We start from the raw sequence: 72,089 nt of genomic DNA, 5'->3' as shown, positions 1-72,089 counted from the left end.
GGTGCTGGCCTTCACATAACCTAGAATGACTGAAAATTCCATCAGCAGACTGACGTAGCAGTGGGTAAGTGAAGATTATCTGGCAAAGCTGAGGTAACGGTCAGATATGTGGAGTAGACAGTGGGAGGGGGGGGGTGTTTTTTTTTTCACTTGGGTCAACAACACCATCTAGGTGCAGTGCAAATCTGGTGGGAAGGGTTCCAGGCTGATAATAGAAATTGCCCTGATCTTCCTTTCACAAATTAATGAAAGGAAATTCAGGCAAGTTCCATAACATACCTGTGACTCTTGCTACCCAATTTTACTCTCAGGTCTTCCTCCAAACAATGCTCAACACCCATGTGATAAAAGATAAAACTCAACCACCATGTCTTCAAAAGAAGGATTTGGCAGGAGCTGGTGGTTATTCTCAACCATTCTAACCTGATGCCATCACTTCATTCATATCCATCACAGCAATAGAAGATAGAAAATAATACAGCATTTTAACGAGACCAAATGTCAGGCCTTTCCTTGGGTAATATAGTAAGGGCAGAGGGAGAGAATGCAGGGTTGCCAAGGGGGAAAATCTCAGCAAAGTGTCTCACATGCTGTGCAGAGGGAGATGACAGTGGCCTCTGATGTTAATGGTTAGGAATTTCCTCACGGTTTCTAGCTCTGTCGCTGTAACTTCGGCAGAAATTCCATTTATACAGGAAAATAGGGTTTAATCTGAGCAGTAGATGCCTGAAGAAATTCACCCACATTCTGTCATGCTGTCTTGTGGTTAAGGGCTTCATTAACACTGGATTTGATAATATAGGTGTTGCCATCTCCTCTAACAGCAATTACATGTATTTAGCATCTCAAAATTCCTTCCTCCATTTTAATAGGATGATAGCAGAAAATCTACTATCTCAGCTGTCTGATGAAACCCAGGAAACATCTCCCAGATATTAGCTTCCCCCTCTTATTTTCAACCTGGTTGCCGTCCTACTGTGCCTTCTATTTCATTCCCTACAATGCAGCTGATAACCATCTACATCCTGCTTCATAAAATCTCAGATATTTATTTATCACCTCCACCTCTCCTACCAGCCTCCCATCTTCCACCTTATGTAAATGGCACCTCACCCAAAACTCTTTTGCCCATATCCTATCCCGTGTCAAGTCCTGTTTACCTATTTGCCTTGTCCTTGCAGACTTATTTTGCCTTTTGGTTCACCAACAGTTCAAATTTAAAATTCTCATCTTTGTGTTTAAAACTTTAGGCTCCACGCTCTGGAATTCCCCTCCAAACCCCCTTGCTTCTCCCATTTCCTTATTTTCTCTTTTAAATCTTCCTTAAAAGCCATCCCTTTGACTCGACTTTTGGTCAGCCATCCTAATATATTCCTGTTTGACATTTTGTTAAAACACTTTATAGTACCTTTGGCTGTTGTTCTATGCTAAAGTCATTATAGAAATGTAAGATGCCATTGTCGTGATGGCAAGATTTAAACAACATGTATAACTTGAATATAAAACTTACCAGCTTGTCAGATATTTGTTATATAGTCATTTCCACAAAGGGAGGTCTTGTGGTGCAGCGGGTGGCATCCCTGACTCTAAGCCAGAGCTCTGGGTTCAAGTCCCACTCCAGGACTTGATGGCCAAGGAAGGTACATTCAAAATGTGGCCAAACAGGTTGAGTCTGCAAATGCTTCCAACATACGCCAATGACAGGTGCTAAGAGCAGGAGAGATTCCTGGTCAGCCATGTGAGAAAATTGAAGCCTCTAACATCAGTATTCATAGCTCTGGACTACAACATGTGTGTAAAAATGCATGTTGCCACAGCAACTTGGACTCCTTGGGGAGCTGGTTGGCTCAGCTGTGGATCAGATTTGTGCCAACAATACAGGGTTTGATCTCTGTTTCGGTTGGGGTGGATTCAGCAACTGCCTCCTTGCCCTACCTGTGATGCAGACTACATTGCTTTGGGTCACACCTGCCTTCAGGCAAGGAATTGATGAAAAAGTCATTTCCACTCATTGTATAAATCTCAGACCATAAAGCACTGTAAATAGTTTATTGCGATTGAACGAGACAACAAACCTATTTAAAATCATATGCCATTAATTTTCATAGTCGTTCTACTGATCAGCAGTTCTGAATTTGGTGGAAGTGCCACAAAAGCCCAAGAGAAATGCATTTTACACCATTTCTCTGCGATTTCCTCAGATCTTCCACAGAAGTTGCAGGAGCAGATTCCAAGGAACATTTGCAGAAATTTCAACCATACTTTCCTACAATAACGGTGTATTAATAATCCCACATGATCCAGAGATATTTTCAGAAATAAAGTGATACTTGAGTAAAAGGTCCTTTTAAACAACATCTCGCTTTAGAAATGATCCCTATAACAGGCTTTTACTGTATGTCTCTATTTGTGTCTAAAACAGTAATGCTTCTCAATTTCCAATGCAGTAAAAGGATGGAATTTGAATCAGCTCTTAGTCAAAAGCATGGTTTTCTGAGGAGCCACAGATCAGCTAAACTTGCTGGTGTGGTAGTTTTGCCCAGTACTGCAACGTTTCTCAATGTTTGCAACATCGCATTAAAATGGGACAATTCAGAGGTGTGATCAAAACATCACAAGAATTAATTAAGTTTTAATAAAGGAAAGATTTGAACTTATTTAGTACCTTATCAAATCTCAGCGATGTCTCAAGCGCTTCATATATAATTGAAGTACAGTGTAACTATTGTTAAGCCGGCAAATAAAGTAGCCATTTTGCACCAAGCAGGGTGCCAAAAACAGAAATGAGATGAATGGCCAGTTAATGTGTTTTTTGGTAATCGTGTTGGTCAAGGGAGGAATGTTTCCAAGGACATCTTCATGATCTTTTTTGTACCTAGATATACAATAAGTATGGTTCTTCTGATATGTCTACATTATGGTCAACAAGATAAGACAGGCATGATCTCTGTTTAACATCTCAGAAGAAGGATGCCATCTCCAAAAATATAGCACTCCCTCAAAGTCACTCGAGATTTTGGGTTCCAGTCCTGAAGTGGAAATTGAATCATAACCTTCTGACTTAGAAACACTGCTAACTAAAGCAGCTGACAGTGACAGCTAACAAACATATTCAAAGAGGCAGCAGGATCAACAGAATCTTATCTCAGACTTTCCTAAAAGTGTTAGCTAATATATTCCTTAGTGATTGCCTATCAACATGCCAAGTAAGGTATTGCTTGGTGCACAATTTTGCCTTAATATGAATTATTTCAAATAGTTTATTCCCTCCTAATGTTATTGTTTATTTTCAAATGTCATATTCACAATTCCAAAACTTTCCCATCTTGAGACAAAAAGAGTGTTTTTGGTTGGCTTTCTGTTATTACATAAAGCCATCGAGCTGACATGTACATGCACCAGTGGAATTAGTTCATCAATAATCACTAACTAAAATAAAATACATTCCAAAGCCATGACTAATGTGTCTTCTCACATGGGGCTGATCTCTATCAGATTGATTTATGAATTGGCCAATCATGTTTCAGCATCTCCAGTAGAAGTAATGAATGGATCTTTGCTACTGTCCTTTTCTACACAGTCTGGTATACAACTTCTGCAACAGGATCTGTTTCTTGAACTATTTTGTCTGCTTTGGAAGAAATGCTGCATAGTAGGAACTAATTTATGGTGAAGTTTGTTTACAGGGAGCAATTGTTCAAACACCATTTCCCTTCACATATTTCTTAAAGAGCTGTGCAATCTAGGATTGCCTCAGAAGATCGCAATCATATCCCTGAATATGTTTGAGCTCCTCACGCTTTGTAATCTGTCTCATTTACACTGCACAACACCAGCAGCAACACACAAATACTGCACATTTACTCTTGTGCGTAGTTGTTTGAAAGATACAAATCATGATTGCAGAACTTCCCTGACATCTGTACAAGCCAACAAGTAGGCATTCACATTATTGACTTGTACAGGTTCATTTAGAATTCAGCATGTCCAGAGCTAGAGAAAATGGTGGCCATCAGCATTTACATTTGTTTCTGATGCCTCGGCAGAAGGCAGACTGCGAAAATCACTACTTCGTCCTTCAATTCTATTGAGACTGTAACACTGCTGCTGAAGTTAGGGCTGGTGGCAGGCATGGAGTAAATCCGGTTACCATGATCTGTTGCAAAAGGGAACTTGACGTTATGTAATATAAAAACGAACGTATAAAACTTTATTTTGCCACTTTCAGAGAAAAATGATTTTGCCAGATTTGCCTCATCAGCTCATTTTAAAGAAATCACTGGGGCACACAGACAGAGGCCGCAGTCAAAATGCAATATACAATTGAAAGTTTGCCACGCTTACATATTCCAAGGGCTTGTGATTGGACATTTTTAAAATTTGTTTATTTATTGCCCATTCCAGATTGCCCTTGAGAAGGTGGTGGTGAGCTGCCTTCTTGAACCGTTGCAGTCCATGTGGTATAGGTACACCCACAGTGCTGTTAGGGAGGGGGTTCCAGGATTTTGACCTAGCGACATTGAAGGAACGGCAATATATTTCCAAGTCTGGACGTTGTGTAGCTTGGAGGGGAACTTGCAGGTGGTGGTGTTTCGATGCACCTACTGTCCTTGTCCCCACCACCATTCAGGACTGGATGTGGCAGGACTGCAGAGCTTAGTTCTGATCCGTTGGTTGTGGGATTGCTTAGCTCTGCCTATGGCATGCTGCTTACACTGTTTGGCACGCAGGTAGTCGTGAGTTGTAGCTTTGCCAGGTTCATACCTCATTTTTAGGTATGCCTGGAGCAGCTCCTGCCATGCCCTCCTGCACTCTTCATTGAACCAGGGTTGTTCCCCTGGCTTGATGGTAATGGTGGAGTGGGGGATACACTGGGCCATGAGGTTACAGATTGTGGTTGAGTACAATTCTGCTGCTGCTGATTGTGCACAGAGCCTCATGGATGCCCAGTCTGGAGTTGCTAGCATGGTGGTAGTGCCACACAATACAATGGAGGGCATCCTCAATGTAAAAATGGGACTTCATCTCCACAAGGACTGTGCAGTAGTTACTCCTACCAATACTGCTATGGACACATGCACCGAGTGATGAGGATGAGTCAGTCAAATATGCTTTTCCCTCTTGTCAGATCTCTCACCACCTGCCATTGACCCAGTCTAGCAGCAATATCCTTTAGGACTCAGCTAGCTCTCTCAGTAGTGGTGCTATCGAGCCACTCTTGATGATGGATGTTGAAGTTCTCCACCCACAGTAAATTCTGTGCCCTTGCCACCTTAAGTGTTACCTCCAAGTGGTGTTCAACATGGAGGACAGGACCTACCCAGGATGGTGAGGGTGGTGTCTGGGACATTACCTGTAAGGTATGATTCATGAGTATGACTATGTCAAGCTGTGAGACCACTCTCCCAATTTTGGCACAAGCTGCTAGATTTTAGTAAGGAGGACTTTACAGGGTAGACAGGGCTGAGTTTGCTGTTGTCGCTTCCGGTGCCTAAGTCGATGCTGGGTGGTCTGTCCAGTTTCATTCCTTATGTACTTTCTAGTGATTTGATGCAACTGAGTGGCCTGCTAGAAGGCAGTTTAAGAGTCAACCACATTGCTGTGGATCTGGAGTCACATGTAAGCCAGACCAGGTAAGGACAGCAAATTTCCTTCCTTGAAGGGCATTAGTGAACTAGATGGGTTTTTACAACAATGGACAAAGGTTTCATGGTCATCATTGGATTGAATTCTAATTCCAGATTTTTATTGATTGAATTCAAATTTCACTATCTGCCATAGTGGGATTTGAACTCATGTCCCAGTCTTTGTGACCAATGACAATACCACTACACTAGCATCTCCATCACTTGGCAGCATTAGATTGCAATATTAACTGGGAATAAGCCAAATGCGTAACACCTGAGTGCAGAGTTTACCTTGCCAACTGTTGAGTTGTTCCTATGCAAGTTTGATACAGGAACTGGGTGCAAGCACTTTGACTCAATAAAAGTAGAGCACCATGGAACTAAAGGCCAGAATTTTTCTTTTCCCAGGGCCTGGTGTCCTAAATCAGCACTCCTTCTGTACCAATGGTGTACTGGATCTCCTAGAATCAACACCATAGAATCAACCTGAAGCCACTATTGTTGGTCCTGCTCAAAACTCAGTCCTCTAGTCACCAACTCCATCACACCTGACAACTGTGTGAGGCTAAACTAGATTGCTCACAACCTTGGTACTGTATTTTGTCCCCAAGAAGATCTTCCAACCACATATCTGTACCATCACTAAGCCTATTTCCACATTTGTAACATTGACCATTCCTTTTGTGTCAGCTCATGTGCTGCTGAAACCCTGATTTGTGCATTTGTTACCTCTAGATTTGAATATTCCAACACATTACTCCCATCTTCCACCCTACATTAACTTAAGCTCATCCAAAGCTCTGCCACCTATATCCATCAGTTCAGTGCTTGCTGATTGATGTTGGCTCTTGGTTAAGCAATTCTTTGATTTTAAAATTCACATCCTATTTTCAAATTTCTCTGTGGCCTCACTCCACCAATAATCTCCTTCAGTACCATAACTCTTCAAGATATCTGCATTCCTTTGATTGTTGTCTCTTGCATATCTTTGATTTTAATCGCTCCACCATTGGTGGCCAGGCCTCCTGCTGCTGAAGTCTAAAGCTCTGAAATTCACTCCCTATACCTCTCTGCCTCTCTACTTCTCTTTCCTTCTTTAATGGTTCCTGAAAACCTACTTCTTTGATCAAGATTTTGGTCATCTGTCCTATTATCTCCTTATGTGACTGGGTGTCAAATTTTATTTGGTCATGCTTCTGTGAAACACTTTGAGATGTTTTACTACATTAATGGAGCTATATAAATGCAATTTGCTGTTGTGCATTTCAGGCTTGGGCTGACAAGTGGCAGCTACCATTCGTGCCACACAAGTGCCAGGCAATGACCATCTCCCATCTCCAACAAGAGAGAATCCAACCGTCTCCCCTTGATGTTCAATGGCATTACCATCACTGAATCCCCCACCATTAACATCCTTGGGGTTATCATTGACCAGAAACTGAACTGGACTAGCTATATAAATACTATGGCTACAAGAGCAGGCCAGAGGCTGGGAATTCCAACTCACCTCCTGACTCCCCAAAGCTTGTCCACCATCTACAAGGCACAAGCCAGCAGTATGATGGAATACTCTCCACTTGCCTGGATGAATGCAGTTCCAACAACACTCAAGAAGTTCAATATCATCCTGGACAAAGCAACCCGCTTGACTGACACTCCATCCACCACCTTCAACATCCACTCCCTCCACCAGCCATGCACAGTGGCAGCAGTGTGTACCATCTACAAGATCTAGCAACTCACCAAGGCTCCTACGACAGCAACTTCTAAACGCGCGACCTCAACCACCTAGAAGGACAAGGGCAGCAGATAAATGGGAACACCACGACCTGCAAGTTCCCCTCCAAATCACTCACCATCCTGACTTGGAACTATATCATTGTTCCTTCACTGTCGCTGGGTCAAAGTCCTGGAACTCCTTCCCTAACAGCACTGTGGGTGTACCTATGCCATATGGACTGCAGCAGTTCAAGAAGGCAGCTCACCACCACCTTCTCAAGGGCAATTAGGGATGGGCAATAAATGCTGACCTAGCCAGCAATGCCCACACCCTGTGAATGAAGAAAAAAAACTTGCAACATTTTGAGAAATAATTTGGTGGAGAAGTTCATTCACAAGTCACCACTTGTAATGGCACCACACAGCCTACATTGAGACCGTGGGGGCAGGCAGCGTTGGTGGCCACTTCCTACATGGTTCAATGGAGAATGCCACACGAAGTAGCACCTTGTGGCGCTGCCAGCCCTTGGGTGATGGATATAAGTCTGCATATAGCTGCACTAGAAGTGGCAATATGTGAACAAATTTTTCTCCCTTTAAGCCCAGTAATAGAAATAGTTAATGACAGGCAATCAAATAAACTATGGGCTAGATTTTCAACTAGATGCCCGGGGATTAACTGGCATTGCAGATTGGCTGTCCATTATAGGAATCATCCAATTTACATTTCTTGGGTGTCAGGTTGAAAACCCACCCTGCATTCCTTTACATATCATTGAATCCTGATAAATACGTAGCTGCTTAATGAGATCATTCTGTAAATTGCAAATGAAACAAGCAATTTGCAATCTGTATATGACAGCCCATTTAATCATTCATTCAGCTATGTAATGCAACACAGAAGATGTTTAACAAAAACATAAAGTGATGAGATTTCAAAAATGCACAGTTCTTCCTGGATGACAATTGGCAGCATGTTGACTGTGTTGAGCATCGCAGAAACCGATAATCAGGAGATCTTTTAAACCTGGATCAGGATTCTGTATTCAAGGGGTGTGCATGGATCAGGATATGTATATTATAATAATGGATTTCCTATGACATAGATTAACCTATGCAACTTAAGATATATTATGACACTGACTGGAAAAATCAAATGGAGTATTTATTACTGAGTATTGTGGGGGCTAGGTCATACTTTCAGGCTCAAATGCCAGGATTCAATGTATATTTGCAAATACTAGGGAGGACATCCCTCCCAAAAATAGCCAGTTTTCCAATGTGCCCCTGGCACATGAAGTCAGAAAATAGGGTGGCAAGCAGTATAATTCGGCTTCAGACCATCTCCACCAGCATAACAATTTCTTAGGGTAATTGAACAATAGAAACTAAAACTCTAAAATGTTCATGTGTACTTCAATGTCGCACCAATGGCGGGAGGTCATTGCACACCACATTTCTCATTATTCACACCTCAATAACACTAAATGTAATGTTCTGATAAAAGGTCATCAACCTGAAATGTTTCTCTTCAGATGCTGCCTGACCTGCTGAATGTTTCGAGCATTTTCTGTTTTGGTTTCAGAGTTCCAGCATCCGTGGTATTTTACCTTTGGGAGTAAAAATTGCAGTTTTTTTGCATATTAGGGGTTGGATTTTATGCACCCCCCCCCCCACCGTCGGACATATTTTCAGCGGTGGGGCACATAAAATACAAAGGGTGGCTGGCCCACCACCTTCTCGCCCAACACTGAGCTGTCCACCATAATATGGAGGGTGGGTGGGCACCGAAATTGACAGCCTGCCCACCATATGTAAATAAATAAATAAGGGTCAATTGAGCTTGTTTACAAGCCAATTAATCCCAATATTATGCTGCCCATGGCGTAACACAGTTGGCAAGGACCGGGAGTGGCCAGCCTGTTTTTTCAAAAATGTTTTTCACAGGGTGGGAAGGAAGTGGGTACTATGTTTGGGGGTGGGGTGGTTCCCTTTGTGCATCAAGGCAGCCCCTACCGAAGACAGTACCCTCCCTTCCTTCCTCCCCGCCTGCACTACAAAACCCATCACTATTTACAACTGAATGTGGCAGGACTGCAGAGCTGTAACTTTTCCACATGTTATGGGATTGGTCTCCTCTGTCTACTGCAGGCTGCTTCCACTGTCTAGTTTGCATGTCCTCCTGTATTGTAGCTTAACCATGTTGAAACCATATTTATAAATATGCCTGGTACTGCTCCTGTCATGCTCTCCTGCATTCTTCATTGAACCAGGGTTGATCCCCTTGCTTGATGGTAATGGTAGACTGAGAGATTTGTGGGGCCATGAGGTTACAAATTCTGGTGTGACACAATTCTGTTGCTGATGGCACATGGTGCCTTATACCCAGTTCTGAGTTGCTTGGTCTTTTCTGAATCTAAAACAAAAATAAAATACTTTGGATGCTAAAAATTTGAAATAAAAACATAAAAATCTGGAAATAGTCAGCAGATCAGGCAGTATATGTAAAGAGAGATGATGACCTTTCATGAGAACTGTTCTGAATCTATCACATTTAGCATGGTGGTAGTGCCACACATCACAATAGAGGGTGATTCGTTGTGAGGATGGGACCTTGTTTCCATAGGACTGTGAGGTGATCACTCGCATCAATGCTGTCATTGATAGATGCAATTGCAACAGGTAGATCAGTAAGGGCAGGGTCGTGCAGGATTTTCCCTCATGTTGGATCACTTTACCTGCTGCAGGTTCTGTCTCACAGATATCTCTTTCAGGACTGGAACCAGCTTGGTCAGTGGTGGAGCTACTAAGCCAGACTTGGTAATGGACATTGAAGTCCCCCATCCAGAGTACATTCTGTGCCCTTGCTACCCTCAGTGCTTATTCTAAGTTATATTCAAAATGGAGGAGTACCGATTCATCACCTGAGGATGGGCAGTAGCTGGTGATCAACAAAACAGTTTCTTGTCCGTGTTCAACCTAATGCCATAAGACTTATTGGGTCAGGAGTCAATATTGAGCACTCCCAGGGTCATCTCCTCCTGACTGTATACCACTGTGCTGCCTCCTCAGGGAAGGTAATTGAGGAATTTGGGATGTTGGCTGAAAGGTTTAATTCTTTGAGTATAACTATTTTGTGGGACAGTTCTCCCTATTTTCAGAAATCTCCAGATGTTAGTGAAAAGGACTTTGCAGGGTTGACTGGGCAGGGTGTCATGTCCAGTGCCTAGTGCATTGGTGGGTGCTCTATCTGGTTTTATTCTTATTGGTCTTTGTAATAGTTTTGTTACAATTGAGTGACTGTTAGGCCATCTCAGAGGGAAGATAAGTGCCAACCATATTGTTGTGGGTCTGGAGTCAGATAAAGGATATAGTTAAGATCAGCAGATTTCCTTCCGAAAAGGCATGAGCGAACTAGATGGGTCTTTACAACAGTCTGATGGTTTCATGGTCACCATTGCTGAAACAGACTATTTATTCTATATTCCACTTAAGTAACTGAATTTAAATTACCCAGATGTGGTAGTGGGGTTTGAATTCATGTCTCTGAATCATTAGTCTAAACCTCTGAATTACTAGCTCAGTTACATAACCACCATGATACCATACTCTGCTCAACCTGCTGCCATCATAGCTCTGGATTACAGTGTGCAAAGGGCTTCACAGAAATCCTGCTATCTGTCCTCCAGCAGATTACTGGGATTGCTGAGGCATCACCACTGGGAGAGTGGCATAGGCACCATGCAGCTAGCAACTGCAGTCCTTTCTCAGGAAGTTAGCATTTGTCCTCCCTCCACTGCCCCTCGGCTAGTGCCCTTCCTGTGGCCTGTCAGCCAGCCATCCCAGACTGTTGCTGGTGATGCTGTGATTATGCAGTCCAAAGATAGCCCTTCAAGGTCCACAGCTGTTTGAATTCATCCTTCAAAGCTATCTGCAATCTCTTCCACTGAAAGCCTTCCACAACCATGCTGCAGCCACTGGTGTAGCACTGCATAGGAACGCGAAGTCAGGCAAAGGCAATCACAAGACAGGCAGTTAAGAAATGTACAAGCATGGTTAGTTGAGTATTGTTTGGAGTATTTAAAATACTGTTGGATAAAGATAGTCTGGAATGGTTGCTTTGTGGTAGGTTTTATTTTTGGATTGTGACAATATGTTATTATGGTATTGTGCAGAGGTCTCCTGGCATAGTGGTAGCATCTCTACCTCTGGCCAGAAGCTCTGGGTTTAAGTCCCACTTCAGGATTTGATGTCCATGGAAAGTGCATTCATAATGTGGCCAAACATGTCTGTTATCAGCCTGTAAATCCTTCCAATATGACTGATGGCAACGATAAGAGCGGGAGAGTTTCCTGGTCAGCCAGACTGCAGAAGGCAATGACAAACCACTGCAGTACTTTGCCAAGCATAATCATGATTATGGACCAATCCAATAGCAGTCCATGGTCACCAATGACTTCTTAGAGCATGGTACCTGGACGAGGAGGAGGTATTGTGCAGTAACTCACCAAGGCTCCTTCGACATCACCCTTCTGCTATCAGTCACTTATGCATGGGAACACCACCACCTGCAAGTTCCCCTCCTCTTCTGACTTGGAACTATATCGCCGTTCCTTCAGTTGCTGAGTCAAAATCCTGGAATACCCTCCCTAACTGCACTGTAGGTGTACCTACGCCACACGGACTGCAGTGGCTCAAGAAGGCGGCTCATCACCACCTTCTCAATGACAATTATAGATGGGCCAATAAATGCTGGCCTAGCCAGTGACACCCACATCCTGTGAAAGAATTTTGGATTAATTTTGGAGCCTGCATTAAATATTGTCCATTGTTCCTCACTGAGGTTTCAATAGAAGAATTGCTCCCTGAATACCCTGGGAGGATATAACCTTTTTGCTGAGAGTCTCCTCCTGCTCCTCCTCCCTTTTTCAGAAGCTTGTCCTGCTGTGTGGCCTGTGTTCATTCTCCAAGTTGTGCTATATTCCAATCAGTTGGATGTTTAGGGAGGGAATCCCTTTTGGATCTGGTACAGGAAAGAGTTGACATGCTGTGCCCTGCAAGGTGAATGTCTGCACTTGATGATACCTCCATTATGGGAAAGCCAGCAAACCGAGCAAGGCTCTGCCTGTTTCTCTCTGACAAGAGAGATTGAAATGCAGTCAACTGTCAATGGACAGAGAGCCTCTGTGACCTCATTACACAAGAGTGGATGGCAAGCTCTGAAGTCGTAAATATCTCCAGGCTGGAAGGAGCCAGATGCATGAAAATTCATCACCACTGCCATCTTCACAGCTACTGGTAATGCGGTCCTTTCCTTACTATGAAGTTATTGTGGGTGCAGCAGGTGGCAGATTTCAATGAGGACATGCATTTGAAGCACAGACATCTGACACATTAGGCGGAACTTAATGACCCCCCCTCATGGTGAGTTTGGTGTCAGGGGGCATTTCAGACAGCAGGGTGGCAGAGTGGGGACCACAGCCCTGATTAAGTCCTTGGCGGGAAAGACTGTGGATGGCCTTCAAGCCCCATCATCATTGAAGCCCTTAATTGGGCAATTAATGCCCACTTAAGGGCCTCTTACTGCCACCACGGTATTCACCTAGCAGTGGGGGCAGATAACTCACCATGCTGGAAGTCCGAAAAGCAAACCCTGTCACCGTTGCTTGTGGGCTGTAGGAGGTGCGGGTGTCCCTCGTTCAAAGGCATTCTGTGCTTGATCAAGGAATTCATTATTGGGAAGGGGGCTGAGAACCACCCCTCAACCTTGCTGCCGATCGCCCTCTACCACTCCTCCATGACCTCCATCCCTTGAATCTTCTTCTGCCATCGGTCACGTATGCCTGGGTCCATTGACGATCCTAGACATAGGTGGGTGTAGTACCGGCAGCAGCCACCAACTGCCTGCTGGCACTGCTGAGCAATGAAGTGTTGCCAGTCTCTGATTCACCGGCAGCTTTTGGCGTTGGGACTTCTGCCCCTAGGGTCCTTGATCCCGGGGAAGGCCTGCTATTCCCAATAAGTTTTGATTGGCAGCCATCCTGAAAAGAGCCACTGGGGGCTCTCACTGACTCTCAAGTCAGCGAGGAAGACCCCTGTAGCCTGCATTAAATATTGTCCATTGTTCCTCACTGAGGTTTCAATAGAAGAATTGCTCTCTGAATACTCTGGGAGGATATAACCTTTTGCTGAGAGTCTCCTCCTGCTCCTCCTCCCCTTTTCAGAAGCTTGTCCTGCTGTGTGGCCTGTGTTCATTCTCCAAGTTGTGCTATATTCCAAGTGGAATGTCTACTAGTGCACCCATGTCTGGGAACAACTGGTTTGTCCAGAAACCTTGAAGTCAGCAAAAACTCCTTCAGCATCTACCAAACCTCTTCCTGTAGACTTTAGCAACTTTTAACAACAACAGACAGCTCCAAATACTTGTAGAATCATAAAAAAGCCAAAGGAAACCAACCAGCAATTAACCTGTAAGTGGTTGATCAATCCTTTAAATAGCTCCATAATAGCATCACTGCTGTCAAATCAACATTGCACATGACTGACATCATAGTCTGCCTGGTTGGGTCTGTTTTCCTTGGAGAAAAGAAGGCTGAGAGGAGACTAGATAGAGGTATACAAGATCCTGAGGGGTATGGACAAGGTAAATAGTGAGAAACCGTTCCCACTCAAGAGTGCATCAAGAACTAGAGGGCACAGATTCAAAATAATGGGCAAAAGGAGTAGGAGTGATGTGAGGAAATTTTTTCACCCAGAGGGTGGTTAGAGTCTGGAACGAACTTCCTGAAAGGGTGGTGGATACAGGTTTGATCGAGCTATTCAAAAGGGAACTGGATTGATATCTGAAAAGAAAGAGTGTGCAAGGTTATGAGGATAAGGCAGGGGAGTGGGATTAGGTAGAATGCTCTTTCAGCGAGCCAGTGCAGACTTGATGGGCCAAATGGCCTCCTTCTGTAAAGATTCAGTGATTCTGTGATTTCTGATGGATATTCACTGTGTGCACACTAACCCCCTCAACAGCATGGCATGATTTGCTCCAAAAGTGTACTTGCGTAGTTCAGGTGCCATTTTGGAACTCTAAGGGCACACCTAGCATCTGAAGACCGAGCACAACTGGCCCCAATTTCTCACCATAAATCTTTTCCATTCAGTTGTAGATACTGGTATCTTCAGCAGGTATTGGATAGTAATTTCTAACTATTTTATTTCAAACCATTAACCATCCAGGTGAATTTACTGCCAATATAGTATCATTGTGAAGGACTTTTAGAAAAATGTAAAATTGCAAGTAGACAATTTTGTCAGATGCTTGGTCCCAATGTAAATGTTCAGAAAGCTGTTTTGTAAGGTGGAACCATGTTCTTTCTAGATATTCAGAAAGCATTGCACTGTTTTTAATGCTATCACCAACCTATTGTGTTTATTGAAAAGCTCTTACCATGGCAGTTATGTTAGGATTTGATTGTCTACTTCATTTGTAAATGTCACACATATGCAGCATTTCATTTAGCAGTTAAAAGGAAGGTGACTGTCACGCAGGCTGATATATGTTGTACTGTACTAAAGGCACTTGGCTGAAACCTGAGTGCAATATCTGACTGGTGAAAGGTTATCATCTTTTCAGGGCATAATTTATTCTTGATAAAACTTTATGGAAATGCGCCATCAATAATAAATCTTTAACAAAACTGCAAATGAAAGAATAAAGTATTCTCTACTTAGCTTTGTCATAGCTCTCCTAAATACAAAACCCTAAACTGCAACTTGGTGTACAACCTTGAAAAAGGCTGAGGGGAAAAAAAACTTAGCACTATAGTCAAAATTGGTGCACAGAGTTGCAGGGAATATTTAGCAACACTGTAGCTTCGAGTGGAATTGCAATCCCCATTTTACTTGCTAACAGCGTTCAGATATGAATCTATTGCCCTTGGGGCCCATTTTAACAGGAGATGTACTATAATTGTACACGATTTTTTCATGCACAGGAATTAAGCATATGAAGTGCCCTCACTGACCCAGCACAGAAACATTCACCAAATTCCAGCGACAGAATAACAACAAACAGTACAAACAAACCCTGATGTGTGGATTGGCGAACATTTGGGCAAATAATACTGGCTGTTTGTTTGCAATGTCTTATTCTAATGTGTAGTAATAATATACATTCTTGTTTCTATCCAATATTCTGGACATGCTCCCCAGGTTTTTGTCTTTCCCACCTTTGACATGTATGTGTAATCACAAAAGAAATAAACATCATAGCATGAACCTCCCATTTGCAATTTTCTCATGGCGACATTATCACAAAAAGGGGAAACAATGTTAAACACAGCACTTGACACCCTCACAGTAAAGAATTCTGTCTCCAGCTTGCGGTGTGGGAAGAAACTTTTGACAACAAGTAACCAGTTTCAAAAATAATCCTAACATTGCACAACTTCATTCTTTATAATTGCAAAAGTATATCCATTTGATATGTACAGATGAAAAGCAGAATTGCTCAGACAGATATGTGCAATATTAAAGTTGTAGTGTACCAAATCTTTCAAATCCTACAAAAGGAGTTGTCAGTCTCTGCCTTGGGATGTGAGAAAATTAAGTAGAGACATGAATTGGGGAGACTAGTCTCCCTTTGCCACGGATGGTTCCAGTGTCATGTAGGCCTGGGAGCAAGTTAAATGAAAAATGCCTGGTCCACCCTGGAACCTGTAGAAGTACAGTAAAGGCTTGATTGCTGCATTCTAAACTTGGAAGTATTTTTTTCCTGCAAAAATATATTTATACTCAGAAATTTGAAGTCCAAATGAGCTCAATTTTTAAAACTTAGATTGCTGAATAACATTATTCATCAGCTATGAGAATGCTCTTGATGCACTATATGAAAATGTATATTACAGATTGCTAATATTATGCTTGAGAACCTGATTGGCAATATTTGTAAACTGCAGTAAGATATTTAACTGGACTTTCTGTGGGAGTTTTACAGGACAGCGGTGGAACTAAATGGCATGAATGGCTAAAGATGTCCATCTGTGCCCTTCCTCTGGAGTTTCTGCCAATCTCTTGCTGAATGTTTGAGGAGTTCTTTACTTGTTTGCCACGTGTTTGTTTATGTTTACATGGGGAGAATTTTCTCCCTGTCAGGGGGGTTGGATGGGAGCGGGCGCGGGTGGGGGCATAGCCAATCACCGCCCGCGATTGGCTGCGCACCACCATTTTACTTGAGTGGACCAATTAAGGCCCACCCAGCGTGACGTGCACCCGGAAGCGCTGAGCGCTCCCTGTGCGGGCAGGGGGAGTAGGTTGATTCGGGGCCTGCGCTCTTTCGTGCATGTGCGCGAAAGAGCGCAGAAATCTCCCTGAGGCACAGAGCTGCCTCATGGAGATTATTTTGATTTTTGAAAATTTTAATAAAGAAAAAAAAATTTTTAAGACATGTCCCCTCATCTGACAGTGTCACATGAGCTGGGACATGTCAATGAATTTTATTTAAAAATTTTATTAAACTTTAAAAACCTTCATGAAACCTCATCCTCCCCATGGATGAGGTTTCATGATAAATGCAAAGGCCGGCTGGGCTCTTCGCCTGCCCGCCAACCTTAAGGTTGCACGGGCAGCTCGGTTAATTAGTTTAATTACTATTTAAGTGGCCTTAATAGGCCCTTAACATTTCTGCGGGTGCGCAGCCGACTCCGGTGCGTGCCTGCCGAACTCAAGATCTGAATGACGCGCAGTGACCTCAGGACACACGCCCAACGTCACCGCGCATCATTTTACGCATCGGCGAGCGGGCCCCACTCCTGCTCGCCAACCCGAAGATTTTAGTCCATGTGTTTGTGTTTGTATGTGTGTGTGTTTGAACGTGTGTGTGTTTGAAAGAAAGGTGGACTTGCATTAACAGCCAATGAAGTGTTTTCTTTAAGTCCAATCACTGTTGTAATGTAGGAAATGGGCAGCCAATATGCACACAGCAAACTGCCACAAACAACAATGTTATAATTTTTTTGTGATGTTGATAGAGGGATAAATATTTGTCAGGACAGTGAGGATAACTCTTCTGGTCTTCTTCAAAATAGTGTTGTGGGATCTTTTATACTCACCCAAGAAGGCAAATCAAGCCTTGGTTTAGCATTGCATTCAAAAGATGGCACCTTTGACAGTGCTGTATTCCCTCAGTGCTGCACTGGAATGTCAGCCTTGATTTTTAGGCTCAAGCCCAGTTGTGAGACCCAAACCCAGAGTGTGACTCAGAGGTGAGTGTGCCATGGCTGTCTGTGTGTGAATGTGTTGTGTGTGTATATTTGTGCTTGTGCACCTACGGCACATACAAAAAGACTTGCATTTATATGGTGACTTTCAGAATCACCGGATGTGACAAGGTACTTTACAACCAATGAAGAATTTTTGAAAACCAGTTACTGTTATAATGTAGGAATGTGAGTGGCAAGGGTTGCAAAAGGCAGTCAAGGGTAAGATGTCCATTTGAATCCTGGTTTTAAACTCCAGGTTCACATACATTTAGAGAATATTCATTTGAGACGCTTGTGAACTGGCGGTTTAGTTTTTTTTAATTAATTCATGGGATGTATTGCCCACCCCTAATTGCCCTTGTTCAGAGGGCATTTAAGAATCAATTACATTGCTGTAGGTCTGGAGTCACATGTACAGCAGATTTCCTTCCCTAAAGGGAATTAGTGAACCAGATGGGTTTTTACAACAATTGACAATGGTTTCATGGTCATCATTAGACTTTTAATTCCAGATTTGTTTTTATTGCACCATCTGCCCTGGGGGGTGCATGCTCCACATGCCAGTGCGTTACCTTGGGTCTCTGGCTTGTTAATCCAGCAACAATACCATTATGCCATCGCCTCTCCTCGTAGCTCAGGCCATTTCAAACCAAATGGAATCAAGCTTAATTTTTTATCAAAATACTTTTGTATGCCTTGCACAGAGTTTTAGGAGAAATAGCCAACTTTTAAAAAAAAATTAAAAATGAAATAATTGTAATTGAAATTGTGTGGTGTACTCAGGAGGATATTTTATAAATACAGATAACCGTGTGTCAGTCATAAAGAGGATACCCTACAATATGTAGCAAGACTGTTTGCTTCACTTGTGTATTTCATTGCATCTCAGATGCTGTTGTGATTGCCTGACATTATGTGGCTTGAACTGAATTACAACACATTACTCTACAGCACTTTACCACCCTTTGATAGTGTGGAATTACACATGTGAATAATCATTACACTGCCCACACAAGTGAATGATTTTAAACTAGAACTAAAAATGAGTGACACTATAAAAGAACTATCACTGTGGGTTACTATATTGCGTCAATACTCTTTTAGTTTGTTGGAAGAGCAGTGTATGTAGTGTTCGGGAGACTCAAATCTTTTCCAGTCATGTGAAACTATTGACAGCACTTCTGTTCTTTTAACATTGTTTAGATTTTCATAAATAATGGGTTGGGTTTGTCCAGCACTCCAGGGATGGGTGGGGAGGCAGGGGTGGGGCTGTACCCGTAAAATGACGAGGGAAGCTGAGGGGTGGAGTGCCCGTTATCTGTTATCTTGGCATTTTACCAACAGCAGGTGGGTCCTCTGCCACAGGGGTGACCTCCTGGTAAACCCTTGCTTGGGAGGTGTCGGGTGGGGGACCTTCTAATCGGACACTTTGGCCACCCCTGCAGCAACCCCCCTTAACCCACCAACTGCCCGTTGTCGAGGCCCCTGCTGGTCAAGTGCCAGAACCAAGCTTCGCATTATTCTCAAAACTCTATCAGTGACCTAGTGCCCTACACTTAAAACTTAAATCATCAGCTGTCCATCGATTTGAAAATGAGGTCTACTCAGGGTCGTGAGTTTCTGCCATGGATTTTCATGTGGCTGAACAGGCCAATTCTCGACCCGCAGATCTTTGGGCATACGGGGCAGGATGTCCCACGGTGTAGTGGGGTCCAGAGTATGGGATTTGCTTTCTTTTCTTTCCTTCCCTGCTGCCGCTCTGCCTCATCATTAAGACATTGGGACTTGGACTGCATGATGCAGCTTGATGGACAACTTGTCACCATTTTGAACGACTGGTAGCAAGATCTTTCCAATCATTAACGTCAATGCTTCCATGCTTCAAGGAGAGCTTCAGAGTGTGTTAGAAGTATTTTCTTTGTCCTCCCCTGGACCATTGGCCATTTGAGAGTTGAGAAAACAGGACCTGACAGGGGAGATGCTTATTGGCCATCTGGATGCAGCATCCAGTCTATTGTAATTGATTGTGCAGGAGTTTTGCCTGTGGAACTGGCTTCAAGGAAGTCACTAACATTTGTTCGATGGTTCTCCCATTGAATCTAGAGGATGCAGTAGAAATATTGCTGATGGGATTTCTCTAGCATTCTTAGGTGTCGCTGATATGCAGCCCAGGTCTTACTACAGTACAGGAGTGCGCTAACAACAACTGTTCTATACACTAGGGCTTTTGTTGACTAGCAGAGGTCTTTGCTGTTAAGCACCCATTGCCGTGATTTGTAGAAGCTGAACTGGTGCAACTGATCCAGCGATGGATCTCCTCGTCGATGTGACTTTTTGAGAGATGTGGCTGCCAAGTATGGGATGTACTAACCACATTCCAGAGTCTCTCCTTCAACATACATTGGAGGTGGAATATTTGGCTGACCAGATGTGGGTTGATATATGAGTTTAGTTTTAGCAACATTCAAGGACAGGACAAGTCTCTTGCATGCAGAGTTGCAGAGATTGAGAGCGGCTTGCAAATGGTGTAGAGTGGCCAATGACATTGCAGTCATTTGCAAACTGTAACTCATGTATCTCTATAGCGGTCAGTTTAGTCTTAGCATGGAGGCGATCGAGGTTCCATCTAGGCAGTATTTAATACTCACAAGGCTCCTTAGGCACCACCTTCCAAACCCATGACCACTATCTTCCTGAAGTACAAGGGCAGCAGATACATGGGAACACCATCACCTGGAAGTTCCTCTCCAAGCCACTCATCATCTTGACTTGGAAATATATTGCCGTTCCTTCACTGTCGCTGGGTCAAATCCTGCAACTCCCTCCCTAACAGCACTATGGGTGTACCTAAACCAGATGGACTGCAGTGCCTCAAGAAGGCCTTCTCAAGGGCAATTAGGGATGGGAAATAAATGCTGGTCTAGCCAACGACACCCACATCCCATAAAAGAATTTAAAAAAACAGAAGGCAGTTGATCATTGATGAGGTAAATAGTCACTGTCAGATGCATTGTAAATCATATAGGGGCTATCACACAGCCTTGCTTAACTCTAGTCCGGATTTTGAAGGAGATGTTTCAGGTCTCTCATTCAAGACATTTGCAGTCATATCAAATATACCACAGTGCAACATGCAACTTTATGCCTCCACTGCCATCCTTAACATTGCCAGCAAATGGCAATCATTTTTGATTCATCAATCAGGGTTAACATGCATATTCCTCCACGTTCTGTGGGAACTTTCCCCTGATAGATATATCAGGCTCCCTTTATTAACTTTTCAAGTTTCTCCAAGTGGCAAAATATCCTGTCACTGTTCTCAAATTTCCTGATAAACACTATTGATTTCTCTCCTGCTGTGCTTCAGGACTTCAGTAATGGAGTACCATGCTTTCCCTCTGCAATGTTTCAGAACATCAAAGAATAAGCTCTGCTTAGGATCTGTTTAGTTAAATTGAGAAGTATTCTTTGATCCAAACCTGTACACATCTAAAATGATATTTGTACTCTTTGCATATTCGAACTCCTCTCATAAACAAATTCCGGTTGCCCCAAAACTTTCTGTAAAAAAAACCCTCTCACAAGCACACATAGCCATAAATGGGTTAATGACATCAGACCTATCACCTCTCATGCTCCTCATGGGGGAACAAACATGAGGTGACTCTTTTAACTGCCACCCAACTATTTTTCATCAGGGGGACAGGCAACCGGCAAACCTGTGGCGGGGGAATGGGGAGGTTTGCTTCAGCTCCTCTTGATGCAAAAGGTGCAATTTTCAGGTGGGCCTGTCAATTGGCACATGGTATGCCCACCCACAGCAGGTAGGAAGATGCCCATATGTATGAATTGGGGTCCTACACTGGAAGGAGCTTTTCTTCTGCAATTCTCAGATACAAATTTTCCGGTAGCTCATCTGAATTATGCCAGTGAGGCTGCAATCTGAAAGTGGTATGGGCCTCTCGATGCTGGCTGCGGGGAAGTGGTGTAGCTAGTCCACCATCCAGCATGTCCACTTAAGATTGCATTTTATAATTGTTCAAGCCGGATTATGATTAGATTTCCTCTGTGCACTAAGTATAGCAAAATTGTAAGTTAGTTTATAAAGGGCCAGTTTACAGTTTCACGACACCGAGCCCACAGGAAATCTTCCATCATTGTTCCACTACCTCATTCACGTGTTTTAATTAATTTTATTTAATGTAACTTCCCGTGAGCAGAAAGAACTGAATTCATTTCAATTGCAAGACTAATATCTACCAATAATGCTGGGAAATAAAAGCATTATTCTTTCCCCTGATCCCAATGATTTATACTTTTATTTAAAAACAAATAGTCCTGCACTAAATTTACCTTCAGGATTCTTCTGTAATTGATGAGCTAGAATTCTTTTTCAAATAAATTGTTTTTGATCAAATTGGTGGCATAGGTCAGTGACTACACTATCCAAAACTCGCTCCTAATCACAGCACTGGTTAATAACCATCATCATGGCATGAAAAGTGCATATTGTCTTTGGGGGAGGACATTGGTCTCATGGAGAGGAGGTTTTGATTCTCCTAAACACCTTCACGTGCAAGTTTTAATATGAGCAATGACAATATATTAAACACTTGTCATTTAACTCAAATTATAAACCAAAATGCTGCAAATCAGTTTAAAAAGTACGAGCAATTCAAGAATGCATCAGACTGATTTTGAAAATGTTAAATCAGTTCACCAATGGACAGTGAGTAAATGCACTACATCATGGGGCATCGAGCTATACCAATTTGGGAGGCTCCAAACTTGATTGCTGAACTGTGCTGAACAAATCAATCTCATTCGAAGTGGCAGCAGGACATAGGGCTGGACCTGATGCTCACTCGCTGGTGGGTTTGAAGGCAAGGCGGCTCATTGAATCCATTGGGCGACCTGCCCACCACCTACCCACCCGCCCCAGCCCCCACTGCAATTATACAAGTAGCAGGGAGTGGCATTGGGTGGCCTGCCCACCAGTGGACCAATTGAAGGCATTTAAGGGCCTCATTGGAGGAGGAAATGGCCTAGTGGTACTGTCACTGGACTAGTAATCCAGAATCCCAGGGTAATGCCCTGGGGGACTGGGTTCAAATCCTGCTGTGGCAGATGGTGAAATTTGAATTCAGAGAATTCATAGAGTTGGAACTAAAAGTCTAATGATGGCCATGAAACAATTGTCATAAACACCCTAGAGCAAGGGCTCTAGGTGGGGAACTTCAATGTCCATCAGTAGCATCACTACTGACCGAATTGGCCAAGTCCTAAATGACATAGCTGCTAGACTGGGTCCGCAGCAGGTGGTGAGGGAACCAACAAGAGGGAAAAACATACTTGAACTCATCCTCACCAACCTCCTGCCACAGATGCATCTGGCCCAGCGAATGATGCCCACATCCCATGAATGAATAGAAAATAAAGTGGGCAGTTAATTCCTACTTAAGGGCCTCATCCCGTTACCGCCAGCATTTAGCTGCTGGTGGCAGGAGTGGCTCATGCCAAGTGACCAGCCCGACAGGTTTCCCTCTGAAGGCCCCGATTGGCTGGCAGCAATCTGAGGCAGTACTTCCTGTCCCTGAGGGGCACAAATCCAACTTTCTGTCTAAATAGCTATTTGGCAGCCAATATTCCCCACGGTGTGTTCCTCCATAATATTTTAATGAGGGGTAGTCTGGGGTGTGTCAGAAATGTGGTCCCTCACACAATTCAGCTCATAGTTACAAGATTTGTTTTTTATTCATTCACGGGATGTGGGCTTCGCTGGCTGGGCCAGCGTTTACTGCCCATCCCTAGTTGCCCTTGAGAAGGTGGTGGTGACCTGCCTTCTTGAACTGCTGCAGTCCATGTGGTATAAGTACACCTACAGTGCTGTTAGGGAGGGAGTTCCAGGATTTTGACCCAGCGATAGTGAAGGAACGGTGATATATTTCCAAGTCAGGATAGTGAGTGACTTGGAGGGGAACTTCCAAGTGGTGGTGTCCCCATTTATCTGTTGTCCTTGTCTTTCTAGATGGTAGTGGCTGTGGGATTGGAATGTGCTGTCGAAGAAGCCTTGGTGAATTCCTGCAGTGCATCTTGTAGATGGTACACACAGCTGCCTGTGCGTCGGTGGTGGAGGGAGTGAAAATTACTTTTACACAGGTAGCTGTGAGGCTGTGGAATGCCCTGCTGGAGTTAATGATTGAAGCAAAGACTTTGGGCGGAATCGTCACCGATTTGCACAAAGCGCGGGACTGGGCGGGAAAATAGTCGTTTTGCCCACTGGTCACAATGGCGGCTTTTCACGCTGTAACGTCCCATTGCCGGCGCGTCCTACCTCATTAATAATGCATTCACAGGAAACACACTGGATCGCTGGAGGGTAGGCTTGGGTTTGCCTGTCAAGCCATGACCTCAGCGCTTGTTTGCTCCGGGCATCATATTTAAAGCATACCAAAGCGCAGCCTACTTCATGCATTCAGACCAAGACTGCTCCAGGCAGCAGATGGCCCCGAAAACAAAGAAGACAACAGCCCCCAAATTTAGTAATGCCTCTCTGGGGCGCCTGTTAGAAGCAGCGGAAACCCACCGTGATGTCCTCTGCTCCCACTCTGGCTGCAGGAGGTCCACCAGAGCCATCAATGGCAGTGGCGGTCAGCACCACTGGGGCACAGAGGAGGTCAAGCATCCAGTGCAGAGGAGGATGAATGCTCTCATCCGTTCTGCCTGGGTAAGTCAACCATCTCATCACTCTCAACTCACACACTCCCAAACCCATCACACATCCACAGGGATCTCAAATCTCAAGGGACAACATCAAAAACTCACACACGCCCTTACATCTCCATCAGGCTCATATCTTCTGGAGCTCAAGTCCTCATCCCATCCATGTCTTCACTCACCACACAAACATTCCATGCAGTGCCACGAGTCCTGCTCACACTCTTTCCATCTGTTTTCATGCAGGAAAAGCTGGCTCGCAAAAGCAGGGAGAGGTCGCAGGCCAGGGTGGAATGGCCCACATTAGGCCCCTCACTCACTTTGAGGAGCGTGCCATTGCGCTGACTGGTGAGGATGTGAACCATGCCCGTGGCGATGGTGAGATCAATGGCGAACACCCACTTGAGGATCCTGCACCACATCAACCCTCTCTCAATGCAGCTATGATTGCTCTCTCTCCTGCTTTTGACTCTGCTGCTGCCATGTACTAATTATCTCTACTTTGGTCACAGGGAGATCTATCACGCACAAGGGGCCTCTTATTGTCCTGAGCAGTTTCAATGCTGCCTGCTGGGGTTCTCTTTCAGTTGTCTATCTGATGCTGAAAAACTCCGCCCACCCACTGATCACACTCCCATGCAGCACCTGTGACCATTCAACATGAGGCTCCGCTCACTTTCAATTCCAACAACGATGGTCGTAGTCAGATTTTGGCTCAACTCCCCTATCCTTTCCCCTCCCCCAGTCACGCACGTCATTTCCCCCATTACTGTTGACCCCACCCCCGGCATCACCTTCACCTCCCCATTGTCTCCTGCCAACCTGAACCCTAGTGTTTTGGGGAAACGTGCACCTTCCCTACCTTCCTGAGAATCCTACCCCCATCCACATTCACCTCCCAGACCTCCTCCTTCCTACCCCTGGGGTCCCTCTGCCCTCTCTCACACTCACCATTCCCTCCTACCATGCCCACCCTCATTTTGCTCCACAGGCAGCAGTCATTGACTCCACAGACCCCTCCCTTACACATTCACCTGAACATTCACCCCTTACTCCCTCCATCCTTGCTCCCTTCTCCCCCTGAACACCTTCCTCCCCCCACAGACCATCCACCTCCTGGACTCTTTCCCCCTCTGAACTCTTTCCCCCTCTGAACTCCTTTCCCACTCTGAACTCCCTCCTCTCTCCAGACATCTTCCTCCCCCGGACTCCTTCCCTACTCCAAACTCCCTCCTCCTCCTGGACTCCTTACCCCCTCCCAACTCCTTCCCTTACACCTTCCTCTCCCGACACCTACCTCCCCCACTTGTTGCATTCTCCCCTGTTACACCCTCCTCCCCCATACTGCCTCCTCTCTCTTCCCAACCTCACCACCCCCACAACACTTTCGTCCCCCCGCCAACCTCACTCCCCCGACACCTTCATCCCCCCTCACCAACCTCACCCGCCCCCGACACCTTTGTTCCCCCATTCCAGCCTCATGCCCCTAACGCCTTCGTTTCCACCCCACCCTCCAGTACATCTTCCTCTCCCAGTCAAACCTAGGCCATCTTCTCCTACCCCGGTACACCTTCCCTCCCAATTACAGCTGGACCTTCCACTCTCCCACCTCACCGATCATCATCCATACCAGCCCATGGTCAAGACTGTGATGTTCCCAAACGTCAAGGGGGTTCTCCCACCTTCTCTGAGCTGCTTTGTGGCAGAACCTTGTCCATGAGGATCCACCCAGCATGCGATGAACGTGTTCCTCCAGGGTCCGGTGGCTGTCAGGCTCCAGCATCTTCTTCTCCTCGGATACCACAATCTGATCAAGACCCGAATGGTAAGTCCCGACTTCTGCACGTCTCACTTGTCCAGACATGTTCTGGGCCGCCGTGTTTCCCCGCCAGCGTACCAGTAAATCTGGCGTGGGTGGGGGGAGGGGGAACGATTCTGCTGGGGTTTACTTTGCATCCATTACCGGGATGCAAATTGGGTTCATTCCGGCCTCCAGTGGGATTGGCGTTCCGCCGCGGCCAACGCCATTGGATGATCCTGCTGTGTTTTCACACCGGCGTGAAACCGATTTTTGGCCATCTCGCAGTATTGTTCCCCCTGCCATGGTGCCCAACGCCAACGGAAAATTCCAGGCCTTGTCAATATTCAAGAATAGATTAGAAAGGCAGTAAAAGAAGGAGATAGTGGAAGAGGCCAGTTACATGGAATAAGGGCTACAGCTCACGTGGAAGATTAGACAACAACACGGACTGTTTTCCTGCTGTGACTTCAACAAAATTCTGTGTAATTTGGGCACAAAGTTGGTCTGATATCTAGGTTAGGAAAGCTGGGGCAAAATAAATCAGCCAGCCCAAGATTCCCATGTCTGATCACTGACCACTAACCCCTGTTGGAAACTGCGTCAGGTATAAGCAGAATATCAGCTGGACATCAGGTGAAAGCAGGGCTAGTCTAAGCTGTCATTCTCTGCCAAATAGCTTGCTGACACTCACTGTCCAGGCCACACATGAAGAATGGTCACTTGGGGAAGGTGCTGGAAGTTTGCCATCATTTGTGGTATCATATCCCTGCACAAGTTACAGCTTGCAGGAGAAAAGAAGCAAATTGTGAAGTCTGGAATATTTTAGTCTTTCCCATTACATGCAGAGCATTTGGTGAATACAGCTTTCACCTACATTAAACAATGGCATGCATTTAAGACATTTTATTTTTGATACTTTTCATCTAATAGTAGCTGATCAGCATGATGGCGGAGAAATTGAGTTAATTTATTAATCTTGCAAAATGCAGTTCTATAGTATGTCAAATATTATTCAAATAATCGTGGTGTAATTTAGCTAAGCTTGACATGCCTGGAAATGTTGTACAAAAGAAATGCTATTGAAAGCCTCTGAAGGTTAGTAATATTTGTAGAATGAACTGCAAAATTCTACCCTTGTCAGATTTAATTGCTGAAAGGAGATCATTTTAACACTGTGGGTTAAAGGGATGAAAGCAAAATAAACCACAACTAAAAAAAACAAGCCAGCATAAAACTTTTAAAACTTTCAAAGACAAGTAATAGTGACACAGGACGATCTTTATGGTGTGAATGTGCTATTTACCTAAAAAAAAATTGTGTTGTAAAAAAATGTTTAAGAGTTTTGTCTGTGGCCGAAAGTGAGTCCTTTTAGGCCCATCTGTTTTCTGTTCTTAGACGGAGGGGAGAGGTCAAATTGCTTTTGTTTTAAATGAGCTGGTCACTACTTCAGACGTAACCTGATAAGATTCAACCACCTTAATGAAATTGGTATTTCAATGACATTGTGAGCTGCGTGGCACCCCAGTGGTACACGGTCATGTATTGTAACTAGAGAGGATTTTACAAATAAATGCACAGTAGAGCATGACTTTGTGCATGACCTTCATACCCTAGTGCTCTTATGGCGGCCACCTGGGTAATGTGATGGCTAAATTTGCCACCCCCTACTCTTTCACAAATTACAGAACTGCTCAGAGGCCACACAGTTCAGCAAGCACTGCTCTCCACAGATGGTGAACCCATTACTCCAGGCTCTCTTAATGTCCTAACAAAACCTGATTTGAAATGGGATTAAACAACATGAGTGTTAATCTCGTTAGATAAAAAAAAATGAAACAAAAGATTCCAGGAGGCAACACTTGAATTTAAAGAATGCAAAATGAATTCTTTAATTGGTGCATTTTTAGAGTTATAGTCATAGCTAAGTTGAGACAAAAAGTTGTTGCTTTTTTTTGGTAACCACCACTCGCTGTGTTCTCATCAAGGACTTTTTAAGAAATTACATTAATTTGCTAAATACGGTGTAACCAATATTTTTAACATTTTATTTATTAACTGTTTATGCAAACCTGGTCTTGAATTTGGTTTATTTAATCAATTTACTGCTCATTGGCATCTTTAAAAAATGTAAAGAAATTGTGATTAATATTACTATTTTCATATGCTTCTGAACAAAATTTACCAAATTTGTCATTGATAAATCAATAGTTAGCTTTAAAGATGAATTTTACAATGGAGGCCTTAAGTGTAAACCATATGCAAACATGTTATCCATTTCTTTGAGCAACATGTTTTAACTTGTGTTATTAGTTAGGAGCAAAAGTTTAGGGATGCCTATACCATGTATGATAAAAATGTGGCTTTAACAATGTCACTTACATTCTGAGACCAAAGTTTAAAAATAATAAAAATATCTAAATTATTTAGACGTTGGATTTGAGTTAGCTTTTTGGCAATTAATAGGACTTTACCAACACATTTACTGCAATTTAATGCATAGGTGGGTAAACGTCTACCTCACTGGATGGTGAAATGGTATAACGCTTTGGGGAAATATGGTGAATTCTGCTGCCTGTCTCACTCTCCAGTTTGCAAAATTTGTCCCAGTTTTTAACTGAAATTTATCCATATAGCAGAAAGGTAATATTTTAATGTGCTACTACATTAGAGTGCAAATGGATGATGTTACACTTGTGAAGTGGAGCACCATCAACAGTACTGTGATGGTGTTCTGCAAGGTTTGCAGTGTGACTGCATTACCTGTCTTAGCTCTTATACTCTCTTCACATAGGAGCACATGTTGCTTTACCTTCAGCAGGTTGAGGGCTGATCAAATCTGCCCTCCAGAAAGATGGGTGAACACAATCTACCATGTTACATGATTATTCATATAATAATAATAATTTATAGCGGCGGGGAATCATGAAGTGGCATAATGCATGGAAGTTTGGGTATTTCTCAGTGATTACCCTTTTTTAACTGGTCTTTGTTTCCCTCTTACTGAAAGCTATAGGAACATAACTGACACAAAAGGAAAACTGGCATCAAATACACATAACAGCATTCGGAAATTAAATAACTGGATTCATATGTTTAAATAAAATAATTTTCTGGTTCAAATCTTCACACAATCTAATTATGTTTAATTGCACTGAACATTTTTATTGCTTTTCATTACCAAAATGCGAGCAGCTTAATTAAAAACAGATCATTATATTGTCAAAGGTTCATAGAGACAAAGAAAACTGACTTGGTTAGAAAATTGGCATATGAAAGGAAACTCATTGTTCTAACATGCGACCTAAGCCTAAAAGCTTTATTGTCTGTTTCAAGTAAATCAGCTTGCAAGGAGGTTGAGGTTTTTCAGCAAGTGCCTGGTCTCTAACACCCAGTTGTCTTGATCACCTCATCAATCACAGCTCATCATAAAGCCCAGCGTAAGGAGGACAACCACAGGATGTGCAATTGTCTTGGAAATGTAAAATAAACAGTTTTTCTACATATGCTAATTTTTGTTTATTGACCGCTTACTGAGTAACGGTGTAATTAGGGTCATTAACGAAACATAAGCAGCTCAGTGCTTGTCAATACCTGACCTTTACAATATTCAGCACGTTCAGTGTTACATGCTGTTAAACAAGCTGTTGGACTTGCTGTCTTTTGCTAATGTGCATAGAGCTGTTTCAGGAACACTTCAAAAAACAGAATTCACTCTCTGTCCGGCCCTGCCATCTTTCATTGCATGGATTTTGTCAATTACTTGTCGGACCTTTCTTTATAAAACCCTTAAAAATAAAGTGGAATTATGGATTATAGAAAAGGCAGAGTGGGGAGGTGGAAGAATCTCTCATCAGCTGATCATGCAGAAGAACAAGGGGGAAAAGCTATCAAAACTGTGCAGATGTTATCAAACCGTGACTCCTGCAAAGCTATACCTCCCAATGGGGGAACAAAATTGCAGATGTTAAAAACATTATCATGGAGCTACATCTATAGACATTTTTAAAAGAAATTTCCTGTATTATCTAATTGTTACAAAGCTTACGTATAGAGAGGGAGAATATTAGTCCCATCCATGCTATTGCTTCGGACTTGAACTTCTCCTTTTCAATATTGAGTTTGTTGAAGGTCATTGCTCAAGGCAACATAAAATCCTTAATGTAAACCATTTGCCCTTGCCACCTGGAGACCTCTTAACACTGATAGACAGTTTCAACTATGAACTGCAATCCAAAAAAGTATCTGTGTGATCTGCAGGCCAGATAGTACTATTGAGCCAGGCCAATTTCCTGGTGCTCTTGTCTGCTTTGTGCTGCTCTTTGCTGCCCTCTGCTAACCCCTGTTGATCCCCTAGCCGTTCCTCCTTTCTCTGATCCAGCAGGACTTTGGCCCCTTCAGGTCCCTTATCTCAAACAACTAGGCCCCCACAGCATTACACGCCCTGAAGGTGACTGCTGTAAACAAGCACATGGAAACCCTAGGTTTTGAGACAGGGCGATGGCCTCACAGGGCAAAAATACATCAATCAAACTGTTGAGCTGTCTCAATTAACCCTTAGTTAATCTCGGACCTCCTGGAGAATCTGAAAGGCATCTGAGGGAATGGGAGATGCTATCTGCCACAAAGATTACGATTCTCCATGTGGATCAAAGACAATTCCACATTTTACCCTAGTGATTAGCTGTAATTAAATAAAGTAAGTCTGTTTAAACTTCATTAGCAGCCAGGCGTTTGTTACAGCAGAGTGGGCTCAAATCAACCATTCTTAATTAAAAGATAATCCATGAGATCGACTAAAATCTGTTTCCAAAATATACGATTTTCCCCCTGAAAGGTTTTCACTTCAAACACAAGAGTGAATCCTCCGGTTCTGAGAATTTGGGCATGTTAAGAGTATCTTCTCTGTGTTTCATTTTCTGTTGAGTGTTGAATATAGCTGATAACATCAATTTTGCACGCTATTATCTAATATGGGTGAAAACTACACTTCAGCAAAGTCTGACATAAATCTTTGAGAGAGAGGCCACTGAATATGCATGAGCTGAAACAGATATGACAGTGTGAGCACATTAATATTCCTGTCACTAGGGTTTAAAACTTTCCTGGATGGTTAGAGTAGAGCAAGGCAATAGTTTTTGTAATATGGTACACAAAGCAATTACACAATTATGCAATTAAAATTTCAAACACAGCTTAACTGTCTAATCTTTTATTTAATGCTAGGAGGTCAATGTGATGCTTTGTTTGCACATGTAGGAACGTCTGTTGACCTTGAGAGTTATGAGTAAGGATCGCTCACAGAGGCTGTGGCCATTACAGCGAAGCTTTGCTTTTGGCTCTGGAGTCATTCATCATTTCTGTGCATTCTTTTGTCCCTGACAGATCTGGTCTGAGCCCTGACATCGGACACCCAATAACCTCAGAGCAGACATGGCTGAGGGCCCAAAGAATTCCTTCTTCGCAAACATGCATGAAGATAGCACCAAGATAAAGGCATCTCAAACACAGACGATGACAAGCCAGCTCTTTAACTCTATTATAAGAGAGGAATCTTGCTTTGAAACATTTTAGGTTTTACTAATAAAAACCTGACAAAAAACTGAGCTCAGTGTCTTAAAAACAACCACAGCAAAATATATGCTATAATTTGATTTTAACTCGTTAGTTACCCTAATGTCATTTCCTGTTTAGCAATTTACATAGAATTTTTGAGTGGACAATGACCTGAACACAAAAATGTAACAACCATACCTGATAAGCTCATCCTGGGCTGTGTCACCAATATGTCTATTTATATTCAGTCTCTCTTTGACGATGTACAATCCCAATAGGCTTGCTATATATTGCAAAACACTAAAATCTTATACATTTCAACTCTTACATGATTGGTTAATGGTTGCATCCTTTTGAAAAGGCCCATGAGGATTAACTACAACATGGTATTTGTTTTGTGTTTGTGGAAGGGGACAGGTTGAAAACTGGTGTGCTGCATTTGAGACTGATAACAGATTAAATCAACAACCTATAATAGTTCAAATTAACAACTCATTAAATGAGAGATATGAGAATCTTTGTATTGAATTGGAGATCATTCCATTTGCCATTAACTTATACTGGTTTCTGTGCTATCTGCTCTTATGGAGGGTGGGGACAATGCACATTCCACAGTGTGCTCAGAGCTATGACTATATCAGACAGGTTCTTCTACGGACTAGCACAAGTGCAGTATATTTTGTTCAATAAAGAAGGTCCAATACACAGTAAACAGAAAACAGAAGAGTGATTGATCGCATTTATTTTTCAACTCACAAGCAAGACGTCATAATGGCTTTTGCGTGAGCAATGACCTTTTTGTACATTTGGAATGAAATAAATGAAGCATATTGAAACCAGACACTTTTAAAGAAAATCTTTAAAACGTTGTGGCTCAAACAAATATAGAGCACACAACATTAAAATTCAAGCACATAATAAATGAAACATTAAAAATATAAAAGTCTAGTATATAAAAATTCCCCTTGAACACAATGTGCAGAGAATGAACTGAACATTTGTATGAGCCCATGTTCTCAGGGGTTGTTTAAAGCATACAAAAGCACATTAATATTTCTATTCTATCACGATATTCTACACTGCTTTGTGCTTGGAAACTTGCTGCAGGTTTAAAGCTACTAATGAGTGAAAATTTCACCATATAAAATTAGCAAGATTAACCCTTCCACCTCCAAACAAATGATTAATTCTCCAGTTGCTAGTCAGTTTGCTCATTAGCGGTGCTGTCTCTTGTTTGGATTTCCTAAGTATAGATTTTTGATTGGCTGTGAAAATAGATTTCAATAGCTGCTTTTAGCTCATAATCCCAGACTTTTTGACATTATTCCACTCAAGAGAAAGACAGAACAAAGGGGTAGTATTAGGTATTTTGATGTCCTCTTTCACACATCATGGATGGAATTTTGTGGAAGCGACAGGGGTGTCGGCTGACAGCTGGAGAGCTGGTGAGAGCCCTGCATCACCTCTTTTCCAGAAGGCCTGCTGCAGCTTGTTCCACTCAGGCACATGACAGGCTAGCAGTGAGCATTCCCCTGGGATCAGGGACCCTGGGCATGAAAGTCCCGCTTACAAAGAGTTTCCGGCCCAATCAGTGGCTGGCAGCTGTACTGAATGGCAGTGCCAGCAGTGAGGCAGTGGCTGCTGCCAGTATGGCACTCACCTGAGGGCTAGGATCATCGTTGGATCCCAGGATGGAGGTGGGTGATGGGGGAGAGTCAGCATGGTGCAGGGTGGTGGGGGGGGGAGGAGGAGGGGAGTCAACATGAAGGGCAGGGGGCAGCTCTCAGGGGGCTCTCCCACTCCTGATGCCAGGACCCTCCATCAGGCACTGAGTGTGTTGAATGAGGGACACCTGACCCCAACAGGAGTCCACAAGCAACCTCGGCATTGTTTGCTTGTTGTGCTCCCCACATGGCGAGCACCCTCAACCACCCCCACATCCACCACTGGGTTAATGCCAGTGCGGTGAGATGAGGCCCTTAAGTGGGCATTAACTGCCCAGTTAAGGGCCTCAATTGGTGGTGGCGTGGGAAGACTGTCCACAGGATATCCTGCTACAGGGGTGTGCTGCATTTGAGACTATGGATTGAATCGAGATGGAGGCCGGTGGGAGTAGGAGCAATTTTATTTGCTTTAAGGCAAGACTTTTGCCCCTATACAATAAGATTGGCCGGCAGCTCTGTAGTCCCAGCAGTGGGAGCAACTGATGGGACTACGGGCAGTCCCACTACACCGAGGAGCCCAATCAAATCAAGGCTTGGAGGTTTCGGTGAGGGGGTGTGGAGGGTTGGGTTCAAGACGCTGGGGGGAGGGTTAAAGTGACGATGAGCAGAGCGGAGGGGGTGCGGTGATGGTGCTTCTGATGGGCCTGTGTGCCAACAAAGGGGGACCCAGCCCCTTGCCTGTCACCAGTCCATGCCATCAAAGCTGCTGCGCTTCCCACATGGTGTGGGCCTCCCCCACCACCACGGGCAAAATACTAGCAGTGCTGGGATGAGACCCTTAAGTGGCTATTAATTGGCCATGTAGGCTGGCCTATGCCTTCCTCCCAACTAAAGTTTCAGGCAGGTCGGGTGGGGGGCGGCTGTGGGTGGGTAGGTGGCTGGAGGCCACCCGCCTTCAAATCTGCCTGCATGGGAGAGTAAAATCCAGCCCAGTGTCTTAGAGGGGTTAGTACTGGCTGATGCTCTGAGTGCGAGTGGGCAAGAGCAATAGCCTGTGAGAGCACGGCTCATGCCAAAGCTCACCGGAGGCGAGCAAGTATCCTAACTGCTGTAGATAAGGACTTCCAGGGCCCAACTACCAAAGATGAATTTTAACTGCACACCAGAAACTGTCAGGAGCACTGGAGTGCTTGTCAGGAGGGATTATGTGCCATGCCGAACAGTCTGAAGACTACGTCCCACATATGAGTGTAACAATGATGCATGGCACTGAGTCACTGGAGTGTGTGGTCACTTCTATATGCACACCACATTGGGCCAACTGTCCAGCAGTCTCTGGCAGCACCAGTAAAATCTCTAAGGGATGCTCAGAGCAATGTCATGCATTTTCTCTAGCTTAATTGAAGGGAAAAGAAAGAAAGAAGACTTGCATTTATATAGTGTCTTTCACAGCCTCAGGATATCTCAAAGTGATTTAAAGCCAATGAAGCACTTTTAAAGATAAGTCACTGTCGTAATGTAGGAATTGTACTCCAACACAATCTGTAACCTCATGGCCTGACATATCCCCCACTCTACCATTACCGTCAAGCCAGGGGATCAGCCCTGGTAAAATGGAGAGTGCAGGAGGGCATGCCAGGAACAGCACCAGGCATACCTAAAAATGAGGTGTCAACCTGGTGAAGCTACAACACAGGACTACCTGCATGCCAAACAGCATAAGCAGCAAGCGATAGAGAGAGCTAAGTAATCCCACAACCAATGGATCAGATCTAAGCTCTGCAGTCCTGCCACATCCAGTCGTGAATGGTGGTTGACAATTAAACAAGTCACTGGAGGAGGAGAATCCACAAATATCCCCATCCTCAATGACGAAGGAGGCCAGCACATCAGTGCAAAAGATAAGGCTGAAGCATTTACAAAAATCTCCAGCCAGAAATGCCGAATGGATGATCCATCTTGGCCTCTCCTGAGGTCCCCAGCATCACAGATGCCAGTCTTCAGCCAATTTGATTCACTCCACGTGATATCAAGAAAGGCTGAAGGCAGTGGATAGTACAAAGGCTATGGGCCCTGACAACATTCCGGCAATAGTACTGAAAACTTGTGCTTCAGAACTTGCCATGCCCCTAGCCAAGCTGTTCAAGTACAGCTACAACACAGGCATCTACCTGGCTCTGTGGAAAATTGCCCAGGTATGTCCTGTACACAAAAAGCGGGACAAATCCAACCCGGCCAATTACTGCCCCATCAGTCTACCTTCGATCATCAGTAAAGTAATGGAAGGGGTCATCAACAGTGCTATCAAATGGCACTCATTTAGCAATAACCTCTCACTGATGCCCAGTTTGGGTTCCGCCAGGGCCACTCAGCTCGACCACATTACAGCCTTGGTTTAAACATGGACAAAAGAGCTGAACTCCAGAGGTGAGGAGAGAGTGACTGCCCTTGACATCAAGGCAGCATTTGACCGAGAGTGGCATTAGGAGCCCTAGCAAAACTGGAGTCAATGGAAATCAGGGGGAAATCTCTCTGCTGGTTGGAGTCTTACATAACACAAAGGAAGATGGTTGTGGTTTTTGGAGGTCAGTCATCTCAGCTCCAGGACATCACTGCAGTAGTTCCTCAGGGTAGCGTCTTCAGCCCAACCATCTTCAGCTCCTTCATCAATGACCTTCCTTCCATCATAAGGTCAGAAGTGGGGATGTTCACTGATGATTGCACAATGTTTATCACCATCTGCAACTCCTCAGATGCTGAAGCAGGCCATGCACAAATGCAGTAAGATCTGGACAATATCCAGGCTGGAGCTGACAAGTGGCAAGTAAAATTCGCACCACACAAGTGTCAGGCAATGACCATCTCCAACAAAAGAGAATCCAACCATCGCCCCTTGATGTTCAATGGCATTACCATCACTGAATCCCCCACGATTGACGTGAAACTGAACTGGGCTAGCCCTATAAATACTGTGGCTATAAGAGCAGGTCAGAGACTAGAGTCCTGCGATGAGTAACTCACCTCCTGACTCCCCAAAGCCTGTGCACCATCTACAAGGCACAAGTCAGGAGTGTGATGCAATACTCTCCACTTGCCTGGATGAGTGCAGCTCCCACAACACCCAAAAAGCTGGACACCATCCAGGACAAAGCAACCAGCTTGATTGGCACCACATCCACAAACGTTTACTCTCTCAACCACCGACGCACAGTAGCAGCAGTGTGTACCATCTACAAGATGCACTGCAGGAATTCATCAAGGCTCCTTGGACAGCACTTTCCAAACCCACGACCACTACCATCTAGAAGGGCAAAGGCAGCAGATAGATGGTAACGCCACCACCTGGAAGTTCCTTTCCAAGTTACTCACCACCCTGACTTGGAAATATATTGCTGTTGCTTCACTGTCCCTGGGTCAAAATCCTAGAACTCCCTTCCTACCAGCACTGTGGGTGTACATACACCACATGGACTGCAGTGGTTCAAGAAGGCAGCTCACCACCACCTTATCAAAGGCAACTAGGGATGGGCAATCAAGCCCACATCCTATGAATGAATTTAAAAAATCTCGGTAGCCAAATTGCTTACAACGTGATAATGGCCACATAACCTGTTTGTGATATTAGTTGACCAATACATATTGGCCAGGGCACTGTGAGAGCTCTACGAGTTTTTCTTCAGAATGCTGTCACGGGATCTTTTAAGTCCACCTGAGAGGGCAAATGGAGTCCCAGTTTAACATACCATTCATAAGATTACAACTCTGATAGTGCAGCATTTCCTCAGTATCGCACTAAAGGGCTATATTTCGTGCTCAAGTCTCTGGTGTGGGGTATGAGCCCACAACCTTCTGACTCAGTGGTGAGAATGCCACAATTGAGCCTGACTGATATTCAAAGCATGTGTAGGGGCTACAAGACACAAGGCTAAAAGTACTCCTACTGTCTGCCATCAGTCAGATCAGCGGGAATGCTGAGGGACAGCCCCAAGTGGGGGACAGTGGCACCACAGAAGAAGTGCATTCTGTCATCTTTCTTTTAACCATTTGCCCATTGCCAATCCTGGTGTCACAAAGCTAACTGTGTACAGGCTGGCTGGGAGCACCCAAGGTGTGGCAATCTGCCACCAAGCTTTTGCAGGCTCAAGCTCTTTGAGGTCACTGACCATAGCCATGACAATTGCCCTCATCAGAGATACAGCAGCATTCCTAGCTGTAATCAGTTTTTTTATATTCATTCATGGGATGTAGCATCACTGGCTATTTATTGCCCATTCCTAATTGCCCTTGAGAAGGTGGTGGTGAGGCACCTTCGAGAACCGGGATGATCCATGTGGTGTGAGGAAGGGAGTTCCCAGATTTTGACCTAGTGGCAGTGAAGGAACGGCAATATAGTTCCAAGTCAGGATGGTGTGTGGCTTGGAGGGAAACTTGCAGGTAATGCTGTTCCCATCTATCTGCTGCCCTTGTCCTTCCAGGTAGTAGATTTGGTGTGGGTTTGGAAGGTGCTGTCGAAGGAGCTTGGTGAGTTGCTGCTGTGCACCTTGTAGATGGTACACACTGCTGCCCCTATGCATCAGTGGTAGAGTGAATGTTGAAGGTGGTGGATGGGGTGCCAATCAAAAAGGCTGCTTTGTCCTGGATGGTGTTGAGCTTCTTGTGTGTTCAAATAGTCATTTTGCAGTACAGAACTTGAGTGTTACTGAAAAAAGAGACATGACAAAGCCTTTCATCTTGCACTCATCAGTACACTTCGCAAGAATACCAATATATTGGTATTCTCACAAAGTCCTGATGAGTTCAAAACAAAAAGCTTCAACGTGTCTCTTTTTTCAGCAATTTGTGAGTGTTGTGGGAGCTGCACTCATCCAAGCAAGTGGAGAGTATGCCATCACACTCCTGACTTGTGCCTTGTAGATGGTGGACAGGCTTTGGGGAGTCAGGAGGTGAGTTACTCTCCACAGAATTCTCAGCCTCTGACCTGCTGTTGTAGTCACAGTATTTATATGGCTAGTCCAGTTCAGTTTCTGATCAACGGTAACCCCTCAGGATGTTCATAGTGGGGATGGGGCGGGGTGGTGGTTTGGGGAGTGTCTTTCTACCTCAAACCCTCCGTCAGGAAGGAGTTGCAGATATTAGTTTCGGTAAACGGTGCATTCATCATCTATTTTATGCACGAATGTACAGCTCATTGATTAATGGTACAGATCTCACTTGCTAGAGCCTGGAATGACCCTGAAGCAGATGCATTTACTTTCAGAGCCATGAACAAGGGTGTACGTGAGCTGTGGCTAGGCTGCAACAGAAAACATATTCTGTGAAGTCCATTACATTAAAGTGGAGCCTCCTCACACACTGCTCCTTGCTGAACTGTAGGCTTAAATTTCTGAGTCTGCACTTGACTGAGGTAAAACATCCTGTGAGCTTCCAACTTTCTGTCCTTTCTGAATGCAGCTGCAGCTCTCTGGACATTTGCCTGCTGCTCCTCTTTTTCCAGTCTCAATGACTTCCCAATCACTACACCCATGAAGTCAAACAGAAGTTTGCCAGAGGTTTCTGGCCAACATTCCACTGTTGGCTCATCCATATAACTTGTTGAAAAGATTGTCAACTGTAGCAGCCAAAACAGTAAAAACAGCAAACTAGCAACCAAGGTGCAGCCCAGAGCTTTACCAAGAGCAGCTGACAATCCTGTTAAATATTGTTGGGAATAAAGCTCTCATCAGCTATGTCTGGCCACTGTGACTATTGTACAACGAATGAAAGAGACATTGAGTTCAAATCCCACCATGGCAGCTGGTGGGATTTAACTTCAATTACTTAATAAATCCAGAATTAAAAGCTGATCTCAGGAATGATGATCACGATACTACTGGGTTGCTGTAAAAACCCATCTGGTTCACTAATGTCCTTCAGGGAAGGAAATCTGCCCTCCTTACCTGATCTGGCCTATGTGGGATTCCAGACCTATAGCTATGTGGTTGACCCTTAACTACCCTCTGTAATGGCCTAACAAGCCACTTAGTTATATCAAAACGACTGCAGAAATGTTGCATAAGAATAAAACCAAGCGGTCTATGCTGTGTTGACCAAGACACCAGCACATCCTGCCCAGTTAACCATGTGAGGTCCTCACTAACATCTGGGCACATATGCCAAAACTTGGAGAGCTATCTCACAGACTAGTCAAGCAATACCATGACATAGTCATCCTCACTGAATCATATGTAACAGCCAATGTTCCAGACACCTCCATCACCACCCCTGGGTATGTTCGTCACACAGGCAAGACAGAACTACCAGAGGTGGCAGCACAGTGATATACATTAGGAAGGGACATCCAGTGTGATCGGCACCCCATCCGCCACTTTAAACATTCACTCCCTCTGCCACTGCGCACAGTGTCAGCAGTGTGTATCATACAGAAGATGGGCTGCAGCAACTCACCAAAGCTCTTCCGACAGCGCTTTCAAAAACCATGGTCTCCACCATCTAGAAGGACGAGGCCAGCAAATGCATGAGAACACCACCAGCTGCAAGTTCCCCTCCAAGTCACATAACATCCTGACATGGAAATATATTGCCATTGCTTCACTGTGGCTGGGTCTAAATCCTGGAACTCCCTTCCTAACAGCACTGTGGGTGTACCTACACCACGTAGACTGCAGTGGTTCAAGAAAGCAGCTCACCACCACTTTCTCAAGGTCAGTTAAGGATGGGTAAAAAATGCTGGCCTTGTCAGTGACACTGATATCCCACGATTGAATAAAAGGAGGTGTTTAAAATAGAAAGTAGGGTCCTTAAACAAGCATAGGATCCTCATGCACATAATTATATAGCCACCTGCTGATTTCAGTGCTTGACACTGAAAAGAATGACTGGCTCAAACTAGCAGCAGGTACATTGCCAATGTGGTAAATTGTAACCCAATCTCGGGGATCCTAACACCAAATTTTTAAAGGTGAAATGAGCAGACACTGAGTGAAAATTCCTCAGGATCTTTGTTTCCTATTTTAAGGGTATACTTGCATTGGAGACAGTGCAGTGAAGGTTCACTAAATTGGTCCCTGAATGAGGGGGGTTGTCCGAGGCTGAGAATATTGGACCTATATTGTCTGGAGTTGAGAAGAATGAGAGGCGATCTCATTGAAACATACAACATTCTGAAGGGGCTTAATAGGGTAAACGCTGAGAGATTGTTTCTGCTGGTCAGGGAATCTAAAGCACTGGGGCACAGTCTCAGGATAAGGGGCTGATCACGTAAAACTGAGTTGAGGAGAAATTACTTCACTCAGCGGGCTGTGAATCTTTGGAATTCTCTGCCCCAGAGAGTTTGGGATGCTCCATCGTTGAATACATTTAAGGTTGGGATATAGAGATTTTGGGGGCAGGATTTTCTGGTCCTGCCCACTGCTGGAATCGGCATGGGTATGAGAGAAAATTTGATAGACCAGCAAAAGGTCTGTTGACTTTGGGCGGGAATTTCCAGTCCCACCACTCCACTGTTGGTCCCTAAAGAAATCAAGGGATATGGGGAGCAGTGCAGAAAGCCCAAGTTAAGTTGAAGCCCAAGATCATCCATGATCATGTTGAATGGTGGAGTAGTCTCAACGGGCCATATAATCTATTCCTGCTCCTATTTGTTGTGTTAAAACTGGCACAAGCATAACTGGGTGATAGGTTGCTGACTTACTCCTTTTGTATTTTGTGAACACGCCTTTTGCGACCCTACAGTCCTTTGACAAGAATCACATCCTGAATAATTGAGGAAAAATTGCTTAGTGCCTTCTTCCTTTCCTCACGAACATCCAAATTTGTGGGACGCTATTCTGACATGGCACTATTTCCTAAGGAATACAATATAATCCATTTGTTACCTTTCTGTATCTTCATCCAAAACCTTTTGATGGCTTTGTTTACTGTTCTCAATTGGAGCAGAATGAAAGTGATCAATTTTAACCCAGGTTAGAGTTCAGGCAGAATTTCAGTTAAAGTGGCATCCAGGCATCAATAATGCCATCAGAGACCAATGTGCATTTTTAATGAAGAATTCTGTTGTCTTCTTGCCTGCTCAAAATGTAGTTTAAGAGCAGAGCCTACAGGGAGGGAATGGGATCAGTGCAGAGAAGTCCCACAGCATTGGACCACTTTCATTGCTCACCTGCCCAGTTTCCATGGGGCAGACATGTATGGCTACATTTTGCCCTTTTTGAAAAATGCAAAAACCAAATAATTTATATGCTCTTTTTTGATGACATTAAGAAGATATTATCTTGCAGTTCAAAATTCCTAATAAGTAGAATCAGTAGATGTTTTGATGCATATTTTTGTTTTCTTAATTTTCTTCAGCTTAACCAAAACTTTTTTGGAAATATTGACTATTAACAGCTATTGCTATGAAACCATTTAATTATCATAAAAAGACCTATCCTTATTTAATTTGCAATATAAAATAAATGAACAAAATTTTAGAAAATGTCCACTGAATGCCTACCACAAATGAATCAATGCATTCTTATTGTCAATACATATTTTGCATAGCTTGCATTACTTCTTAAGTGATTCAGAAATGACTTAAATGCTTATCCTCCCACAGTAGTATCCCTAAGGAACAGAAAAATATACAATCACATTTTAAAGGAAGTCTGTCTACATTCAATTTGATTTATAACTTACACTTGCTATTAATTACACCTCAGCTTGTGTTGAATATGAGGAACTGTGATCTGGTAACGAGGAATGACTGTAAACTGGAACAGACATCGGTCACAGAAGGAATTCTGAGGCTAGATATGACCACAAATGGGAATTAGACTTTGGCTGAGTATTAGATACTGGAACTGCCTTTAGATGGAGAATTTGAGATCTATTACCAGTAATTTGACTCTTAGCTGGAGACAAAGATTGAAACTGGCCTTAAACAATGTTGATGGCCAGTGGTGAGTAAGATATCCTGGAAACCCTGAAGTGGAAAGTAAATCATCTTACATAGCTAGAGTTGAGCGTTGTTAGGGTTTAAGGCCAGAAATTCAGTGAACTTAAAATTCAGCTGCTTTTGGGCATTGGAATCACAATTTGTGATCCACCCGTACATGCACACTTTGTGCTGCCTTCTCATTTGCCTGATTGTAGCATGCAGCTGAGCATGACCCATGCTGCTGGTGGGCTGGCTGCACACTCAACATTGGGCCTAACAGCACATGAGCAAGCATTCGTTCCAGCTAGCCTCCAGGTCAGTTCCTCTTAAGGGAGAGCTGCACTGACTGAGTACTGCAATTGAACGCAAGAAGAAGTTAAACAAATGGAGCAGTAGGAAAGGGAGATGACTCTCAGTATCGCAAAGGTGGTGCTGGAAGCCTCATTGATAGGGGTCAGCTGTAGGGGCAGCCAGAAGGCCATCAAGGAAATCTCTCCAAAAGGAATGGAGCAGTTGGCCAGCAAGGTCAAGTTTTTTTTTTATTCATCTATGGGATATGGGTGTCACTGGAGCATTTATTGCTGGATCCTGTCTCCGAGGACTTGGCAGCAGTGCTAGAAAAGTTCAAAGTTCTCACATGGGTAGTCGGGGTCAATAAATGCAACCTCTCATGACGTGCCATAACCACTGCACCACCAATTGTGACACTTTTCGACATATCACACCCCTTTCACTCACCAATCAGCAGTCCCCAGCAGTCAGGACTCAACTCCAACCTTCAGATGCTCCACCTCACCCCACATACCTTCCAATGATACCAACCTCACATGCACCTTCCGCATCCTCCACACAACTTCAGTTATGGCAGGTGCATGAACCAAACATAGTGCTACACAATCACTTCTCTTGTGCAGACAAGGTAGCATACAATAGAAGGGAACAGAGCAGAAGTGGCAGGGTCAAGGACACATCCATCACCTAAACCCTATGGAGGAAGTAGCGCTTCATGGGGCCAGTACCAACAGAACCTGTTGTACCTGGCATCTCCAAGAACATTGAGGATGATGGTATGATCCTGCCATATACTCTTTCTCTAATCGCACCTTACCCTCATCCTGCTATCTGGCATGATGATCAAGCTGCTGATGGTATGACCATGGGCCTCTTGCTTTCCACTCCAATCCCACTTTCTTTTCCCCAACCCAACCCAAATCAAAGATTCTCTGCTTTCAGATAACCAAGAGCTTCCACCTGGCCAGCCACAGAGGCCTTAGGGGAAAGGTTGAGAGCTGCACCTGACCTATAATGAAGAAGCACCATTGCTTCCATCTGGCACTGTATTAACTTTAAAGGGTAGAGTAGAGTTGGAATCTGCAAGTGCTGAGTCACTGGGCATGAGTGGGCTACAGCCTGACAAGGGAGAAAGAATAGCTTGTGTGCCAGCTCACCAGAGGGTGAGGCTACACACAAGTTCTGTTACAGGGTACTCAGATGAGGGCTTTGATGGGGAGGCGTACAGCAGAACTCTAATAAACATGCATGGAGAGATGCTTGGTCTACTGACAGACAGCCTCCTACACTGCCAAAAAGCATGGAAATGTCTGGCTCCAACATGACACAGGTGCATCCCTCAGAACTTGGAACCCAGCCTTTCCGTCGTGGAAGTGGTGGCCAACTCCATGACAGTCCTTGCGGATCTAGCCTCAATGTAGTGTCCAGTGGCCAATGTTTCAGCCTCCTCTCACACAGGCAGAAGCCACCCAATATCTCACTGCTGTAGTGGAAGCCCAGACTGAGATCATGAGTTCCAGGCTAGCTGCCATGCAGGAAAAAAATCACTGCCTTCATATCTGCAGAATTTAATGCTTAAATGGCATGCAGGCTGTTACAGCAGGTCCAGCAATCTGTGTCCTAACAGATTACTAGGATTGGTGAGGTGCTGACTCATTGAGGGGGCCAGGGTTAGGGGGCATGGGAGCGGCAGTGGCAGTGATACAGTCAAGTAGAAACCTGCTGCACTCTCTCTGTTCATGCTCCCACCACTATCACTCCACCAGTGCCCCTGCTTTGGCCTCTTAGCCAGCCAGCCAGCACAGGCCGCTACCATCCTTGACAAGGTGTTGAAGTTCAAAGCTGGATCTTCTAGGTCCAGAACTGCTCGAGGGTATCCTACAAGGACATCTGCAGCCTCCCCAGTGAAAGTCAGCAGCTTTCCAGCAACCATGCTGTAGCCACTGGGGTAGCACTGTATAGGAGCACCAGGGCAAGCAAAGACACCTACAAGACAAGAACTCAGGGAATGCCCAAGGATACATAGTTCATTTTTGTTTGTACAAGTACACATGTTTTTGGATAAAGATGATATGGGAACGTTATGATTGGTTGCCTTTATTGCAGGATCTTGGCAAAAGGGACACTCTGATGGGGTGTTCCATATAATAGTAAGATGGGGAATGGTGGAGCCCTGGTGTTGAAGGGATGCTCCCATAAGGGAAGTTGAGTCAGTAGGCACTCTCAGACAGCCCATCAAAGTGAAAGTATCCCAACTGCATCCTCCCTGCCTCCTCCTCCTCCTCCAGCCAGATGCCTGATGGCAAGGGGCTGCACCCTCATGATAGTGAGGTTATGGCGGACAGAGCAGTCCACCACAAATTTTGAATCATGCTTCAGTGAGTATTGTAGGGGTCCCCTTGAGTGGTCCAAGCAGCAGAACCACTGCTTGACAGCGCCGATGGTTTGTTCCACGATGTTTCTGTTGGTTGCGTGGCTTTCATTGTTATGCCCGTGGTCAGTTAGTGGATTGGGAGTCATCAACCAGGTGCATAAAGGGTAGCCCCTGTCTCTGAGCAGCCGCCCTTTGAAAGGGCTTCTTGAAAGCACGAAGACAGCAGGAACAGCAAACTGCCTCAGGATGAAGGCGCGGTGACTGCTGCCAGGGTATCGGACATTCAGCAACATGTATGCATGGCCACACACCAACTGCTCTTTGATAGAATGGTAGCCCTTGCAGTAATTGTGCCTGACCTCAATGGCATGGGGGTCCCACAGAGCCACAGGTGTCTCACAGACCCATATGCATGCATTTGATGACTCAGGTGTATCATTGCAGCCAACTGCAACTTTCTTGTTTAGAAATTTAGGATGTTTTTTATACTGTATAACTAATGTTACTTAGAAGAGCACTCTAATCCCACTCCTCACCCCAAAGGAAAGTATTGAGGCATTTAGATCACATTAATATTTATGTAAGAGTATCCCTCTGCCACTCATCCACATGCACAGAAATATGCACATAAAAAGCTGAGATGGATGTTCCTGATTATGTGAAACTGGCTGCTTTTGACTTCAGAAATAATAAAGCTCCAAACAAAAGTAAATCTGAGGTCTGGATCCTATTTTATGTTGACTCCTTTCCACAACCAAAGTGCACAATCATAGCTAATCTGGGACATCATGGAATCCTCACTTAAAAAAGCAACTGTAGACAAACGCTGAGGGCAAGATTTTCCCTGTGGGCTTCTGACCCCCATTGTGTGGGAAATGGGCACTTAATCTGATTTTCCCTCAATGGAAGTTCTGCAATTTTCCACCACCCAAGCTGTAGTCACTGGGCATATACCTTGTAGGAGCTCTAGATAGGTAAACAAGCTCAGAAGACAAGCACTAAGGGGTTACGTGATGGCAATACTTATAACAGATGGAATTAAGTTGGTGTTAATATTTGTAGTGGGGAGACAGGGGTCAAATCCCACCATGACAGCTGTGGAATTTGAATTCAATTAATAAATCTGGATTATAAATTTATTCTCATTAATGGTGGCCATTACAACTATTATCAATTGTCATAAAAACCCATCTGGTTCGTTAATGTCCTTTAGGGAAGTCAATCTGCCATCCTTACCTGGTCTGGCCAACATGTGACTCCAGACCCACAGCAATGTGGTTGACTCTTACCTCTCCTCTGAAATGGCCTAGCAGGTCACTCAGTTCAGTGCAATTAAGGATGGGCAACAAATGCTGGTCTTGCCAGCGACACCCACATCCCATGAAAGAATAATAAAAAAGTTTGTTGAGGACAAGATCTATAAGATTGGAATGAAAAAATGTGTTTGGATGGTACTAGTATGGATGGCGGTCATAAGAATTTCAGAACTGCTGATATATTATGGGTATAGTATGTTGGGCAGGTGTTTCACATGAAACTATGTGTGATTAGCCGTTCTCTAAGAGCTCGGACAGCTAGGGCCACTGGTAGTCAATACTGCTCATGCTCTCCTTTCCCTTTGTGCTGCTCCTGCAGTACTTCTTGTTGCCCAGGTTGCAAATCAGGCTGGTCCCTCTTTATGGCAAAGTTACGCAGTAAGTCTGGATGCATGATTAGGGCTGCGTTACAAAATCCCTCCAAATGGTCCAGCCAGTGGAAGTATCACCAACTGCCCAATGTCACTTTTGGCAGCAGCATGGCTTTTGTTATAGGCCGCATCAGCAGTTCTGCCTAGGCTCATGATGTGTCATGAGCCATGTCTGAAATGGATAGCCCTTGTCGCCCAGCAGTCAGCCTGTGACTTGACAGCCTGGTGGGACTAAAGGCAGCAATAGAGGACTGCTGCAGGAAGAATAAATGATGCACTGTCAGGAAACTGGGCACAGGCCTGTATAATGTGCTGCCCATGGCCAGTAACCAGCTGGACTTTTAGGGAGTTGAATTCCTTTTTAATTTGAAAGATAATAGGATGGTAATGGGGAGCAGGCAGGACAATGTGGGGCCAGCTTATGGTTACCTTGCACACTGGGGAAGCATTCAATGTAGAAGAAGACTAATACTCTCTTGTCCTGCTTTGCTCTGTCCATTGGGAAGTATATGCTGGTATCCCTCCTTGTATAGCGAACCTAGGTGACCTCCTTGATACAACTGCGAATAGAAAACCTGCTGCAGCCTTGAAGGAACCTGTTGCATATAAGGGCCATGGAGACCATGACAACCAAAGGCTCGATGCTCCAGGTGTGAATGTAGCAGATGGATGTAGCTCAGTAACAGTTTCTTTTGTGATGCAAAGGTGCCTGATAGATTGCTCCTCAGTGAAGCTAAGTTGGGAGAAATGCTCCCTGCTGACCCACCGTGCATAAGGATTTCTGCTCGGTGTCCTCCTCCTGCTCCCTCTTCTTCAAATTGTTCCTGCTCTCTTCTGTCAAATTGGCTGGCCCTCATCGTCCTCCCGTCATAAGGGCAGAAATACTAGATCATTCGTTAAACTATGAAACTCTTCTGTTCTGGGTTGCGTTGGGATCACAGACTAACATCCGTATTTCACCAACAGTTTTATGAATGTGATGTGATAATGATCAGATAATTTTTTTTTTGTGATGATTGAGGGACAAGCATTGGCCAAGCCATCAGGGATAACTCCCCCTGCTTTGAAATAGTGCCTTGGGATCTTTTACATGCACCAAACAGGCAGATGGGACTTCGGTTTAATGTCTCATCTGAAAGACAGCACCTCCAACAATGCAATGCTCCTTCCATAGTGGACTGAGGTGTCAGCCTTGATTCAAGCCCTGGGATGGGACTTGAACCGAGAACCTTTCCATAATCAGAGGCGAGTGTGCTACACCAAGCCACAGCTGTTTTGAAGGCAGCCAAATGTAGTCCATTTCTTTGCAGAAATCAGCTGTAGAAGTTAGAATATATGTTAAAAGCAAAAGTCTGTAAGTTAACCAGCAGCCTAAAAGGACAAATCTAAATAGGGTTAGAAGGCCCTGGCTCCCTGTTGGTGCTGTAAGTTGCTGAGTGAGTTTATCATGTGGTGCAGCAGACAATTTCACAAACCTGAGCACATGTGTACTGTCTGCCACTTTGGATGCCTGCCATCCCATTTTATGCCTGTAAAATGTGTGCAGCATCAATAAATTTCGAGGCCCATAAATTTTACTTCAGCTCATGGGAGACATGGGGCAGGATCTTCCCCGTTGGCTTCAGTGTCCTGCTGTCAGAACCAAATGGGGGCCCCAGCCCCCACTTGTTGGGAGCCAGACCCTGGAACTATTTTCCTGGAGGTGGCCTCTTGGTTGGATGCCTCCGTGCTCATTGTCTTACAGCCCTCTGCTATTTTCCTGGGTTCCCTCTACCTCACCCTCACCTCCAAACCTGCCACTTGGGGCTGGGAAAATTCAGCTAACGGTTTGCTTGCAAAAAACTGCTGCCAAGCTGTTCATGGAAGGGTTTGAAGACAGGTGTTGATGGACTGGGAGCCAACATACGTCAGTGAGAACAAGGGTAATGGGCTAACTGATGAGAGTTAGGATACGAGCAGCAGAGCTTTGGATGAGCTCAAGTTTGCAGAGGCTAGAAGGAGGCCAGCCAGGAGGACATCAGGAAAGCCTATCTGGAGGCAACAAAAGCATGGATGAGGGTTTCAGCCGTAGATGGGGAAGGCAGGTGCAGAGTCAAGTGATGCTTTGGAGGGGGAAGCAGGCAGTCTTAGTGATGACACAGATGTGTGGTTGGAAGGTCAACTCAGGGTCAAGCAGAATGCCATGGTTACAAACAATTTGGTTTAGCCTTGTATAGTGGCCACGGAGGGTGACAAAGTTGGTGGCAAGAGAGTAAAGTTTGTGGCAGGGGCTGAAGGCTTCAGTCTTCCCAATATCTAATTGGAGGAAATTTCTCATCCAATACTGGAAGCCGGACAAGCAGTCTGACAAATCAGAGAGAGTAGAGGGGACAAGGCATGAAGCAGCGAGGTAGAGCTGGTTACCATCATTTTACACATGGAATCTAATGTTCTGTTTCAGATTATGTTACCATGGGGCTGCAGGTGGGGAAATAGGAGAGGGCCTTGGTGGGCTCCCGAGGTAATAGTGCAGGAGCCGGAATATAGTCAGTGGGATACAGTAATAAGCTGGATGAAAGTTCTATGTAATTGGGTTGGAGTAACAGAATATGTAGAAGCACATGTCAACACTAAAATATTTTTGCTTTGGTAGTTTTGGACCATTTTAGTCACAACATCATAGGTAAGTTTGTTGACCTGAGGTAAAATGTCCAAATTAATATGTCAAGTTGGGGCTCCAGAATTAGTCTTAAATTAACAGTTAAAGTGAAGTGTCAAGAGCTGGCCCACAATACAGAATTAACCAAACTACTGAACTGAATGAAACCAGTTCATTCATTATCAGAATGAGGCATATTGGAGCTGCAAATGAGTAATTCAATAGCTATTTCATATCCAGATACCATAAAGTTTTATGCCACAAGGAAAAAAAATATGATATCAGCTTAAGTGTTTGCTGAATATTTTTTGTGGCAGATGCATTATTTCAAATCTGTGGTAGCTTCATGCTCGTATGCAATAACAGTGAGTAAACTAGACAGCAGAAATAACTCCCACAGTTCACATATTAGGACAAACTGCAACAAAGAGCTACGATCAGTAAGGCAAAAAACCAGCATGCTTCATCTCCTTTATTAAAGAGTAGGGAGTTTTGTTTTCTTTCTGTGTGATAGTGAGAAAAGATGGAAAGTCTTGCATGAGCAGAAAGCCACTAAAGGCATAGGCTCAGCTGGTGAGATTCTCTTTTCAATTATGCAACCTTTGTTTTTTTCAGACTGATCACTTATTTGCAGTCTCAGCAAGCAAGAGGCAAGACTTTCATCTGCTTTGGCTTGTTTTTGCATACTAATTAACTCAGCAGACTGGGATCCTCTAAAGAACAAAACTGCATGAGAGACATGCTGCATTTGACACAGTCAGAAGGCAAAAGAAAGAACAAAACAAAAGTCTATTCAGCCCTGAAACTTCTGATATGCTCGCCCATCCCCCTGCTCCCCTTCCCGCCCCACCACCACACCACCACCCAAACAGGCAAACAAGTGATGGTTGAATGGCTGAAGCCTTCAGGACAATATACGTGAATGGCAGCTGACTGTCAGCTATGCTGCAGCCTTACAGGCTTTCAGTTAACTCTTTAGAGGCTGCAAATTATTTTTCTTCCTGCAGTGTGGCAACATTCATTTCTTTCGTGTCATGATGATCTTTAAGCACCTCTAGTGTTTCGTTGAATCATACAAAATTTTTACAGGACTCGACAGCTTTGATGCAGGAAGGCTGTTTCCCCTGGCTGGGGTGTCTGGAACCAAAGGAGACAGTCTCAAAATAAGAGGTAAGCTATTTAGGACTGAGATGAGGAGCAATTTCTTCACTCAATGGGTGCTGAATCTTTGGAATCCTCTACCCCAGAGGGCTGTGGAGGCTCGGTCATTGAGTATGTTCAAGACAGAGATCCATAGATTTCTAGATATTAAAGGCATCAGGGGATATGTGGATAGTGCGGGAAAATGGCGTTGAGCTTTAGGATCAGCCAAGATCTAATTGAATGGTGGAGCAGGCTTAAAGGGCCAAATGACCTACTCCTGCTGCTGTGTTCCTAAGACCTGAACCGTACAGTAACTTGATGTAACCTGTTCAAATGGCATATGCAGATCATATATATCCAAGCACTGTGGGTGGAAGTTTACGCCGGCGGGATCTTACTGTCCCGCTGAAGTCAATGGACTTTTGAATGGCTCACCGCATTTTATAGCCCCACCCTCGCTGCAGCGGAGCTGTAAAATTCCACCCTAAGTTTGTAGAGCAGTTAGTAACCTGGAATCTTGCTCTTGTTGGATTTGATGTGGCAGGTCACGATCAAAAAAGAAGTCAGCTTGGTTGATAAAAAAAAAATTGTACATGATGACTTTTTGGCTGCCTTAGACAAAGAAATAGGAAAGAACTTGCATTTATATAATGCTTTTTGTGGCAAAAGGGAAATATGTTGGATTATTTTCAGAAACAGGAGTAGGAATCGTGATGCACGACTAACTCAAGCCTTTGATTGCAATACAGGCACCAACTTCATGCTGCCTGCTGATTCGAATGATGTCTGAGTCCAGCCATTGCTAACCGCACTGTTCATTGGCTGGACATATCAACAGGGAGTCGGTATCATGAGTGATGCGTGTCACTTAAAACTATCTTGCACTACTTAACGGTAGTCTGCATCTCTCAAAGGTGAAGGCCATTGTAGCTGGGGCAGATGCTGGGAGTTGTGGTTGAAGAAACTCTGACTTGATAAAGAGTGAGGAATAGCAACAGGGGAGAAAGCAGGTTCCAAGATTTTCACACACTGCACCAGAGGTCTTAATGGAAAAGGTGGAAAGGAGGGATGTCATCTATCCATGGAGGGGGGTGGGTGGGGAGAAGGAAACTCTCCTGGCACATGGCCAAAGATAGTGGGAGCAGATAGCCATGGCAGTCAAAGCCAGGAGCCAAGTCCCAAGGGTCTGGATGCAGTGCTACAATAAGTTCAATGATCTCAAATGAATGGTCATGGTCAGTGAATGCATCTTCAAATATTATATCCTACCAACTGCACCAGAAACCTCAGTCACTGCTCAGATCACCACAACCCCGTCACTCACCTACCAACAACCTCTACCATACCCAACATCCATATGCTTCACCTCACCATCATGCACTTAGTACTGAGGCAAGCCTCACACCCATATGTCACAGACTGCACACACTACTAGCTATTCAACCATGATAGCCATAACAGCCAAACAGATTGCACGACACTTATTAGCTTCGGAAGGAGATGGCCCACAGGAATTTGAAGAAATAACTACATACTTACCAGCCCTTGAAAATTATGCTGACACTTCTGTTTGCTGGAGCTGCTTGATGCCTGAATCAAAAGACTCCTCACAGGCCCCAGTGCAGCTCTGGCAGATTCAGGGAGGCCATGCCCCTTTTTTACAGCACTAGCTGCCGTAAAGCAGGTAGATTTAAAGGGACCCGTAAATTTGACAGTGCCCTTTCTGTCCCATCTGCAAAACCAGTTCCAGTTAAACATTTATTTCTGTATAGTTTAGGGAAAATGTTCCATTAGCCAGCTATATCTGTACATTTTGATCTTGCTAATATCAGATTTTGATCCTTTTATATTGCAAAAATCTTTTTCCTTTAACACATTTTTTCATTACATAGGGTAAAATCAAATCTGGTGTTCAGTTTCAAGATGTGCCATCAGTAGAGTTATTCTAATATATATGCAAAATGTCATTTTTCAAATGGCATAGAAACAGATATTTATTTTTCAGAGCATAATGTGTGTTTTTATCTTAATAAGTTACCAGTGCCATATCATACTTTGATGTAAACATCAATATAAAAAGTACATTTAGAAAAGGTAGGTGTCTAAGGCAAGTGGATAGCATTTGGGGGGTGGGGGAATGGAGGGCATGGGGGTTGGTGGGGGGGTGTTGGAGGTTGGGGGTGGGGAGGTCGGATGTTGGGATTGGTGTGGGGGTCAGATGACGGGGATGGGGATGTTGGAGGTTGGGGGTGGGGGATTGGAGGTCCGGGGTGTGGGGGGAATCCCATGGGGGTGTGGGGAGAGTCCTGTTGGGGAGGGGAGGGTGTGGCGGGGGGGTGGTCGGGTTGTGGGGGGAGTTGCACGGTGTGAGTTGGGTGTGTGGGGGGATGCCTGCACTTTCTTCTAACATTATCACAGCTTACAGAGAGATACAAATAATTTGTTTTTGCTTTTTTAGCAAACACACACAAGTTAGCATGTGCATTTTATGCTGCGTTTTGCAGCTTACACTGATTCACTGCTTATTTTCTAAATGTACTTTTTATATTGGTGTTTACATCAAAGTACGATATGGCACTGGCAACTCATTAAGGTAAAAACACACATTATGCACTGAAAAATAAATACCTGTTTCTATGCCATTTGAAAAATGACATTTTGCATATATATTAGAACAACTCTACTGATGGCACATCTTGAAACTGAACACCAGATTTGATTTTACCCTATGTAATGAAAAAAAATAGTGTTAAAGGAAAAAAATATTTACAATGTAAAAGGGTCAAAATCTGATATTAGCAAGATAAAAATTGTGCAGATATAGCTGGCTAATGGAACATTTTCCCTAAACTATGCAGAAATAAATGTTTAACCCGAGCTGGTTTTGCAGATGGGACACTGCTTACTACACCTGGAAAAATGTGAGCAACATCAGTTTACCCGTAGCATGGACTCAATAAAATACCCCCAAGAATCAACACTTTATTTAAAAGCACTACAATTCTTTAGAAGGCACAGATTTTGAGGCCTATTTTCCTGTGGGAGATAACGGGAGTAAGAGAATAGGCAGAAGTGGAAGCAGGAACAGACATTTATTTGGTTATTACTACCAGTACAGTTTTGCTCACTAAATATATTTAAAAAGAACAATGAAAGGAAGGTAAAGGGCTTTTGAGGACTGTGAGGTCTGGCTTAAGACTTGTGTTAAGAAACAAATGCAGATTTTGTTTGGGGGCAAATTGAAATTTGTTCCAGAATTTCCATTCAGGACAGGAGGTTAAATATCATATAAATTTAAAAAAATTAGTAGAAACCTCTTTTCAAGTTGGTATTTCCAGTGCACAAAGCTTTTTAAACCAAATACATGCATAAGAACATAGGCATGAAGTTTGGAGCCATCTTGATGTTAATGGTGAAAATGGCAATTTATTACAGTTCCCCGTACCAGCATGAATTGATAGTATGCAAGTTGGTTCACATGATTACATAATTCAGATTTTGATTTTGGGGCAGGTATTGTGGAATTCATGAATGTCATGTTTAGTTTTTTACCTGATATTTTGTCTTCTGTCCACAGTAAAAAGGTAGTTTCCATGAGCAACCTTAGTCCCAAAAGAAACATGCAACCTTATAAATGTATATTTGAGGTAACAACACCTTTTACTGTGAAGTTAGCCAAATCAAATTAAATGAGCTTCCCACTGCCTTTTCTTAATTTTTTGCTAAAAGATTGGAATTACCATACCAAGTAAAGGCTAAAACTAGGACTCAGATTTATTACAAATAAGATACAAAGTAGTAAGACACAACAAGTATCTTAAAAAACATAAACATCAGTCACAGTCCTATTTGGAATGCATTTTTAACATAACTTACTAAGAAATAAGTAGATGGTATAATGTAAAGCTGTACACGAACAACATGAGTTGTTGACCAGTCCACAGAATTTAGATCTCTAGATAGCAGCAAAGATATTGAGAGAAATCTCTAGTATATTTTTCAGACCAAGGGCCTATGAAGACTGAGCTATCGAGGGCACAATAGAGCTTAACTACTACACAGAATGGCTGATGAATAGCTGGTTGCATATAGACCATTTATCTAAGAAAAGTATTTTGAATTATATTATTTTACAGAAAGGGGTCATTTCCATTGCACTGGTGGCTATTCTCTTAATTCAATTTCTTTGCCCTTTTCCCATATCTTTATATTCTTATATCTTTTTTAATACTTAATTTGGAGTTAAGATAGAGCCTCTGAATACTGACTACTTTATAGATGAAGCAACATGATTTGGTTTCCAAAATCCATCCTTTTCCATGCTGTCATTCTCCATTTTAAAAACAAGGTAAGGGGAGACAATTTCCACTTTAATAAGTTATTTTTTGTTTTAATACACCTTTAAGGGATAGCAGCATGACATCACTAGAAGGGAAGTGTGTCATGCGATCCAGTCTTAGTTTCACTTTTGTTTTTGTGCACAGCACATACACAGCTCTGCTGCTGATGTCTTCAAACTTTCTACCTTTGTATAAACTTTTCATGTGCCTGGTCTAAATAAATGAACCCACAACATGTTTACCCAATCTCTTATGAGTGATTGGTGCCTTTATATCAGTATAACAACATGGCATGGTACTCAGCAGTGTTCAAACAGCTTGGCAGCAAGATTAAGTACAGGTCCAACACGGTGAATAGCTTTAGATCATGCTACATGGTATGACTGGACCCTCGACTTTCTGATCAGACCACAACAGAGTTGCTGCACTGGGGAGTGCTGAAAACGCAGCATGGTGACTGCATAGAAAAGCTTGGAAGGCACAGTGAGATAGTGTTCAAATAAAGAGCTGGTAGGCAGACAGATCCCATATGGTGATACTGAAGTGCAGAGTCTGTCAGTTCCATGAGTGGGGCAGTGAGTCGAGAGGGGCAGCACCAGGTTAGCTCAATCAGGAACTGTGAGTGACTAGGGTGTGGGCCAGATCGATAGCAAGCAAAGGAGAGTCAAACAAAAAAAAAATCATAAAATCGGGCCAGAGAAGATTGCGATTATAATAGGCAGAGCTTTTTAAAAATGTGAGAAAGCGACACTCATCCCAGGTATTATAGGAGAAGAAAGGTCAAAGGGATATTATCAGTATGTCCACAAAATTCCCCAGTTTGAATCGGGATGTTGCTGACCCACTATCCGAATTCAACATTTTCAAACAGCATACAGGGCTATGGTTTCTGGATTCAGATGTGCCTGAACCAGACAAGAAAGCCATAAAAGTTCACCTAGCAATTGGGAATGAAGGTCTACACAGGCTGAACATGTCAGGGTTAATAGCAGAAGAGCTAAAGGATCCCCAAAAGATATGGACTACGTTGGAAGACTGCTTCAGTATCAGGTTAAACTTCTGTATTCATTAACTCGAATTCATGTCATTTCAACAACAGCCTACAGAATCCATAGACCAAGAAATGGCAAAAGATTCTACACTACAGAAGCTGTGGAAAACAATCACTGAAGGATGGCCTGATTCAAATCAGCATATCTACAAACATGTGAGACCATCTTGGCCTCTTGGGACAAGCTAGGCATCATACCAGAATCTTTGTGACTTGATACTCTTCAACAATTTCATCACTCACACATTGGCATAAATTGGACGAGTAGACTCACAAAAGAGACGGTCTATTGGCCGGTATGAACAATGACATTGAAGTCATTGTCAAGAAGTGTGAGGCATGTCAAGAGCACATACCAAGTACCTCATCATTCGACAATTGCACAATATGTCAAGCACAACTGTCTGCACACTCTAAGTGCTATTTTCAGTCCATTTGGTGTGCTTAGAGAGATCATTATGGATAATGGTCCGCAATTTATTGGTAAGCTATTTCAGGTTATTCAGTGGAATATTGATCACACTACTTCTTCTTCTCATTATCCTAAATCTAACATCCTAGCTGAACGAATGATTTGCAAGGTAAAATCCTTAATTTTGAAATAAAGACAGGCCAAGCATGGTCGACAAATTGCAGTATTACATCTGTGAGCAACACCTTTAAGTGCAATTATTCCATTACCAGCAGAGCTCATGTTTGACAGACCAGTGCGTACCAATTTACCTACTTTTACTCATTCTGCTCTCTCAGAAACTAGAGAGCAGCTTTTAAAACTGCAAGAGAAGATGGCCAATGTGCACAATAAACATCCAGATACCGAATTGTCAAGTCTACAGTTGGGACAACAAGTTCCCCTCCAAGATCCCACAGAAGGTATGTGGTGACCAGCCAAGATGACAAAGATCTGTTCAGAGCCAATGTCCTATGAAGTCATTACACAAAAAGGTACAATGGTGAGATGTAACCAAGGACAAATCAGATCCATTCCAGCTCCTGAACCGCTGTACAGTCCAATTGCATCTAAGACAAGATCTCAAAACAACCAGGAACAACATCCAAGAATGACAATCCCACAGAACACTGTGAGCAGTTAAAGAAACATCCAGACAAGTTAACATTACAAGATATGTGTGTAACAGCAGATTACCTCTATGCTTTAGAGACTCATAGATTCACCAGTCCTATATACTTATGTAGTTGTAACGAAGCATGAACATGTATTGTAAATAGTTACACTTCTTTGGAAGAGGTGCAAGTATCTTCAAAAAGAAAGAGGGATATTGTAACATGTCTTTAAGGGTTAGCAGCATGACATCACTAGAAGGGAATTGTGTCATGTGATTCAATCTTGGTTTCACTTTTGCTTTTGAGCAGAGCACACACGCAAAGCTCTGCTGCTGATGTCTTCAAGCTTTCTACCTTTGTATAAATGTTCTCATGTGCCCAGTCTAAATAAATGAACCCACAAATGAATGTTTACCCAATCCCTTATGAGTGATTTGTATCTTTATATCAGTAAAACAACATGACAGTTTTCAAACCCAATGACAAAAGTGCTGAAATCCCTTATTTGTCACAATACTATGAGGAATCACAGCAGAAATAATAAATGAAATGGAAAGGTCTTAGGGGATTCACACTACTGTTTGCCTGGGATGGCATAATCAAAATTAAGCAGTAAAAAGCAGAAAATGCATGTATGATATGCACTGATTTCAATATCTTGTAATACATCATTAAGTTCAATATTTTAAACAATTCAGTTCATTTGACGGAGGAACTGAAAAGAAATGTTTTGGTTTTCCTTTACTTCATCTCTTTCTAAAGTAAGAATTTAGTATGAACCTTGTCTTGTTACTTATTTCCAATGAGCGTTTTCAAAGAGTTGGGGCAGGCATAATGGGCTGAATGGTCTTCTTCTATGCTGCAAACAACTATGATTTTATGGGCAGAATTTTTCCAGTCTGTCCGTTGCAGGTTTTGTGGCGGGTGGGAGCAGCAAATCGGAAACCCGCCAGCGTAGAAATAATTTGCAAGTCTCCTGATGGCAGGTTAATGGCAGGTCGGGTATCCCGCTGGCTGGTGGTGTGAATGCCATTTTCATTCATCACCAATTCATGAATGCTCATTAAATTAGCACTCGCTGGAATCACGTGCCACCTTCCAACCAACGGGAAATCACGTCGGTCTGAATCTCGCTTGAAAAAGAATGGCGTGCACAGGTCAGATCTCGCTCGCGACTTCGAGGTGATTGCAACATACATGGCCGACCTACCACAGTGCTGCTCTGGTGTTGTTGCGATGCCAGTGGAATGCCAGGCTGCTGGGGGTGTAGAATTGGTCTGCTCCCACTGGCTGCCTCAGCAATCACAAGGATATCCCTGTGCAGTGGTACTCAGGGCTCAGCTTTCAGACAGAAACCAGCATTTCGACTGGGGTGGAGGTGAAGGAGGGGAAGGAAGGCATTGCAAGTGGTTGGGGTGGGGTGGGGGGGGTGGGGGGGGGGGGGTGTGGTAAGAGGGCAGGAAGGCTTTGCAAGAGGTTGGAGGATGAGGGGGAATGATGGAAGGCAGAGAGGAGACCGAGGGGTGGGAAGCTGGAGTCCGACAAGGGAAACAGGAATGCTGACAATAAAAGGTGTGAATGGGGTATCACATGTATGATTGGGAGGGGATGCATGCAGACTCTGGAATAGGAAAGAGGGGCTGGGTTTGTCAGTGTGGCACAAAAGCAATGGGTCGCATGGAGACTCATAAGGGGGGGTGGTTGGGAAGGGAGACAGTATAGTCTTCAGCCATGAGGGTAATGGGGGAACTCTATGAAAGTCAAAGTCCTTGATCTGGGACTTGCAGTCAGGAGTCAGAGAGTAGAGGCATTCCTGGGGCTCTGTGGACAGGGGTCAGAGAATAGAGACAGTCCTGGGTTGCAGTGGGCCATGCTACAGGAATATTCATTGGGAGCACAGTGTACTCCAGCTCCAGCGAGGGGGCAAGGGCTGTGTGCTCAATAGGAATAATGCACAGCTTGGTGTGCAGGGCTGTCTCACAGTCGCTGCCAATGGGCTTGTCTGTCTCTGTACTGGGCTGGAGATGTACTGGTGATGGTTATGGCAGGCACCTGCAGCCTGTATCTGGGGAACACATAATAAAGGTGGGGGCTTTCCTTGGGGGGCATCCTTCTCAGTGGGTGACCATGTACACAGCCTCTAAATGGGGAGTGTAAAGGTCCACATGTGGCATGGGCATGTCAGTAATGATGTGCTCAGGGGGGAGGGCAGGAATGTAGACCAAAATAACAATGGGATCCAGTATTACTGGGGGAGGCTGGAGAATAACAAAAGTGAGCTCTACCTTCACATTGTGAGGTTCAGGTAGATCTCTGGGACGTGGACAGTGAAAGAGGGAGCGTCAAAGCTGGTCTCAAAATTGTAGTGCAGAACCACCATCTTGCTCTATCGGAGTTATGGCACAGTTATAAATCAAAAGTAGAAGCAAATCTGAATGGGAGTGGCCTGAGGCAGTGTGGCAGGAGTGCACTGCTGGACTAAGGGGGCCTCTTTTGGTGGCGCATCCTAACTTGCTGGTGCCACAAGAGGATACTGTAGTCTCATTAGAGAGAAAGGAGGAAGACCTCCATACGAAGAAAGCCATTGGAAGCCAAAGTCTTTATAAGTGCTGAAAGAGGGGTATTAAGGAGTCAATGGCTTAACGTCACAGTCGCTGCATCTCAACATTAACACAAATGAATATGAAATTTGGGAATGCCGGCAAGCGTTAAGGAGGCACAGGAGTAGCATATATGGCATTTCATCAGTGGAGGCCTGTCATGTACTTTGCAGAATTAACATTCATAATGGGCCAAAGGGCATTCTGTCATTAACCATGAGCAACTTTTGTTAATTAGTATGCCAGATCAGACATTGGAGCACTGAGCTAGGTTAGGTAGCACATGTCATTCAAACCTCCTCCAATCACTGAAGGATTCAGATGTTAAGTTTTAGGGATGACATCTTGGTCACCTCAATGTGTGTGTTAGTGCCTTATACAAGGCTGCATCAGCGGCAATGCAGGTAAGGCAGAAACCACCATAAACCATTACAGTTGGTATTGGTAACAGATCATGAGCTTCACTATGTTGACCCATTAATCATTAATGTGTTCAATCTTTCATTTCAGAGAAAAGGATAAAGCAATTATGGATCCAAGGATTAATGCTGCCTTTTAGAGGGTTCAAAAACAATGAAGGAAGAAAAGGAACGAGAGGCGACAGTGAGTGCAGCTCTAGGGGGAGGCCCTGCCTGAGGCCCAGGGTCAAGGGAAGCCTCAGCAAGAACAAAAGGGTCAGGAAGAGAGACCCAGACAATGGAATCGACTCGTCAGACCTCGGGTATATCGAACAAGACTTCCCTATTTACAAATGAGTACGAGACAATGCCGTGCACGTCTGTGATTGTCCCGAGCTCTGGTAGATCATATCTGCTAAGCTCTTTGTGAAGGCCTGATGCCCCGTGGAGTGGGACGGTATCCTCTGCCAGTGGCTTTAAAGGTAACCGCCGGGCTCAATTTTTTTGCCTGTGTCACAGGTGCCATTTTCAGTAAGGCACATCACTATGTGAGGTTTGCTCTTGACGAAGATCGCCAGGCTGTGGTGTTCAATGGCTTTGCTGTTATCTTGGGATTCCCAAGAGTGCAGGGTGCAATTGACTGTGCCCACGTGGCTTTAAGGGCTCCATGGCAGAAGCCACTTTTATCAACTGTAAAGGATATTAGTCCATCAATGTTCAACTGGTGCGTGATCAGCAGAAGCATATAATGCATGTATGTGCCAGGTACCCTGGGAGCTGCCATGACTCATACGTCCTGAGCCACTCCCAGGTGCCTCAGATTTTTGAAGGGCCTAAACGTTTGCAGGGATGGCTGCCTGAGGATAAGGGGTAGCTACTGAAATGATGACTGATGACACCGGTGTGTCGCCCTCAGAGTCATTCAAAGGAGAGGTACATTGGAGTTTGGTGAGGTACATTAGAGTTTGGTGAGAGGGGAATTTGGTGAAGGGGGCGAAGGAGGTGTTTGTTTCCTCTTTCTATCTTTCTCATCCCACAGAAATTGGTTCTTGCTCTACTACAGGGAAAGGAGCTAACAGTTTGGTGAGTATCTGGTAAGTGGGTAAGTTCTATTCTATCTAGTATACAATTTGGTAGTAAAGTTAATAAAGTATATAAGAAAGCAACTTAAATAAGTGATTAATATATTTAAGTAATTATTTAAAACACATTAAGGGTGGCAGGACAGGTGTCAAGGCTGCAACAAGTGGGAGCTGCTGGATAAGATTGTGATCCAGGGCAAACACGTCTGCAGTAAATGTTTGCGGCTTGAAGAACTTCGGCTCAGAGTCATTGAACTGGAGGCTGAGCTGCAGACTCTGTGACACATCAGGGAGGCGGTAAGTTACCTGGATGTTTTATACCAGGAGGCAGTCACATCACTTAGGATAGGGTGTTCTGATTTGGTCAGTGGCCAGGGACAGGAGGATGTGACAGCAAGTGAGGCAGGAAAGGGATCCAGAGGGCAGGAGTGCAAGAGTGCGAGCCTCTGCAATTGTCCAACAGGTTTGAGGTTCTCTCAGCTTGTTTGGATGAAAGTGGGGGCTGCAGGGTGGATGAACAAACTGACCATAGTACAGGAAGCCACCCAAGTGGTGAGAACAAAAAGGAATGTAATGGTAACAGGGGGCAATATAATGAGGGGGATTGACATTGTTCTCTGTAGCAAAGAGCGAGAGCCCAGATGGCTATGTTGCCTGCCCGGTGCCAGGTTCGGGATATCTGCTCAGGGCTGGAGAGGAACTTGCAGTGGGAGGAGGAGGATCCAGTGGTCGTGGTCCATGTAGGTACCAACAACATAGGCAGGATGAGGAAGGAGGCTCTGCATAGTCAATATGAGGAACTAGGCACCAAATTAAGAAGCAGAACCTCAAAGGTAATAATTTCTGGATTATTATCTGAGCCACGTGCAAATTGGCATATGACAAATAAGATTAGAGAAATGAATGCTCAGATGAATGCTTTGTGGCTCAAAGACTGGTATGGGAGAAGTGGGTTCTGGTTAGTGGGGCACTGGTGCCAGTATTGGGGAAAGTAGAATCTGTACTGTTGGGGCAGTCTACATTTGAACTGTGCTGGGGCTGGTGTCCTCACAAGCGGCCTAACTAGGGAATGAGAGAGGGTTTTAAACTGGAAAGTGGGGGCAAGGGGTCAAATTTGGGAAGATGTGGCAAACTAAAGAGTAGAGGCAAGGCAGGAGAGATGGGTATTAATATGGGAAGTGATAAACAGACTGTGGCAGGAAGGGACAGGGAGTACAAATCTAAGAGTAAATCAGCAGATAAGGCTAGATGCTACAAAAATAATAAAAGGACAAAACTAAAGGCTCAGTATCTAAACGCACGTAACATTAAAAACAGAACAGATGAACTGATAGCTCAAATACAAATAAATATGTACGATCTGATAACCATTACAGAGACATGACTACAGGATGACATATATTGGGACCCTAACATTGAAGGGTATGTGACATTTAGAAAGGACAGGAAGTTAGGAAAAAGCAGAGGGGTGGCCCTGTTAATTAATGATGGTATTAACACATTAGAGAGGGATGACCTAAGTTCAGGAAACCAGAAAGTAGAATTGGTTTGGGTTGAGATGAGGAATAATAAAGGCAAGAAGTCACTTGTGGGAGTGGTGTACAGGCTCCCTAAGTGTAACTATGCAGTAGGACAGCGTATAAAAGAAGAGATAATGGGAGCTTGCCAGAAAGGTGCAGCAACAATCATGGGTGATTTTAATTTACATATAGACTGGAAAAATCAAATGGGCAAAGGTAGCGTAGATGAGGAGTTCATAGAATGTTTTCGGAATAGTTTCTTAGAACAACATACGTTCTGGAGCCAACAAGAGAGCAGGCTATACTAGACCTGGTATTAGATAGGATTAATTGATAACCTTACAGTGAAAGCACCCCTAGGTAGCAGCAATCATAATATGGTAGAATTTTACTTTCATTCTGAGGGAGAAATGAATGTGTCCAAAACTAGTATTTTAAACTTAAATAAGGGCAATTATGAGGGCATGAAAGCAGAGCTAGCTAAAGTGAACTGGCAAATGAGGTTATGAGATATGTCAATAGAAGTTCAGTGGCAGACATTTAAAGGGACATTTCAGAATACACAGAATATATACATTCAAATGAGAAAGAAAAATTCCAAGGGGAGGGCCCACCACCCGTGGTTAACTAAAAAAGTTAAAGACAGTATCAGACTTCAAGAAAAAGCATATAATTACGCAAAGCTAAGTGGCAGGTCAGAAGATTGGAAAGAACATAAAGAACAGCAAAGAATGACAAAAAGATTAATAAGGAGGGAAAAATTTGAGCATAAGAGAAAGCTGGCTAGTAATATTAAGGCGGATAGTAAGAGCTTCTATAAATATTTAAGTAAGCATTGGCCCTAGAGAGAGTATGTCTGGGGAATTGACAATGGAAAGTAGAGAGATGGCAGATGAATTAAACAAGTATTTTGCTTCAGTCTTTACTATAGCGGATACAAGTAACATCCTGGAAATGGAAGGGAGGGAGGAACTCGGGAAAATTACAATCACTAGGGGAGTGGTATTGAGCAAATTGTTGGGGCTGTGGGCTGACAAATCCCCAGGTCCTGATGGACTTCACCCTAAGATCTTGAAAGAAATGGCTAGTGAGATAGTTGACGTACTGGTTTTAATTTTCCAAAATTCCCTAGGTTCAGGGAAGGTTCCATTCGATTGGAAAATAGCAAATATAACTCCTTTATTCAAAAAGGGAGGGAGAGAGAAAGCAGGAAACTATAGGCCAATTAGCCTAACATCTGTTATTGGGGAAATGTTAGAAGCTATTATTAAAGATGTTATAGCAGGGCACTCATAAAAATTCAAGGCAACTAGGCAGAGTCAACATGGTTTTGTAAAAGGGAAATCATGTTTAACCAATTTACTGAAGTTCTTTAAAGGGATCACATATGCTGTGGATAAAGGGGAACCGGTGGATGTACTGTACTTAGATTTCCAGAAGGCATTTGATAAAGTGCCACATCAAAGGTTATTGCAAAAAATAAAAGCTCATGGTGAAGGGGGTAACATATTGGCATGGATAGAAGATTGGCTAGCTAACAGGAAACAGAGTTGGCATAAATGGGTCTTTTTCTGGTTGGCAGGATGTGAGGGTGGTGTGCCACAGGAATCAGTGCTGGGGCCTTAGCTTTTTACAATTTATATAAATGACTTGGATGAAGAGACCGAAGGAATGGTTGCTGAATTTGCTGATGGCACAAAGATAGGTAGGAAAGTAAATTGTGAAGAGGCTATAAGGAGGCTACAAAGTTACATAGATAGGTTAAGTGAATGGGCAAAGATCTGGCAAATGGAGTATAATGTGGGCAAATGTGAAATCGTTCATTTTGGCAGGAAGGATAAAAAAGAAGCTTATTATCTAAATGGTGGGAGATTGCAGAGCTCTAACATTCAGTGGGATCTGGGTGTCCTAGTGCATGAAACACAAAAAGGTTAGCATGTAGGTACAGCTGGTAATTAGGAAAGCTAATAGAATGTTATCATTTATTGTGAGGGGAATTGATTACAAAAGTAGGGAGCTTATACTTCAGGGCATTGGTGAGACCGCATCTGGAGAGTTGTGTACAGTCCTGGTCTCCTTATTTAAAGAAAGATGTAAGTGCATTAGAAGCAGTTTAGAGAAGGTTTATTAGACTAATGCCAGGAATGGGTGGGTTTGTCTTATGAGGAAAGGCTGGGCAGGTTAGGCTTGTATTCACTGGAATTTAGAAGAGTAAGAGGCGTCTTAATTGAAACCTTTAAGATCCTGAGGGGTCTTGACAGGGTGGATGTGGAGAGGATATTTCCTGTTTTGGGAGAATCTAGAACTAAGGGTCACTGTTTAAAAATAAGGGGTCACTCCATTAAGACAGAGATGAGGAGAATTTTTTTCTCTCACAGGTTTGTGAATCTTTGGAGCTCTCTTCCTCAAAAGGCAGTGGAAGCAGAGTCTTTGAATATTTTTAAGGCAGAGCTGGATAGATTCTTGATTAACAAGTGAGTGAAAGGTTATTGGGAGTAGGCAGGAATGTGATGTTGAGGTTACATTCAGATCAGCCATGATCTTATTGAATGGCGGAGCAGGCTCGAGGACCTGAGTGGCCTACTCCTGCTCCTAATTTGTATATTTGTATTGCTGCTCACAGCTCCACATGATTCCCTAATCGAGCAGACCATTGGCATTCTGAAGATGCGCTTCAGATGTTTGGGCTGTTAAGGTGGCGCACACCGGTGGGATTTCACACGTCGTCGCTGTGTTTGCACTCTTCACAACCTGGCACTCCGAAGAGGTAATCCCTTGCCAGAAGGTAAAATGGAGGAGGATGAGAGCTTCTCGGAGGATAAAGATCAGGAGGCCCAGGAACCGCAAGAAGGTGATGAGGGTCCTTTGAAGGCATCAATACCATAGAGGAAGCAAGATGCGTTGAGATGTGCCTGTGACATTTTAATTGTTTCCAGATTGCAGGAGGAGTAAAGTGAAGGCAAGGGGCCACATTTCTCCTGGCCCTGAACGTCATTTAATTTCATTGAAAGGGATGTCCAACCAGTCACATCAAGACTGGTTCAGCATTCACACTTGCACCTTCCAGCTTCATGATTCACCGGGCCATAATCTCTAAGAAGGACAGCAGTGCCTTCTGTATGTACTCGATCTGGGAAGTGAGAGTCCACTCAACAACGAGAACACTGCAAAAAGTCACTTGTAGCAGTTGTCGCCACTTAAATGAGAAATGGTGGCGAGTGAGATGAGGACATGGTTGGGCATCTCCTCCTTCTGTCCGTGTCTTGTCCTTTGGCACTACCACTGAGAAGACACAACTGCCACTAATCCCTCAAGGCTGCTGAGCTGCAGTCATACATTGGTCTTTCATGTGGAGGAAGGGTTACAAGCACTTTAATCAGACACTCCCAATAAAGATTTTAACACCTCTCCCTGGCATCACACATGGGCATGGAAATTATTTTCAGTGAGGTTGACAGCACATGAATGTGAATCTCACAGAGGGAGACTATCACTGAGTGGGAGGATGGCTAAACCTTGAAGCAAGAGGATTAAAATGTATATAATCACAATGCCTTCAGTTGACCAATCTATTCACAAAAACATCAAATATATTTACAGTGGTAGCTCACCCGTGACCCATAAGTGATTTCAGTATTTCTTAATTTTCCTAACCCAACCACTATGCCTGGGTACAACCTGGACATCCAGTAGCAGAGGTGGAGGCAGCCTGCTGGGTGCTGCATCCTGATGTCTGCGATGACCTTGGCGGGCATCCCCTGATGGCTCAAGGCCTGGAGGGCCCTGGCCTGATAAGGGTCTCCTGCTTCGGGGCAGATCCCTCCTTGGCCTGACCAGCTAGAGTGGATGGGGTCACAGGCAGAGGGGACTCTGAGCGGCTGGAAGCCCTTGGAGTGTCCTGAGAGGAGCTCCCTGGGGTGTCCGGCTGACACTCATCCTCCCTGTGGGTGCCCGAGGGCCCTGCCCTGACTTGTTGAGGAGAAGGTGCATCTGGGGGGAGGTTAAAGTGCCTCATCCTCCTCTCGCCTACACATTGATGGTGCCCACCATGGCGTGTGGCCATGGAGTGCAGGGCTGAGTGCAAATCTGACAAAACCTGCTGGACCAAGGTGTCCATGGTGACCACCAACCTTCCCATGGTAACTTTGAGGCACTCAGATGTCGGTGCCATCACATCAGACAGAATGCGGACAGACTCCTCCATCCTTTGCTCTAGTCTGCCGAATGACTGCCAAATTTCTGCCTGATGTTCTGCCGTCGCCTGTTGTTGCATCTCCAGCGTTGAGTTGGCGGCCACTTGTGGAGGCTCATCATCTGGCTCGGACTGAGTGGGTCACTGGTCTCCAGCAGCCCTCCTACAACCTGGGCTGTCCCTTCCTCCGACCGCTTTGGGGACGTGTCAGTGAGGTGTTCTCCAGAAAGTGAGCCCAAGCCTAATGTATAGCTGTGCGCCACCGACGTGTGTGTCTCTGCACTGGTGCAGGGTGCGGGTGAGCGCTGTGACGGTCCTTCCTCAGATTCCTCTTTTGATGTGTTTGAGGGCAGAACTTATGGTGGGCAGCCTTGTGGGCCTTGACCTGCTGGTGCCTAAAGAGAGAGAAGAGGTGTGAAAGTTTCCATGAGACAATCAGTGGTGACATGTGTCCCCCACTTATGGTTGTATACACTAAATAAAACCATAAGTACTATATTCCTCCCCCTTTAACTCGGCTATACACATTATATTTACATTACATATTTTTCAAGACAACATAATATTTACACTGGGTAAGGAATTTACAAGTTCAGTCTTTCAGGTGGTTTCCTGGTACGTGTGGAATGTCGCAGCTCCACAACTTCAGGTTCTTTGTTAGGAATCTCCTTTTCTGGAGTTGCCTGAACATCAGGTGCTTCGGTGGGCACTTGCAGTTCTGTAGCCTCAACTCTTACAGGAACATCAGAGATGTCCGTCCTGGGTTGAGTATCCTCAACAGGAAACACAGACCCAGTCATGACCACTGATGGAACCAAATCTTGGTGATTTGTCTGTCTCTTCCTTAAATGGTCCACATATTGATGGATGATCCGACCTTCCACCTCCACGTGGCAAGATAGAGGTCCAGTCACCACACTTATTTCATCCGGTAACCACTTTGGTCCTTCCCCGAAATTTTCCACGTATACCGGCTCTCCCATGGTAAATTTTCTCTCACGACTATGCCAGTCATGTCTAGTTTTCTAGCTTCCCTGACTCCTTTCCACCTTCTCCTCTAAATTCAGCACTATTAAGCTCAATCTCATTCTGAGATGACGTTTCAACAACAATTCCGCAGGTGTTGTTGTGTGAAGGATAGTCTAGTAATGAAAAAGGAAGCGTGCTAGCTTAGCTGCCAAGGAATCGCCAGTTAGCTTTTTCATGCCTGCCTGGAATGTTTGAACTGCCCTTTCGGCCAGTCTGTTTGAGGAAGGGTGGTGCGGTGCAATTTTCACATGAGTGATACGGTTGAGGCTGATAAGCTGTTGAAACTCAGCACTCACAAATGCCGTGCCATTATCAGAAACGACTACATCTGGTAGTCCGTGAATGACAAAACTCTGACATAGTTTCCCAATTGTAGTGGCCAGCGTTGATGACTTCACCTCATATACGTCTAACCATTTTGAATGGACATCAAAAATAAGCAGAAACATTGTTCCCAGGAAAGGTCCAACATATGTGTAACCGCACCCAGGGTCTACTTGGCCACTCCCATGGGTGTAACGGAGTTGTCACTGGCAACTTTTGCAGTTGCTGACATTGCACACAGTGCTTTACTAAACTCTCTATTTCACCATCCATCCCCGGCCACCATAGATAGCTGTGTGCTATGGTCTTCATTCGGGAAATTCCTGGATGGGCACTGCGTAGATCAATTAAAAGTGGCTCTCTTCTCATTGGAGGAGCTATTACTTGTGCTCCCCACAATACGATGCCATCCTGGCTGGCTATTTCAAGTCTTCTGTTGAAGTATGGTTTCATTTTGTCAGATACAGGCTCCTGTGACCAATCATGTATCACTGGCTCTTGTACCTGAGATAGGACTGGGTCCCGACTTGTCCAGTCTCTGATCTGTCAAGCACATACCAGCGAGGAATCTAAGAAATTTAACAGTAAAACATGTTCCTGTGGAACTGGAACGTGCTCATCTTTTTCTTGTAAAGGCAAACGACTAAGGGCATCTGCGTTTACGATTTGATTGCCAGGCCTATGTACGAAAGTGTATTCACAAGCTGCCAGAATTAAAGCCCCAACCTTGTATTCTTGCTGAGGCTATGGGTGGTATAGCCTTGTCCTCACCAAACAATCCTAGCAATGATTTGTGGTCTGAAACGATTGTAAAATGACGGCCTTGTAGGTATTGGTGAAATTTGATGCCAAAGGCGATGGACAGGCCCTCTTTTTCTATCTGTGAATATCCCTTTTCATGTGGTGAGAATTCTTAATATGTAACCATTGGCCATTCCATGCCGATGTTCATCTGATGAGAGAGCGCTGCTCCCACTCTGTAGGTAGCTACGTCACATGTCAGCACCAATTCTTTTGTCTGGTCATAATGCACTAATAGACTGGACAAGTGCAACAATAGTTTCACCTTTATGAAAACCTGTCTCTGGGGACGTCTTGCAAGACCTGCTTTGGTTCTTTTTGAGTAAAGAATGCAGCGGGGGCAGCACTGTAGACAAATTGGCTAAGAATCACCCATAATTGTTGATCATTCCTAGGAATAATTTGAGCTCTGAGGCGTTCTTTGGCACAGGTACCTCTCTTATGGCTCTCACTTTCTCCTCAACTGGGTGGAGGCCCTATGAATCTACCCGGTGACCAAATAGATTACCTCCCTTGCTTGCAACATGCACTTTTCTTTTTTTAAATGCACTCCAGCTTGCAAGAATCATTTTAAGACTTCTTCTAAGTTTGCCAAATGCTCTTTTTCAGTGAATCCTGTCACCAATACATCGTCTCAGTAGACTATAACCTGGGATAGTCCCTGCGGTGAGCTTTCCATTGTTCTCTGAAAGATGGCATAAGCAGAGGAGACACCGAAAGGCAATCATGTATATTGGTACAACACTTTGTGGGTATTAATTGTGACAAATTCCCGGGAGGCATTATCCAACACTAGTTGTTGGTAAGCATGACTCATATCAAGCTTTGTGTACATTGTCTCTCCTGCCAGTTTGGCATACAGGTCTTCAATTTTTGGAATGGAGTGCCTGTCTAGCTTAGCTACTTTACTAACTGTTAGCTTGCAGTCTCCACAAATTCGGACGCTTTGGTTAGATTTAAGGATGGGGACTATGGGTGCTGCCCATTCTGAGAATGAACAGGTTGTATAACGCCCAGTTTCTCTAGTCTGTTCAGTTCAATGTTGACTTTTTCTCGCAGGGCATATGGCACCGGCCTCCACTTCATGAAGCGAGGGGTTGCTTCTGGATCCACATGAATCTTGGCCTGCAAACCTGGTTTGTCCTTAAAAATGGTGATGTACTTTCTAAGTAGCTCTGGTAGCCCACTTGCTCTCAACTGGAGCATTTCAACCCATTCTAACTTAATCTTCTTTAACCAATTTCACACTAGGAGGCTTGGCTCTTCACCTGCTACCACCATCAAGGGTAGCTTTGCCGATTGGCTTCCATAATGGACAGTTATTCTGTTTATGCCTTTTACTTGAATGTCTTCACCTGTATATGTTTTTGGCTTGGCGGCTGTTTCTTCTAAACTTAATTGATGTTCACCATTATTCAAATATCTTAAGGTAAGTTCCCCAATTACTGTAATGGAAGCTCCCATGTCTACATCCATTCTAACAGGTTTGCCATTTACTTTCACTGTGGTTCTGTCTTTCCAACTTTCAGATTAAACAATGAGTAAATGTCTGAATTTGTTGTTTCAGGCTCTTCTACATTGTAGATTTCATTGAGCTTCTTCTTTTGTTTACAAGCCTGCTTGAATCTTTCCTTGCACTGCCTCATTATATGTCCATTTCTGTGATAATAGTAGCATTCAATTGTTTTAAACTGCCAATCGCTAAAAGACAGATTATTTTCACCTCTATTAAAATTATTCTTTGATTTCGCTGCTAAGTTATTTTTCTTTATTCTTCAGCAAGCGGGGGCTGCTCCCACTTCTTGGCTGAGTTTTGCTTTTTCATGCCTCTTTCAGCTGAGGTTTCCTGCCCGATGTGGAAGGCGGTGCCATTTTGCGCACCCTGTATTGCTTTTGAATCTCTTACTGCGCTTTCCATGGCAAGCGCTATCGCTAGCTCCTTCTTGAAATCCAGATTCATTTCAGGCAATAATCTCTTCTGAATAGCGTTCTCTTTCACACCACACACTAAACGATCTCTGAGCATGTCATTCAAAGTTGCAGCAAACTCACGATGTTCCGTTAGCTGCTTCAAATTTGCCATGTAGCATGCAATTGTCTCACCCGGGGCTCTATTTCATAAATTAAACCTGAACCTCTGCATCACGACTGAGCACTTTGGCTGAAAGTGACCCTTCATGAGGTCCACCAATTCATCGAAAGTCTTCGAATCTGGGGCACTGGGTGCTGTCAAACTTTGAATCAAGCTGTAGGTTTTGCTCCCGCAAGTACTCAAGAGGATCGCTCACCTCTTCTCTTCTCCTGTAATCTCATTTGCTTAAAAAAAGGTGAGGTATTCTATGTATTGAGACCAATCATCTGTGGCTGGTTCAAAAGGATCAATTCTCCCAAATTGTGGCATTTTGAGAGGGGATAACTTCTTCAATTCTAATGGAGCTTACAATCACTGGACAAGGCACAGTGCTGATTTCTTTCTCACTTGATTTCTTCTGTTCAAACCTTTTTATCCTCATCGCCAGTTTGTTGTAGGGTATCTGATTTGTACTATTAATGATAGAATTGATCAGCAGACACTTCTTGGTGGAAACATTAAGTTTATTTACAATATACTCAGCAGCAACTACATGTGTGCTTTCAACTCCAATTCTATCTATGCACTGACTGCTGAGGTAGCCCAAGCTACTCTCCTATTGGTTAAGACAGGTCATGTGATCGTCCTTAACAAGTATTATTCTAGAAGGTACATTGCACACTAAATAAAACCATAATTACTACAAAAGCCCTGTGAAAACATGGTCTTTAGTGAAAACTTCATGATATGGTTCTTGGGGTTGTGGTCATCCTTGCACCAAAACAATTACTGATGGACTTTAATTTTGTGTTTGTATGGTTTGTACAAATGAAATTAACTAATTCCTTCCTGGTAGACTTTGGAGGTGAATTTCCTCAGAGCTTTTCTTGCTCTGCTGCTTTGCAACAGTGACATATTTAAGGGCGCAAATGTGGGCTCTGTCAGATTGCTGATATCATGTGTAATGGGGGAGGGTGGGGGAAGTCAAAGAAAATTCGCCCTCTTTGTTCCCTATTTAGTTTACAAATTAACTTTGCCTAAAATTGTCATTGGACAGATTGTACAAAGTAATGTCACCGGTTCATATCACTGTTACAAAGCCCGGAACTAAGCCTGGACATAACATATCTCCCACTTTGAACATCTTTTTATTTCGTCAGAAGACACTGGATATGCTGTGCGCAGTCTAGATATGAAACAGTTAACTGATCTATAAAAGGCAGACTCTATGACAAGGA

Source organism: Cetorhinus maximus, chromosome 2 (genome assembly GCF_964194155.1).
Source record: "Cetorhinus maximus chromosome 2, sCetMax3.hap1.1, whole genome shotgun sequence".
Taxonomy (NCBI): Eukaryota; Metazoa; Chordata; class Chondrichthyes; order Lamniformes; family Cetorhinidae; genus Cetorhinus; species Cetorhinus maximus.
Note: the sequence above shows the minus strand (reverse complement) of the source record.